Genomic DNA, 72,089 nt, shown 5'->3' on the forward strand with positions numbered 1-72,089 from the left:
ATAGCCTCTGTTGTTTGTAATACTTATAAATAATTTGGAGGAAAATGTTGGTAGCCTGATTCGTAAATATGCAGATGAAACAAAAGTTGGGGGAGTAGCAGATAGTGAGGAGGATTGTCAGAGGATACAGCAGCATATAAATCAGCTAGAGATCTGGGCCAAAAGATGACAGATGGAATTAACCCGGACAAATGTGAGGTGATGCAGTTCGGAAAGTCTACCTCAGAAAGAAAGTATACAGTAAATAGTAGAACCCTGAGAAAAATTAGCATACAGAGGGATCTAGGTGTGCAGATCCACAGTTTCCTGAAGGTGACAACTCAATTGGACAAGGTGGGCAAGAAGGCATATGGCATGCTGGCCTTCATTGGTCGTGGTGTTGAGTATAGGAATTGAAAAATCATATTGCAGTTGTATAAGAGTTTGGTTAGGCCGCATTTGGAATTTTGTGTACAGTTCTGGTCACCACACTACCGGAAGGACATTGATGCATTGGAAAGGGCATAGAAGACATTTACCAGGATGTTGCCTGGTTTTAAGGTTATGGACTATGAAGAAAGTTTGAATAAACTTGGATTATTTTCATTGAAGCGCTGGAGGATGAGAGACGTGGGGGACCTGAGAGAGGTTTACAAGATTATGACAGGCTTGGATAGAGTGGAAAGTCAGAGTCTTTTTCCCAGGGTTGAAGGGTCAATTACTCAGGAGCATAGGTTGAAAGTGAGGGGGGGAAAGTTTTTCACACAGAGTGGTGAATGTCTGGAACACGCTGCTGGAGGAGGTGTTGAAAGCAGATTCTATAACATATGTTCAAGAGGCATCTGGATAGGTACATGAAGAGGCAGAGAATAGAGGGATATGGATTATGTAGTGGCAAGAAAATATTAGATTAGAGAGGTATCTGTGTCAGCACAGACTTGGTGGGCTGAAGGGCCTGTTCCTATGCTGTACGTCCTTTGTTCTTTGTTCCTTTCTTAAATAAGGGAACAACATTGGCTATTCTCCAGTCCTCTGGAACCTCACCTGTGTTCAAAGAAGTTGTGAAAATATCTGTTAAGGCACCAGCTACTTCTCTCCTTGCCGCCTGCAGTAACCTGGAATAGATCCTATCCGGCCCTGGGAACTTGTCCACCTTAATGCAATTTAGGATCGTCAACACTTCCTCCTTCAATATATTAACATTCTCGGGGCTGGGATGGTTGGCAATTGGAGATCAAGTGATGAAATCACCAGGAATGCATCAAACCGGAGTTAACAACACTGACCGTTGGACATTCTTAGCATCAAGAATGTACAGGCCCAGCCCAGAAATGATTGCTGGCGATTGCTGTGACGTTTACACTTGCATGTGACATTTCTCTGAACATTGACTCAATGGAAGCATTAAGCCATTCAAAATAAACTGGAGTCCAAACCTGTTCAGCGTCTGTTACCGATAAGCACAGGGATAATTTCTAGCTCTGTACCCTTAGTGTATCCGAAGAAGGGTCAGAGTGTGGCGACTAGGGGGTTTTCACAGAAACTTCATTGCAGTGTTAATGTAAGCCTAGTTGTGACAACAATAAATAAACTTTAAACTGAATGAGTAGAGGTATAATGGGACTGAGATTGGATCAGTTTAGACTGGAAGATCACTTAGAGCTATGATGTGATAATGCTGATAAATATACAGATTTTGCTGTGCCATTATATTTTGTATAGGTTCTGCAGCTGATATATGTAAAATGGCAATGATTAAGATTTTCACACGTCTTGCCTCATCCTCCTCTCTTACAGCCAGGTAGGGACCCGGCATTATATTCTCCAATTATAATATCAATTTTACTTTTGCTATTGTATTGATCAAAGTTCTGCAATCCTGCCACATCCTGTTATGTTGGCCAGGTCAACACTTTTTTCTGCCCATCCTAATTGCCCTTGAGAAGGTGGTGCCTTCTTGTACCACTGCAAGTCCATGTGATGTAAATACACCTACAGTGCTGATAGGGAGAGAGTGCTGAGATTTTGACCCATTGAAGGAATGGCAATATGTTTCCAAATCAGTGGTGACATTTACCCTATAGCTATGCTGCTGGGTGCTTTTCAAACATTTCGTTCATGGGATATGGGCATTGCTGGCTGGACCAACATTGGTTGCCCATCCTTAAATGCTCCTTAATTTTGGAGTCAACCTATAAGCAGCAGATTTCCTCCCCTGGCAGACGTTAGCAAACAAGGTGGGTTTTTACAATAATTGACAATGAACTTTTATACCAGATTTTTGAAAATTTCACCATCTGCCATGGTGGGATTCACTCAGGTTCCCAGAGCATTGGCCTGGGTCCCTGGATTACTAGTCCAGTGGCAATACCACTACACCATTTTTCTCCCCTCTAAGTGATAGAGGCCATGGATTGGGTGCTGATGGAGCCTTGGTGAGTTGTTGCAGTGTGCCCTGTAGATGACACCCAGATACCAAGGTGGAGGGGGAAGTGTATTTCAGATGTTGGATGGAGTGACAAATTATCCTAGCAATCTACTACAATATTCTTTGATAGTTAGCTTATCATGTACACTTAACTATATGTAAAACGTGTACAGAGGACTGGATGCTAACATTTCCTGAAATTGTCTTGTTATTTCACTAAACAAACTACAGAAATAAGCTCACATTTGCACCTGGCCAGAAAGAAGCAGAATCAGAGAAGCATTTTATCTTGCCTACAGAAAAGCTGAGACCACACTATACTCCCTGGGGAACATCACTTGTCGCATCATGCCATTCAGAGTACAATTCCTTTATCCCTACTCACTGTCTCCTATCTCCCAACCAATTATCGCTCCATGCTATGAGGTTATCTCCAATTCAGTGTGGAATTTTTGCTAATATTGTCACGTGCTTAACCTTATTTTATGCCTCCTTTAATGTTACCCTTGATAGTGACGCTCAAATTCCATGAAGAATATAAAAGAAAGTACAGGCACAAGACAGCAGCAGTCATCACACCCCTAGGTACAAGAAAGGAATATATTCCTCAAAGTTGTAACACACTTCCCTGATGTCCATAGGAATACACACTTAAAGAACTCTTATCAGGTGTGACAAGGAGAATAACAGAATAACATAAATAACCAAGTTCTGCCTAAAGTTGGATTGGAGCCAACGAACCTTGGGGAGGAACAGAGGGAAGAATGCAGTGAAATTTAAGTAGAGAGAGAGTCCCACAGTCCTGGTTTTTTTTTACTAATTTTCTTTCATTTAGGGATGGCCCATGGTTAGTGTCCCAGCCTCACAGTGCCAGGGACCTGGATTCCATTCTGGTCTCGGGTCACTGTTTGTGAGAAGTTTGCACATTCTCCCTTGTATGTGTGGGCTTCCTCCAGGTGTTCTGGTTCCCTCCCACATTCCAAAGGTGTGCAGATTAGATTGATTGGCCATGTTAGATTGCTGTTAGTGTCTGGGGATTAGCAGGATAAATACATGGGGATAACAGAGATACAGCCTTACGGGATTGCTGTCAGTGCAGATTCGATGGGCCAAATGGACTCCTGCACTATGGGGATTCTAGAAAAGATTTGCACATTTTCCATTTAATCAACAGCAACATCACATTGTTATCAAATTGAAGAACATTTGAACTTGCAAACCTGAACTGACACAGTTCACACTTAAAACTGGTAAAGTCACACTTTGAGAAACACTGCTTTTATCTCTTAACATATTCATTTATTGCCAGTTTTTAGTCATTTTGATCAAGATTGCTCTGATGGTATGGTGACTCTTCCACCATTTAATTAAATATATGAATGGTGCTCTTGCGTTTTAGACAAGGTCGCTGACGCTGGGGACAGGAGTACTTTTCTCTTTATGCACCGACTGAATTAGTGAATTAGAACCTCACCTCTGAACTAGAAAGTCTTGGGTTTAAGTCCCACATCAGGCATGTGATGCAGAGTCTCAGTACTGAGGGAATGCTGCAGTGTCAGTAGTGCCATCCTTTGGATCAAACGATAACTGTAAAGGGTTTTAAGGAGCTTGCTACCACCTTCTGAAGGGCAATTAGCAACGGACAACAACTGCTGATCTTGCCAATGATGTTTACATCCTGTGAGAGAATGAAACAAAAATCCTGAGGTAATGAAAGTCACTATAAAAGTGCAAGTTCTTTCTATCTTTCTTCTTTTCCCTGACAACTTGAATGCAGCAGAACCAGCTAAACAATCTGCTGTAACATTCAGCTGAGAAAGGACCTTTTACCCAGACCAATATTCACTCTGTATTGAGCTACATCATTGCTGGGCCTAATGTAACTTTTCTCTTTATGGGATGCCTTAATGGGATGCAAACATCTTTGGCAAGGCCAGCATTTCTTGTCTATCCCTGGTTGGCCTTGAATGGAGTGGCTTGCTCGGTCATTTCAGAGGACAGTTTAATAGTCAACCACAAAACTATGGATCTGGAGTCACATATAGGCCAGACCAGGTAAGGGGGGCAGATAATCATGGAGCCCTGCTCCAATTCTGTAGCCATCAGGTAATTAAATGTCTGGCGTTAGGCCTCCCATCCCTTTAAAGGTGATGATCTCACCATTTAGAGGGCTGGTGGCTCTTCAGTCCCAGTAGTGCCACCAGGAGCCGTGGTGAATGCGCCCATCCAACAACAGCATCATGGACACCACTATGAAATCAAGATGAATGGGATTGGAGTTGTTGAAACCAGTCAGGCAGATCTGGCAGGCATGGGGGAGCTATGAGGGCATTTGCGTAGGGGCAGCCCTTACCATTGGTGGGAGTGAATGCCCTCTGTGAGCCACAGCTTGTCCAATCAGGAGGACCCTCACCTTGCTCCCCTACCCTGAGTCCACAAAGGGGCATGTTATGATACAGGTGATGAGAAGTGGCAGGCTATCCAAATCCCAAAGGGAAACCTAAACAATCTACCATAATGACATAATGATGTGCAACTTGTATGTTATGAGGAGTTATTTGAAGCCAGGAGAAGTGAATTTCAGACAACTTGTGAAGATTTTAAATATTAAATTTGAACATTCATGAAAGTAAAAGAAAAGAAAATTATACTGTAAAACACAACACTTCACACAGTTAACAGAACTTCTATGACATTTCCTAAATGATTTTGGCTTAGGTAAAGATTTCCAATAACATTACACAAAAGTGCATTGGGGGATTTTACACAAGCTTTCCTTCTTTTTGCATTCAATACTGGGAAGCTATAGCTTCGCTGAAAAGCCTGGCAAATGAAAACACATTTCCCTGAGGGTAGCGGCAGCTGGTTTTCACAAGTCTGTTTCATGGCCACATGCAACAGTATGCAATTCTTTATCTATGTCTTCTCTTTGATCCCCTGCCAGTGCCCACTTGGCACCCTGGCACTGTCCACCAGGCCCTCTGGGCCTGAGGTGGGTGGGGCCAGAGGTGGCAGGGCCTGAGGGGCAAGATCCTTAGGGGGCAGGGCTATGACAGGAAGGCGGGGGAAGCTGTGGGGATGGTTGATTGGCTGGGGTGGCAGTCAGGTGGGTGGGGGCTTGATCACCCAGGGTGACAATTGAGCAGATTGATTGGCCAGGGTGGCAATCAGAGAAGTGGGCTGGCAATGGGCAGGGTGATAATTGGGGCAGTGATCGGCATCGGGGGGGAGGGGGGTCGATGTCTGGGAAGTAGAGCCCAGCACATGGAATACAGGTGGTGAGTCCAGATGTCCGTTGGGGGAGGTTGGAGAGAATACACTGTGTATACTGTATCATGGCACTCCTCAAGCTCAGTATCCAGCTTCACCGACAAGGTTAGGCTCCACCCCACCCCCTACTGCAAGAATCACATCCTGACATTTTTTTTGACTAAGTGCCAGAAGATTGCTTTTTTCAACTTGCTGAAAAAATGAGTCCGAAACTCTCCCATTTTCTCACTTGTTCAACATTTAGAATTGGTAAGCTTGCCCCCTAAGAGTGCAACAAAGTCTTTTCCATAGGGCTGCGCTGCTCCTTATGCAGTGTTCAGCACTGTGTCAGGATGGCCCATGACGAGTTGGTCTATAGCACCATGCCCTCCTATGTCACCAAGTCTGCTCAGTAAAGCTGTTGGGGCATACAGGGGTCTCCCCCCAGTGCCACACACCAGGATAGTATTGTGCTGCACACAGCCCCACAACAAAGGTCCAAAGCTCGAGCGGGTGGTGGAGTGTGAGGCGAGATGGAGGGCGGAGGTGGCCTATCAAGAGGAAGCAGGGGTGTAGTCTTGAAGGAGGGCTGTGCAAGGTGGGATGGAGAAGGACAGAGGCTCACGATGGTAGGCAGTGGGGCAGAGGGGTGGATAAAGAAGAGAAACAATGGAAAACAGAGGGAAGCTGGACCCTGACAAGGCTGCAAGAAAAGCTTGTTTACTGGAAGGGGATACACAAAGGCTCCAGGTGCAGTGGGTAGGGGTGCAAGTGGGGCAGTGATACCTCACAGGTGATTGTCTGGGGGGAGGTGGCTGAGTCTTGAGACTGCTAGCCTTTTCCCTCTGGGTTTATTGACATCTTGCACAGCCTGGGCTGGAGAGATGATAGTGGATTGGTGTTTGATATGGTGCCTGGACCTTCAAACCTGCCAGCTGAAGGACTGGGGACAAATCAGCTACTAGCCCGCCAGGAGAGTCAGAGGGGAGCTAGCTTGTGAATAATTCAGGAGGCTCTAAGCGCACAATCTGGTGCAGTATCCTGCCATTCTGGTCAGCTGCTGGAGACACTGCCACCGCACTTACTCTCAAAGGCAGAGAATTCCTCTCTGTGTGTTTAGATGTAGAAACTATGCAAAAACTTTCGATTTAAACTCCATTCATCCCTGGCCCTCAGTGTGAGGTTTGTGAGTTTAATTTGTGCCAAAGAGCAGACATATGTTCTTTCCAGGTGAGAAAAAGATGAATACCTAAGCCATGTCTAAACTTAGCATTGAGCTGTGTGGGTGTATGTTCTATAAAGGGAGGGTTTGAATGAAATCCATAGAATCCCCACAGTGCAGAAGGAGGCCATTTGGCCCATTGCATCTGTACTGACTCTCCGAAAGAGGATCATACCCAGGCCCAACTCCTGCCCTATCCCCATAACCCCACACATTTACCTTAGCTAATCCACTTAACCCACACATCTTTGGCCACCTTTCAAACACCTTCTCCAGCTGTGGCAACAGTGCAGGCAGGAGGTGTAAGGTGACAAGGTGGGGTGAAGTGTTGGGGTTGGAGGAGTAAAAGATACATACCCACTAAACCAACCCCATACATGTACCCAATATTGTCAGAAAAAGCTGGAAAAACTCGGCAGGTCTGGCAGCGTCTGTGGAGCGAGGAACAGAGAAAACGGTTCATGCCCAATATGACTTTTCTTCAGAGCTTCTGCAATATGTGAGTTGTTATGGAGGGAGTGTCTGGTGGTGCAATTAACCTGGACCTGAATAACATGACCTGTCAACTTTAGTGTATGTGTGTCCCTGTTCAATTAAAACTGATTTTATTTTCAGAAAGTTCAAAATGAGCCCCAGTGATGATGCCCTCAGTCAAAATTTTTCTTCCTTCATCCCAATGTGCTCTGCACTCCATGTTCCATGAGTGTGGAACTTGGCTATCATGTCACATGTGCGGACGGCCTCAGCTGGGATCTTGGGTTCATGTCACACTATCTGTAACCCCCACGACTTGCCTGGGCTTGTAAAATCTCACTAACTGTCCTGGCTGGAGAGAATACACATCTGTTTAACCTGTGCTTCACCCTCTCTCCACTCACATTGTCTGTACCTTTAAGACTTGATTACCTGTAAAGACTCGTATTCCAATCATTATTTTGTAAATTGTGTTTGTGTCTTTATATGCCATCTTTGTGAACAGAATTCCCACTACCTGATGAAGGAGCAGTGCTTCAAAAGCTAGTGGCTTTTGTTACCAAATAAACCTGTTGGACTTTAACTTGGTGTTGTGAGACTTCTTGGTCATAGAAGGCAGAAAGTAGCAGTGGAAGGGTGTTTTTCAGAATGGAGATCTGTAGCTAGTGATTTTCTGCAGGGATCAGTGCTGAGATCTCTATTGTTAGTAGTATATATAAATGACCTGAGGAAAATGTAGGGGGGTCTGATTAGTAAGTTTGTGGACGACACAAAGATTGGCTTATAGTGCCAGGGATTGTCAGAGGATGCAACATGATAGTACAATAAGTTGCAATGAGAAAAGAAGAACCTTATAAATGGATATAGACAGGTTAGGAGAGTGGGCCAAAATGTGGCAGTTAGAGTTTAAAGCCGATAAGTGTGAGGTCATGCATTTTGGTTTGAAAAATGGGAAGGTGACTTATTATCTAAATGGGGAAGAGACTTGGGAGTGCTTCTTGCAGAGGGATCTGTGTGTCTTGTTCATGAGTCACAGAAAACTAGCACGCAGGTACAGCAGATAATGAAGAAAGCGAATGGAATGTTGGCATTTATAGCTAAAGGAATGGAATATGAAGATAAGGAAATACTGTTGCAAATATACAAGGCATTGGTGAGGCCGCACCTCGAGTATTGTGCACAGTTTTGGTCCCTGTATTTGAGGAAAGATGTAGTGGCATTGGAGGCAGTTGAGAGGAGGTTCACTAGGTTGATTTCAGAGATGAAGGGTTTGTCATATGAAGAGAGAAGGTATAGATAAAGTAGATGTGGAGCGGATGTTTCCGCTGATGGGGCATTTTGGGACAAGAGGTCATAGTCTTAGGATAAGGGATAAGAAGTGAGGAGAAACTACTTCTCCCAAAGAGTTATGAATCTGTGGAATTCACTGCCCCTCAGTGTGGTAGATGCTGGAACAGTGAGTAAATTTAAGGAGGAGTTAGACAGATTTTTAATTAGTAGTGGGTTGAAGGCTTATGGGGAAAAGGCAGGAACATGGGAATGAGGAGCACATCAGCCATGATCGAATGGCAGAGCAGACTCGATGGGCCAAATGGCTGACTTCTGCTCCTATATCTTATGAACTTGTGATATAGATAGATTGAAGTCTTGGGCACAAATATGGCAGATGGCGTTTAATCTGGATAAATGTGAGGTGATGCATTTTGGAGGATCAAATTTATGTATGAATTACACTATAAATGGCAGAACCTTTCAAAACATTAACATACAGAGGGATCTGAGTATGCAGTTTCACAGTTCCTTAAAGTGGCATCACGTTTGGCCAAAGTGATTAAGAAGGAATATGGCATGCTTGTCATCATTGGTGGGGGATTGAGTACAAGAGGTGGGAAATCATGTTGCAGCTATATAAAACCTTGGTTCAGCTGCACTTGGAGTATTGAGTGCAGTTCTGGTCACCACACAACCAGAAGGACATGGAAGCTTTGGAGAGAATGCAAAGAAGGTTTGTCAAGAGATCTCCTGGTCTTGAGGGTGTTGACTATGAGGAGAGGTTGAATAAACTAGGATTGTTTTCATTGGGAAGATGGAGGCTGAGGTGTACAAATTATGAGAGGCACAGACAGGGTGAATAGTCAGAGGCTTTTTCCCAAGATGGAAGTTTCAATTACAAGGGGACACAGGTTGAAGGGAGATGTGTGGGGAAAGTTTTTCATGCAGAGAGAGGTGCATGCCAGGAACGCACTGCAGGAGGAGGTGATGGAAGCAGGCACATTAGCAACATTTAAGAGGCATCTGGTCTGTACTTGAGTAGGGAGGGAATAGAGGGACATGGACCGCGTAAGGGTGGGTTTTTTCGTACTGTCATTGGGGCATCATGATCGGCATAGTCTTGAAGGGCTGAAGGGCCTGTTCCTGTGCTGAAATGTTCTTTGTTCTATATCAGTGCTCGAGTCCCAGCCAATCAATCATATATCAATGATTTGAACCAAAAGTAATATTTCCAAGTTTGCTGAGAATGCAACATTTGAAGGGAATATGAGTTGTGAGAAGGATGTTAGGAAGCTTCAGGGTTTGGACAAATTAAGTAAATTTGAGGCAAATACTTGGTAGATGCTGCATAATGTGGATAAATGTGAAATTATCCACTTTGGATGGTGAAACAGGATGGCAGGATTTAAATGGTCATAGATTAGGAAATGTTGCTGTGCAAAAGGACCTGGGTGACCTAGTACACCAGTCTTGGTAATGTCATGAGATGGATAGAAAGCTGGTTAGCATATAGGAAGTAAAGAGATGGCATAAATGGGTCTTTTTCTGATTGGCAGTCAGTGACTAGTGGGGTGCCGCAGAGATCTGTGCTAGAATCCCAACTATTCACATTATGTATTAATGAATTAGAAAAGGGAATTAAATGTATTATCTCCAAATTTACAATGATACAAAGTTTGGTCGGAGGGTGAGCTGTGAGGAGGATGCAAAGATGCTTCAGCGTGATTTTGATAGGATGTGTGTGTGGGCATATGCATGGCAGATGTAGTATAATGTGGATAAATGCAAGGTTATTCACCTTGGGAGCAATTTAAAGTTTATTTATTAGTGTCACATTAACACTGGCTTACATTAACACTGCAATGAAGTTACTGTGAAAATCCCTTAGTCGCCATACTCTGGCATCTGGGTAAACTGAGGAAGAATTTAGCATGACCAATACACCTAACCTGCACATCTTTCGGACTATGGAAGGAAACTGGAGCACCCGGAGGAAGCCCACGCAGACATGGCAAGAATGTACAGACTCCACACAGGCAATGATCCAAACCTGGAATTGAACCGGCATCTTTGGCATTGAGGCAGCAGTGCTAACCACTGTGGCACTGTACTCCAATAATAAGCTTGTGGCTTGCGCTATCAAATAAACCTATTGGACTTCAACCTGATGTTGTCAAAATTCCGACTCCACGTTCCAGCCAGCCGATATTGAGTTCCACACACTGCTCCACATCACAACTGGTTACATTTCACTCACAACAGAAATACACCAACATATTGAACACAGCATAACAGGAATTCACAAAACAGCAAAATGTCCTCCATCTTCATTGAAGTCATTGAAGTGGATTGTAAATAGCTGATCCCCAGCAATAGTTACAGCTTTCCTGTCTCCATCCACATTGAATCTGCCTGATTCCATTATGATTATCTGACTGTCCTGCTATAACCTCCTTAATAATATATTCTAGTAATTGCTGCCTTACAGATGTTAGGCTAACAGCCCTAGTTTCCCACTTTTTCTCTCTTTGAATAGAGAAGTTACATTAATTTTCTTCAATCTGATGGACCTTTCCAGAATCTACAGAATTTTGGACAACTACAACCAATATATCTATTATCTCAGCAGCCACTTCCTTTTATTTAGCATATGCAGTATTCACTAAACAATAGAAACTAGGAGCAGGAATAGGCCATTGGCCCTTCGAGCCTGCTCCGCCATTCATCTTGATCATGAAACATATAAGATGATTAGAGGTTTAGATAGGGTGGATAGTGATAGCCTTTTTCCTCGGATGGAGAAAGCTAGCACGAGGGGGCATGGCTTTAAATTAAGGGGGGGTAGTTATAGGATGGATGTCAGGGGTAGGTTCTTTACCCAGAGGGTGGTGAGGGATTGGAATGCCCTGCCTGCTGCAGTTGTAAATGCGCCTAGTTTGGGGGCGTTTAAGAGATCCGTGGATAGGTTTATGGACGAAAAGGGATTGGTTTAGGTTAGTGGGTCATTGTTTTTTAACTGGTCGGCGCAACATCGTGGGCCGAAGGGCCTGTTCTGCACTGTAATGTTCTATGTTCTATGTTCTATGTTCTATGGCTAATCATCAGATTAATATCCTGACTCCCCCTTCCTCCCATATCTCTTGATCCCTTTAGCCCCAAGAGCTATATCTAATTTCTTCTTGAAATCATACAATGATTTGCTGCCAATTACATTCTGTGGTAGTGAATTCCACACATTCACCACCCTCTGGAAGAAATTTCTCCTCACCTCAGTTCTAAAAGATTTACCCTTATCCTCAAACTATGACCCCCTAGTTCTGGACTCCCCCACCATCGGGAACATTTTTTCTGAATCTATCCAGTCACCCTGAGATGAAGAAGGCATTCAGCATGCTAGGTTTCATTGGTCAGAACATTGAATACAAGAGTTGGCACATCTTGTTGAAGTTGTACAAGACAACTTCATAAGGTCACACTTGGAATACAGATAAGGCCACGCATGGAATACTGTGTGCAATTTTGGTCACCCAAAATTAAACTAGAAAGACTGCAGAAAAGATTTACTAGGATGCTACCAGGACTTGACGGATTGAGTTAAAAGGACAGGCTGGATAGACTGGGACTTTTTTCTCTGGAGCGTAGAAGGCTTAGGAGTAGTCTTATAGAGGTCTATAAAATAATGAGGGGCATACATTAGCTAGATAGTCAATATCTTTTCCCAAAGGTAGGGGAGTCTAAAACTTGAGGGCATAGGTTTAAGGTGAGAGGGAGACATACAGAAGTGTTCAGAGGGGCAATTTTTTCACACAAAGGGTGGTGAGTGTCTGGAACAAGCTGCCAAAGGAAGTAGTAGAGGAGGGTATAATTGTCTTTTAAAAAGCGTTTAGACAGTTACATGAGTAAGATGGCTATCAAGGGATATGGGCCAAGCGGGGGCAATTGTGATTAGCTTAGTTGTTTAAAAAAGGGCGACATGGACAAGTTGGGCCAAAGGGCCTGTTTCAATGCTGTAAACCTCTACGACTCTCTGACCTCTAACCCTCTTAGGATTTTATAAGTTTCTATGAGATCTCCTCTCACTCTTCTAAACTCCAGTGAAAATAAGAACATAAGAACATAAGAAATAGGAGCAGGAGTAGGCCATCTAGCCCTTCGAGCCTGCCCTGCCATTCAATAAGATCATGGCTGATCTGTCGTGGCTCAGTTCCACTTTCCCGCCCTCTCCCCATAACCCTTAATCCCCTCTCTTATCAAAAACCCATCAACCCGCATCTTAAAAATATTTAGCGAGGCAGCCTCCACCACTTCAACGGGCAGAGAATTCCAGAGATTCACCACCCTTTGAGTGAAGAAGTTCCTCCTCAACTCCGTTCTAAACCGCACCCCCTTTATCTTGAGGCTGTGCCCCCTAGTCCTACTGTCTTTTTTGAGCGGGAAGAGTCTCTCCACCTCTATCCTATCCATCCCATTCATCATCTTATACATCTCAATGAGATCTCCCCTCATTCTTCTAAACTCTAACGAGTGCAAGCCTAGTTTATTCAACCTCTCCTCATAGCTCAACCCCCTCAACTCCGGTATCAGCCTAGTAAACCTCCTCTGCACTCCCTCCAAGGCCAAAATATCTTTGCGCAGGTGCGGCGCCCAAAACTGCACACAGTACTCCAGCTGCGGCCTCACCAATGCCCTACACAGCTGCAGCAAGACCTCCCTACTTTTATATTCAATCCCCCTTGCTATGAAGGCCAGCATCCCATTCACCTTCCTGACCACATGCTGCACCTGCAAGCTGGGTTTTTGCGACTCATGCACAAGGACCCCGAGGTCCCTCTGCACCGTCGCCTGCTGCAGTTTTTCGCCACGTAAGTAATAGTCCTTCCTACCATTATTCCTACCAAAGTGGACCACCTAATCCTAACTGATTTAGTCTCTCCTCATATGACAGACTTGCCACCCCAGGAATCAGCCTGATAAACTTTCACCGCACTCCCTCCATAGTAAGGACATCCTTCCTCAGATAAGGGCACCAAAACTGCACACAATACTCCAGGAATGGCCTCACCAATGCCCTATACATTTGCAGGAAAACACTGCTATCCCTATGTCAAATCCTCTTGCTATTAAGGCCAACATATCATTTGCCTTCTTTACTGCCTGCAGTACCTGCACACTTACTTTCAGCGACTGATGCACGAGAACTCCAAGATCTCGTTGAGTATCCATCTCTCTCAATTTACACCCATTCAAGTAATAATCTGTCTTCCTATTATTGCTACCAAAGCAGATGACCTCACACTTATCCACATTATACTGCATCTACCATGCAGATGCCCACGCCTTCTTAGTTTCTGCACTGGCTCTGTGAGATCTCTGTCAGACTTTTGTCAATGATGTGAATCATTGTTTGAGGTGCCCTAATCTAGGTTCCCTGAAAGGCCCCACTTGTGCCAACAAACACCTTGGCTAGTGCAGAACCTGTTGAGGAATGCCCAAAGTTGGCATGGCAAGTTGGAGCTAGATCGCCGGGCTGTGGGATCTGTGATGAGGAAGTGACATTTAATGATGGCATGTTGGTTCCATTCCTGCTGCTCCAGAGCTGCTGCGATTATTCCCTGGACCATTTCTTTCAAGATTCAAGGTCCTAAAGACTTGTCAGTCTTTAGGTTTTATTTCATTTGTTCATGTGGTGTGGGCGCTACTGGCTAGGCCAGCATTTATTACCCGTTACTAATATCCCTTGTTTAGAGAGCATTTAAGAGTCATAAGAACATAAGAAATAGAAGCAGGAGTAGGCCATCTAGCCCTTCAAGCCTGCCCCGCCATTCAATAAGATCATGGCTGATCTGAAGTGGATCAGTTCCACTTTCCCGCTTTCTCCTTAATTCCCTTGTCTGTCAAAAACCTATCTACCCATGACTTAAATATATTTAGTGAGGTAGCCTCCACCACTTCAACGGGCAGAGAATTCCAGAGATTCACCATCCTTTGAGTGAAGAAGTTCCTCCTCAACTCCGATCTAAACTGGCCACCCCCCCCTTATCTTGAGGCTGTGCCCTCTAGTCCTGCTATCCTTTCTAAGTGGGAAGAATCTCTCTACCTCTACCTAGCCATCCCCTTCATTATCTTATACGTCTCTATCAGATCCCCCCTCATCCTTCTAAACTCCAACGAGTACAGACCCAGTCTATTCAGCCTCTCTTCATAGTCCAACCCCCTCATCTCCGGTATCAGCCTAGTGAACCTCCTCTGCACTCCCTCCAAGGCCAAGATATCCTTCCGCAAGTGCGGCGACCAAAACGGCACATAGTACTCCAGCTGCAGCCTCACCAGTGCCCTGTAGAGTTGCAGCAAGACCTCCCTACTTTTATATTCTATCCCCCTCGTTATAACGGCCAGCATCCCATTCGCCTTCTTGATCACCTGCTGCACCTGCAGACTGGGTTTTTGCGACTCATGAACAAGGACCCCCAGGTCCCTCTGCACCGTAGCATGCTGCAGCTTTTCGCCCTTTAAATAGTAATCCCTCCCACTATTATTTCTGCCAAAGTGGATAACCTCACACTTGCTAACATTATACTCTATCTGCCAGGTCCTCGCCCACTCGCTCAGCCTATCCAGATCCCTCTGCAGACTTTCCACACCCTCCATGCAATTTGCTTTACCACTCATCTTCGTGTCATCAGCAAATTTCGTCACCCTACACTCAGCCCCCTCCTCCAGATCATCTATATAAATGGTAAATAGCTGAGGCCCTAGCACCGATCCCTACGGCACTCCACTAGTCACCAACTGCCAATCAGAATAGCACCCATTGATACTAACTCTCTGCTTCCTATTAGACAACCAATCCTCTATCCACGCTAACACCTTACCCCCAACTCCGTGCACCCTAACCTTCTGTAGCAACCTTTCATGGGGCACCTTATCAAACGCCTTTTGAAAATCTAGAAACACCACATCCACCAGTTCTCCTCTGTCTACCGCACTAGTCACATCCTCACAGAAATCCAATAAATTTGTCAAACACAACTTCCCCTTAATGAATCCGTGCTGCGTCTGCTCTATCAAACCATTCTTTTCTAGGTGCGTCGCTATTTCTTCTTTGATGACGGATTCAAGCATTTTTCCAACTACAGACGTTAAACTAACCTGCCTATAATTCCCTGCCTTTTGTCTGCTACCTTTTTTCAACAGTGGCGTAACATTAGCCGTTTTCCAATCTTCCAGCACTTCCCCGGAATCCAGTGAATTTTGGTAAATAATCACTAAGGCATCTACTATCACCTCTGCCATTTCCTTCAGAACCCTGGGATGCATTCCATCCGGTCCTGGGGACTTGTCCAGCTTCAGTCCCGTTAGTCTATCAAGCACTACCTCTCTAGTGACAGTAATTGCATTCAGGCCCTCAACTCCTGCCATCCTTCTATCTTTAATACCCAGCAAACTATTCGTGCCCTCCTCTGTGAAGATCGAGGCAAAAAACATATTTAAGGCCTCAGCCATTTCCTCATCTCCTACCATTAAATCCCCCCTCTCATCCTCTAAGGGTCCAACATTCACTCTAGCCAGCCTCCTCTTCTCTCTATATTTGTAAAAACTCTTACTGTCCTTTTTTATATTTAGTGCTAGGTTAGCTTCATAGTCTATCCTTCCTTTCTTTATCAACTTCTTAGTCATTCTTTGTTGATTTTTAAACCTTTCCCAATCTTCTAATCGCCCACTACTTTTAGCCACTCTGAACGCATCAGCTTTTAATTTAATACTCTCCTTTATTTCCTTCGATAACCATGGCTGGTTATCCCTTCTCCTACATTCCTTCTTTACCATCGGATTACTGCTGAGTACCGAAAAAGATCTCCTTAAAAATCTCCACTGTTCCTCAGTCGTCCTACCAACCAATCTGCGAGTCAACCACAATGTCATCAAGTCTGCATCAATTCACCAACAGAGCATCTTACCCAGGCCCTATCCCCATGTATTTACCCTGCTAGTTCTCCTAACCTGCACATCTAGCAACATTAAGGGGGGATTTAGCATGGCCAACCCACCTAACCTACACACCTTTGGACTTTGGAAGGAAACCGGAGCAACAGGAGGGAACCTATGCAGACACAGGGAGAACGTGCAAACACTGCACAGTCACTCAAGGCTGGAATTGAACCTGGCACTGTGAGGCAGCAGTGTTATCCACTATGCCATCTAACAAGCCCCTTAGTTCAAGGGCAATTAAGTCCAGCCAGCAACACTCATACCATGAATGAATTTTTTAAAATGGGTTTTGATCCATGGGGAAAGTGGGAGTTGTACCCCTGGGATGTGCTTCACCTGAACAGTGCTTGGACCAGTATGTTGTATATCTAGTGCTGTATCAAGGGCTTTAAACTAAGTCATGGGGGGAATGGATCATGCGAGGGAAAGTGTGGTAAATTAAAGGGAAACAATGAGGTTATAGAGATTTAGTTTATGATTAACATAGGAAGGGACAGAGAGTACAAACTTAATAGCGTGCCAGCAGATAGGCCAGTGATTACAGAAATGGGAGAAAAACAGTCTTAAAAACTCTGTACATGCAATATTCAGAACAAAATGAATGAATTGTTTGCATAAATAGAAATAAAGATGTAGGAGCTGATAGCCATTACAGAGATATGGTTGCATGGTGACCAAGACTGGGACCTGAATTCTAAAGCATGTTTGACATTTCAAACTGACAAGAAGCTGGAGAAAGGTGATGGGGTATCTCGGATAATTAGTCCAGTAGTGAGAGATGAGTTTAGCTCAAAAGAGTAAGTGTATAATCAGTTTGTTTAGAGATAAGAAATGGGAAAGGTCACTGTGGGAGTAGTTTATAGACTCTCTAACAGTAGTTACACTGTAGGACAGAGTACACAGGAATAAATAAATGGAGCACAAAGGAAAGATACGATGATAATCATGGTGACTTCGTTATAATTCAAGTCAGAAACTCCTAAGTGTCTCATGAAGTCAGCCTAGACTATAAGTTTTGTCATTTAAATTTAGCATGGGTAAGCATGAGATCTTTCACTTCAGGTCTGATTCAAATTTCCCACTAGGGAGCCTTTATCAAACAAAGTTTGCTTAAGAATACAGTTAATATATAGCAACAACTTTTACCAATTACAAACAAGAAAATAAAGAATCATGATATCGTATAACTCTTAACAACGATGTTCCAACCAAATAAACCTTCTTAAAACATACCCTTGCTACAAGCTTAAAACAGAAAATAAGAGTGTCACAAGATGCTAGAACTTAGCCCTTTGGTTGGAGAGTTGAAACTCTGACTTCCTAGCCTTTTAATTTCCAGCATACCTCAGGGTAGATATAATGCTACTGCGGGCCTCTAGCTTTTAGCCAATGAACAACCTCAAGAGACGGAATTCTCACTCCAGGAAGGCAAGAAGACCTGTTTCCAGCTATCCAGCAGAATTTGCAATACCAGGGAGAGAGAGAGAGAAAACTTGCCTGCAACTTGAAAACCAGGACAGCTTCTGACTCTGAGCCAAAACTGAAAGTAAATCCTTGGATTCTTCTGTGGAGGAACCATCTGACTTTGACTTGTCAATCCCTCTTCCCTCTAAGAGTTCAAAAGGTTGTAAAATCCCAGACAACTGCATGAAGCCCAGAATAAAAATAAACAAAACCCCATTTAAACCATTGAAGCAGCAATAAAAGGACTGTGAAGCAGACAGCTGGTACCACAATGAAACACCCTGCTTACAACCTGCAGAGAACATAATTTAAAAATAAACTTTCTTAAAGACACATTAGCGTCACAACTATAATCTAATATAAATTGGGCAAATCAGATTGGCAAAGATTGCTTGGATTATAAATTTATAGAGTATATTTTAGAAATTCCTTGAAGCATGTACATTCTAGATTTGATAATGTGAAATGAGACAGGATTAATCAATAATCTTACAGTCAAGGAGCCTCGAGGAGACAATAATCTCACAGTCAAGGAGCCTCTAGCTCAAAATATAAAAAATGATAGTAAAAGTTTTTACAAATATATAAAAAGGAAGGGAGTGGCTAGAGTGAATGTTGGACCCTTGGAGGACAACAGGGGGATTTAATAGTGGGAAACGAGGAAATGGCTGAGATTTTAAATAAGTTTTTTGTGTTGGTCTTCACAGTGGAGGACACAAATAGCTTACCAGATATTAACAATCGAGGGTTGGTAGGAGGTAAGGTCCTTAATACAATTACTGTTACTAAAGAGGTAGTGAACATAGAACATAGAACACTACAGCACAAACAGGCCCTTCGGCCCACAAGTTGCGCCGATCACATCATCACCCACCAACCTACAGACCTATCTATAACCCTCAATCTCATTAAACCCCATATACTCATCCAGAAGTCTTTTAAAAGACCCCAGCGAGTTCGCCTCCACCACCACTGACGGCAGCCGATTCCATTCACTAGTGCTTGGTAGACTAATGGGACTGAAGGTAGACAAGACCCCGGGCCCGGCTGGAATGCATCCCAGGGTACTGAAGGGAATGGCAGAAGTAATAGCAGATGCGGTAGTAGTTATTTACAAAATTTGCTGGACTCTGGGGAAGTGCCAGCTGATTGGAAAACAGCTACTATTACGCCGCTGTTTAAAAAAGGTAGACAAAAGGCGGGCAACTACAGGCCGGTTAGCTTAACGTCCATAGTTGGGAAAATGTTGGAATCTATCATCAAAGATGAAAAAGCAGGACACCTGGAAAGGAATGGTTCAATCAAGCAGACGCAGCATGGATTCATGAAGGGGAAGTCGTGTTTGACGAATTTACTGGATTTTTATGAAGGTGTGACTAATGCGGTTGACAGAGGGGAACTGGTGGATGTGGTGTTTTTAGATTTCCAGAAGGCATTCGATAAGGTGCCTCACAAGAGGCTGCTGCAGAAGATTAGGGTACACGGAGTTGGGGGTAACGTGTTAGCGTGGATTGAGAATTGGCTATCTAACAGGAAGCAGAGAGTTGGAATAAATGGGTGCTTTTCCGGTTGGCAGTTGGTGACTACTGGCATGCCGCAGGGATCGGTGCTGGGGCCTCAACTGTTTACCATATATATAGACGATCTGGAGGAGGGGACTGAGTGTGGGGTAACAAAGTTTGCTGATGACATGAAAATGAGTGGGAAAGCGAATTGCTTGGAGGACGCGGAAAGTCTGCAGAGGGATTTGGATAGGCTGAGTGAGTGGGCAAGGACCTGGCAGATGGAGTATAACGTTGGCAAATGTGAGGTTATCCACTTTGGAAGAAATAATAGTAAAATGGAATATTATTTAAATGGTGAAAAATTACAACATGCTACGGTGCAGAGGGACCTGGGGGTCTTTCTGCATGAATCGCAAAAACTTAGTCTGCAGGTGCAGCAAGTGATCAAGAAGGCAAATGGAATGTTGGCCTTTATCTCGAGGGGGGTAGAATATAAAAGCAGGGGGGTCTTACTGCAACTGTCCAAGGCACTGGTGAGGCCGCAACTGGAGTACTGTGTGCAATTTTGGCCCCTTACTTGCGAAAGGATATATTGGCCTTGGAGGGAGTACAGAGAAGGTTCACCAGGTTGATACCGGAGATGAGGGGGTTAGCTTATGAGAAGTGGTTGAGTAGATTGGGCCTGTACTCATTGGAGTTTAGAAGGCTGAGGGTGACCTTATAGAGACATATAAGATAATGAATGGGCTAGATAGGATAGAACATAAGAACATAAGAACATAAGAAATAGGAGCAGGAGTAGGCCATCTGGCCCTTCGAGCCTGCCCCGCCATTCAATAAGATCATGGCTGATCTGTCGTGGCTCAGTTCCACTTTCCCGCCCTCTCCCCATAACCCTTAATCCCCTCTCTTATCAAAAACCCATCAACCCGCTTCTTAAAAATATTTAGCGAGGCAGCCTCCACCACTTCAACGGGCAGAGAATTCCAGAGATTCACCACCCTTTGAGTGAAGAAGTTCCTCCTCAACTCCGTTCTGAACCGCCCCCCCTTTATCTTGAGGCTGTGCCCCCTAGTCCTACTGTCTTTTTTGAGCGGGAAGAGTCTTTCCACCTCTATCCTATCCATCCCATTCATCATCTTATACGTCTCAATGAGATCTCCCCTCATTCTTCTAAACTCTAACGAGTACAAGCCTAGTTTATTCAGCCTCTCCTCATAGCTCAACCCCCTCAACTCCGGTATCAGCCTAGTAAACCTCCTCTGCACTCCCTCCAAGGCCAAAATATCCTTGCGCAGGTGCGGCGCCCAAAACTGCACACAGTACTCCAGCTGCGGCCTCACCAATGCCCTATACAGCTGCAGCAAGACCTCCCTACTTTTATATTCAATCCCCCTCGCTATGAAGGCCAGCATCCCATTCGCCTTCCTGACCACCTGCTGCACCTGCAGGCTGGGTTTTTGCGACTCATGCACAAGGACCCCGAGGTCCCTCTGCACCGTCGCCTGCTGCAGTTTTTCGCCCCGTAAGTAATAGTCCTTCCTACCATTCTTCCTACCAAAGTGGACCACCTCACACTTGCCAACATTAAATTCCATTTGCCATTTCCTGGCCCATTCGCCCAGCCTATCTAGATCCTTCTGCAGACTCTCCACACCCTCCGCACAATTTGCCTTTCCCCCAATCTTGGTGTCATCAGCAAATTTCGACACCCTACACTCGGTTCCCTCCTCCAGATCATCTATATAAATGGTAAATAGCTGAGGCCCCAGCACCGACCCCTGGGGCACCCCACTAGTCACCAACCGCCAATCCGAATAGCACCCATTGACCCCCACTCTCTGCCTCCTATTTGACAACCAATCCTCTATCCACGCTAACACCCTACCCCCAACTCCATGTCCTCTGACCTTCTGCAGTAACCTCTTGTGAGGTACCTTATCAAACGCCTTCTGAAAATCCAGAAAGACCACATCCACCGGCTCTCCTCTATCCACCGCCCTAGACACATCCTCATAGAACTCCAGTAAATTTGTCAGACACGACTTCCCTTTAATGAAACCGTGTTGCGTCTGCCCTATCAAGCAATTCCCTTCAAGATGCCTCGCAATTTCCTCCTTAATGACGGATTCTAACATTTTACCTACCACAGACGTTAAACTAACCGGCCTGTAATTCCCCGCCTTTTGCCTGGCACCCTTCTTAAACAACGGCGTAACATTAGCCGTTTTCCAATCCTCCGGCACTTCCCCGGAATCCAGCGACGTCTGGAAAATAACCACCAAGGCATCCACTATCACCTCCGCCATTTCTTTCAGAACCCTCGGATGCATTCCATCCGGTCCTGGGGACTTGTCCACAATCAGCCCCTCCAGTCTGTCGCGCACCACCTCTCTAGTAACAGTAATGTCATTAAGACCCTCCAGTCCTACCACCTTTCCATCGCTAACACCCGGCAAATTATTCACGTCCTCCTCCGTGAAGACAGAAACAAAAAAGTTATTCAAGACCTTAGCCATATCCCCATCCCCTACCACTAGGTCCCCTTTCTCATCCGCTAAGGGACCAACGTTCACCCTAGCCAGCCTCTTCCTTTTTATATATTTATAAAAACTCTTGCTATCCTTTTTTATATTAAGCGCTAGCCCAGCTTCATAGCTTCTTCTACCCTCCTTTATCAACTTTTTTGTCAATCTTTGTTGACATTTAAACCTTTCCCAATCCTCTTCTCGCCCACTGCTCTTAGCTACTCTAAATTCCTCCGCTTTTAATTTAACACTTTCCTTCACCTCCTTCGTTATCCACGGCTTATTACCTCTCTTCCTACTGTCCTTTTTAACCATCGGAATAAATTTCTGCTGAGCACCAAGAAAGATCTCCTTAAAGATCCTCCACTGCTCCTCAGCAGACCTACCTTCCAACGCGCTCCCCCAGTCCACATTCGCCAATTCTTCTCTCATCCTACCATACTCCCCTCTATTCAAACAAAGGACACGTGTCCGGGAACCCACTTTCTCCTCCTCCATCTGCAACAGAAACTCCACCATACAATGATCACTCTCTCCAAGAGGATCCTTCACCTCAAGGTCCCTAATTCTACCCGCCTCATTACATAGCACCAGATCCAAGATAGCTCGCTCCCTCGTCGGCTCCAACACACACTGTTCCAGGAAACTATCCCGGCAGCATTCCAAGAACTCCTCCTCGAGCCCACCTCGTCCAACATGGGTCGACCAATCAATATGCAGATTGAAATCCCCCATAACTACTGCCGTCCCATTCCTGCACGCCGCACTTATTTGCGCGTTAACAGCCTGCCCCACCTCCAGATCATTATTCGGGGGCCTATAGACGACACCCACCAGCGTCTTCCTCCCTTTGCTGTTCCTAATCTCCACCCACAACGATTCCACTTTCTGCTCTTTAGCTCCGATATCATCCCTTGCTACCACCTTGATGCTGGTAGAGAGATTCTTAGAAAGGAAACCAGAACTAGAGGGCACAGCCTCAAAATAAGCGGGGGGGGATCAGTTTAGAACAGAGTTGAGGAGGAACTTTTTCTCTCAGATAGTAGTGAATCTCTGGAATTCTCTGCCCATTGAAGTGGTGGAGGTGACCTCGTTGAATATGTTTAAGTCAAGGCAGATAGATTTCTGATTGATAAGGGAATTAAGAGTTATGGGGAGCAAGCGGGTAAGTGGAATTGCCATGCATCAGCCATGATCTTATTGAATGGCAGGGCAGGCTCGAGGAGCTAGATGGCCTACTCCTGCTCCTATTTCTTATGTTCTTATGTTTTTATGAGACAGCGATCATAACATGATGGAATTTCACATTCAGTTTAAGAAGACTCAAGATAGTATCAAATTGAAAGAAACGCAGTACAACTCTTAAATTCGTTGCAGATCACAAGATTGGACAGGTTTTAAGAAACAGCAAAGGATAACTAAGAAGTGGGAGAAATTAGAGTAGAAAGGAAAATTAGCTCAAAATAAAAGAAGCTGATAGCAAGAGTCTCAAGAGTAAAGTAAAATTTATTTATTAGTCACAAGTAAGGCTTACATTAACTCTGCAATGCAGTTACTGTGAAATTCCCCTACTCGCCACACACTGGCACCTGTTCAGGTCAAAGCACCTAACCAGCACATCTTTCAGACTGTGGGAGGAAACCAGAGGAAACCCTCACAGACACAGGGAGAACGTGCAGACTCCACACAGACAGTGACCCAAGCTGGGAATTGAACCCGGATCGCTGGCACTGTGAGGTAGCAGTGCTAACCACTGTGCCATCGTGCTGCCTGCAAGTACTCTCTACAAGTATTTAAAAAGGGAAAAAAAAGAAACTGCAGAAAGCATGGAGCCTCCAGAGAGCAAGTCTGGAGAATTAATAATGGAAAGCAAAGAAAAGGGGGAAGTGGTGAATAGGTATTCTGGCTGAAATTTTCCGGACCCTCCCACTGGCAGGATCTCTCAGTCCCACAGTGGTCATCAGACATTTCAATGGCTTGCCGCATCTACTGCAGAGGAAGGTACCACAACGGGGCCAGAAAATCCCGACCCATTTGTCTGATTTTTAGAAGAATTAGAAAACTTCCCAATGCTTTTTGAAAATGAAGAGGTAAAAGGGAATTAGGAACTTTAGACAATTACCATCAGCATGAAAATGATACTGGGAAAATTATTAGACCTAATGTCCCAGGACCTAACGGTTTGTCTTTTGGCAGCTCTTCTCATGCTCTTTTACCCTGCGTCTCCGCCGCTCTCACTTTCTTTTATCCTGTGTCTCTGCGCTCTCATTTTTTTTGACCCTGTCTCTCCGCTCTCATGTTGTTTTCTACATAAAAGAGAAACAAATAAAAAACTATGTTGCATGAGATGGAGTGGGATGAGAGAAGGCTTGTGTGGAGCATAAACACCATGATACACCTGTTTGGCCGAATGGCCTGTTTTGTTGCTGTAAATTCTATTGCAGAGTTTTCCTAAGATGAAGAGAGAGGAGGGTGCTGATGGTGTCAGGGGAGCATGTGTCTTTCTACAGTTTGTTTGGACTGAGCTCATGAGCCTGAATCTGCTCAAAGTAGCACTACCAGGCATTGTACAAGGTTATTTATGGAATTTAGTCTATCCGTGTTGGATGCATCATTAACACTCTTCCATTCGCTAGTGATATTGATCTTAAAGTTGTGGATGCCCAAAATTAAGAGAGTCAAAGCAGCTCATCGAACCTGCATAATGACCCTCTGGTGCTTTACTCAGAGCGGCTGAAGATAGCAAAGAGAATTGATGTACATTCTACTTGGAAAGCAAACAATAGCACAATGTGACAGAATTCAATTACTTGGGCAGTGCTTTCAATCAAACTAACAACTGCTCAAGGCAGATAAAGAGTAGAGTAAACTGGTACAGAACGATGGCTGTTTTTGCTGTATGTTCAAAAGACAGCGGCCACACACAGTAACCCAGACGAGAGCAGTGCAGATCTGCATCTTTCTAGGCTTCATCTATTAAGGCTGGCAGCTGGCATTTGAAGAGCATTTCAAACTAACTTGTTATGTCAGATGCTACAAGTGAGCTGGCAAGGTCATATTGTTCAAAGCACCTTAAGGTCATCAGTACAAAAATAGGGCGTACATTTCTCTGGAACCCACTCTATAGACCCCTGTTCAGTCAGCTGTGACTCAGTGGTACCTCTCCCTTCTCAAACATGCTGCATATTCATGGCCCAACAGTGTTTCTCATTCCTAAAGGTTATTCTTGTTGCACACAGGTGGGCTAAGAGGCACTTGCAAATCTTGCTATTTGGAAAAAATAAGTCATTTATGACCTCCTGGTGCTATCAGCTTCTCTAAGGGAATGCTGCTGACAGAGAGGCAGTAGTTAGTTGAGATGTGTACAGGCATCTGTCAGATACCAGTCTTATCCCCTTGTCCAACCTCCCCCAAGCACAAGATTGAATCTTTGTGGTGTACTGACCTTAACAAATACAGATTGAACAAGGATTCCAGCAGTTTTAGACTTAAGGTTTGCCTGGAGTTTATTGCAGTGTTTCTCTGCTTATTGGACCCAGACCTCTTGACCTTAATGTCATCTGAAACCAACATGACTGAAATAGCTCTGTCTGTCCTTTAAAGAGTCATAGAATCACAAATTGGTTATAGAACAGAAAGAGGCCATTTAACCCATCATGTCCATGCTAGCTTTCTGCAAGTGCAACTTGACTAGTCTCACTTGTCTGCCTTTTTCCTGTAATGTCACAATTTCTTTCTTCTTCACATAATATCTAATTGCCTTTTGGAAGCCACAATTTAACCTGCCTCCACCGCCTTCTTTCTCACACTTCTGTCAGAGAGCCAGTACAGACTAAGGAACCCAACAGTAGAGAAGGAGGCTATTTGGCCCATCAAGTCTGTGCAAACAACAGTCCCACCCAGGCCCTATATCCAAAACCCCATATATTTACCCAGCTATCCTTCTAACATACACATCCCGGGACACTAAGGGGCAATTTAGCATGGCCAATCAACCTAACCCGCACATCTTTGGACTGTGAGAGGAAACCAGAGCATCAAGAGGAAACCTACGCAGACACGGGGAGAAAATGCAAACTCCACATAGACAGTGACCCAGGCTGGGAATCGAAACCAGGTCCCTGAAGCTGTGACACAGCAGTGCTAACCACTGTGCCACTATGCTACCCACAACTCGATGGGCCGAATGGCCTCCTTCTGCACTGTAGAGATTCAATGACTCTCAGGCTGTGTATTCCAGTTCCTAACCGCTTGCAGCATACAAAAACATTTTTCTCATGTTGCTATTGCTTCTTTTTTCAATCACATTGAATTGGTGTTGTCTGATTCTGGATCCTTCTATCCCTTCTGCTCTGTGTGAAACAGTACCCATTATCCCACATCAGTGACCTCGTTGTGGGATTGACTAGAGGCCAGCATTTTAGCAACATTGACCTGAAGCTGGATTACTTACAGAGGAATGTTGTCAACAGGTCACAGGAACTTCTGACAATCATGACACATAAAGGCTCGTTTTGGCACCAAAGATTGTCATTTGGTATCATATCGTCTCCTGCATTGTTTCAAAGAACAATTAGATCCTGAGTGGACTGAGCAGAGTCCAGTGTTACCTGGTGACATCCTAGTCACTGGAAGAGACAAAGAGGAACACCTTTGAAATTTGGCTGCCACTCACCAGAGATTGGATGGCTTTGGTTTGAGAGTCAGGACAAGTGTGAGTTTTTCCAGTCTTCTGTTGAGTATTTGGGATATCTGATAGGTGCTATGGGCCTTCACAGATCTCTTCAGGGTCAAACCTATCACAGAGGCTCCTACACCTCAGAATATTAACCGGTTGCGATCCTTCTTAGGATTGTTCAAGTAATATGGAAGGTTTGTTCTGAACTTGGCAACCGTTCACTAGAGAGGTAGTGCTTGATCGACTAGCGGGACTGATGATGGACAAGTCCCCAGGACCGGATGGAATGCATCCTAGGGTTCTGAAGGAAATGGCAGAGGTGATAGTAGATGCCTTAGTGATTATTTACCAAACTTCGCTGGATTCCGAGGAAGTGCCGGAAGATTGGAAAACAGCTAATGTTACGCCGCTGTTTAAAAAAGGTAGCAGGCAAAAGGCAGGGAATTATAGGCCGGTTAGTTTAACGTCTGTTGTGGGAAAAATGCTGGAATCCATCATCAAAGAAGAAATTGCAAGGCACCTAGAGAAGAATCGTTTGATAGAGCAGATGCAGCATGGATTCGTTAAGGGGAAGTCGTGTTTGACAAATTTATTGGAATTCTATGAGGATGTGACTAGTGTGGTAGACAGAGGGGAACCGGTGGATGTGGTGTTTTTCGATTTTCAGAAGACGTTTGATAAGGTGCTGCACAAAAGGTTGCTTCAGAAGGTTAGGGGGCATGGAGTTGGGGGTAAGGTGTTAGCGTGGAGTTGGGGGTGAGGTGTTGGCTGTCTAATAGGAGGCAGAGAGTTGGTATCAATGGGTGCTATTCTGATTGGCAGTTGGTGACTAGTGGAGTGCCGCAGGGATCGGTGCTGGGGCCTCAGCTATTTACCATTTATATAGATGATCTGGAGGAGGGGGCTGAGTGTAGGGGTGTCGAAATTTGCTGATGACACAAAGATGAGTGGAAAAGCAAATTGTGCGGAGGGTGTGGAAAGTCTGCAGAAGGATCTAGATAGGCTGAGTGAGTGGGCGAGGACCTGGCAGATGGAGTATAATGTTAGCAAGTGTGAGGTTATCTACTTTGGCAGGAATAATAGTAGGGGGGATTACTATTTAAAGGGCAAAAAGCTGCAGCATGCTACGGTGCAGAGGGACCTGGGGGTCCTTGTGCATGAGTCGCAAAAACCCAATCTGCAGGTGCAGCAGCTGATCAAGAAGGCGAATGGGATGCTGGCCTTTATAGCGATGGGGATAGAATATAAAAGCAGGGAGGTCTTGCTGCAACTGTACAGGGCACTGGTGAGGCCGCAGCTGGAGTACTGTGTGCAGTTATGGTCGCCGCACTTGCGCAAGGATATTTTGGCCTTGGAAGAAGTGCAGAGGAGGTTCACTAGGCTGATACCGGAGATGAGGGGGTTGGACTATGAAGAGAGGCTGAATAGACTGGGTCTGTACTCGTTGGAGTTTTGAAGGATGAGGGGGGATCTGATAGAGATGTATAAGATAATGAAGGGGATGGATAGGGTAGAGGTAGATAGATTCTTCCCACTCAGAAAGAACAGCAGGACTAGAGGGCACAGCCTCAAGATAAGGGGGGGGGGCGGGGTAGGGGGGGGCGCAGTTTAGAACAGAGTTGAGGAGGAACTTCTTCACTCAAAGGGTGGTGAATCTCTGGAATTCTCTGCCTGTTGAAGTGGTGGAGGCTACCTTGCTAAATATATTTAAGTCACGGGTAGATAGGTTTTTGGTAGGCAAGGGAATTAAGGGTTATGGGGAGAAAGCAGGAAAGTGGAACTGAGCCACTTCAGATCAGCCATGATCTTATTGAATAGCGGGGCAGGTTCGAAGGACTAGATGGCCTACTCCTGCTCCTACTTCTTATGTTCTTATTACGTCCTTATGTTCTTATTCTGCAACCATTGTATAACCTCGAGTACCAAACAAGAAATGAAAGTGGTTGGATCAATACAGTAATGTTTTCATGCAAGCCAAAAAATGTTGCTCAAATCTGAAGCTGTCAGGCATTTTGATCCTACTCTACCTTTACATCCCCTTATGATGTAAGCAGTGGTGGGCTCCTACATCATGCCTTCGGGTGAAGAAAGACTCATTGCTTTTGTGTCTCGAACATTGAACAAGGCTGAAAGTAACTGCACAAATTGAAAGGGAAGCATTAGAGATTATCTGCAGAGTAAAGAAACTCCAACAATTCCTGTATGGAAGAAAATTTACACTGTTGACTGACCATCATCCATTACCTATCATCTTTGGACCACACACAGGAATCCCATCACCGGCAGCAAGTGGAATGCAGAGATGGGCATTGCTATTGCCTTCACGTACTTACATCATCAACTACTGACAATCAAGTTTCCATTATAATATGGATAGACTGTCAAGATTACTACTACCAGATAGTTCATCAAACTATTCAAGCGGAAATATCTTCTTTTTTGAACAATTAGACAATATACCAGTTGCTTCTAGACAAGTGAAGAAGTATACTTGGAGCAATCACACACTCTCAGAAGTGATGGACATGATATTACGATGGAAGTGCACAGAGCCATAGAACCATAGGATCCCTGCAGTGCAGAAGGAGGCTATTCAACCCATCGAGTCTGCACTGACCACAATCCCACCCAGCCCCTATACCCATAGCTCCACCTGATTTGAAACCATATTCCTCCAAGAGTTTGGAGTTCTGAGTACAGTCAGGATGTCTTCCTCTGGGGACTCAGAGTGATCATTCCACTAACATTGAGAAGATGACTGTTAGACAAGTTACACAAGGGTCATTGTGGAATGGTACACTATGAAGGAAATAATAGGAGTTATTTCTGGTGGCCTGGATTGGACACAGAAATTGAAGAGACAGCTGGAATGTGTTGTTCACGTATGAAGGTAAGAAACTACCACCCTTAGCACTGCTCTATCCATAGGAAAGGCCTGAAGATGCTTGGCAATGACTGCATGGAGAATTTGCAGTACCATTTGAAGCTCTTAGTAATGGGTAAGTATGTAAGTAGTTTTGTGCACTCACACAAAGTGGCCAGAAGTTGCTATAAGGAAAAAATTATTGAGAGGCTAGGCAAAGCCTTTAGTAGGTTTGGATTCCCTAGACTATTGATAAGTGACTATGGACCCCAGTTTGTCTCCCAGTAATTTAAAAGTTTCTTCATCCAGAATATTATTCAACGTATTAGGTTTGCACCATTCTGCTATGATCAGACTAGGAGAAGACTTTTTTCAAACTATGAAACATACATTGAGAGCAACCAGGATAGCAGTTCTCACCAATTTCTACTAATGTATAGGAATACTGCTTATTCTACAAACAAGAACTCTCCTGCATTATTAATGATGAAGAGAAGACTACATTCAGCATTCATAAGAACATAAGAACATAAGAAATAGGAGCAGGAGTAGGCCATCTGGTCCTTCGAGCCTGCCCCGCCATTCAATAAGATCATGGCTGATCTGTCGTGGCTCAGTTCCACTTTCCGGCCCTCTCCCCATAACCCTTAATCTCCTCTCTTATCAAAAACCCATCAACCCGCTTCTTGAAAATATTTAGCGAGGCAGCCTCCACCACTTCAACGGGTAGAGAATTCCAGAGATTCACCACCCTTTGAGTGAAGAAGTTCCTCCTCAACTCTGTTCTAAAACGCCCCCCCTTTATCTTGAGGCTGTGCCCCCTAGTCCTACTGTCCTTTCTGAGCGGGAAGAGTCTCTCCACCTCTATCCTATCCATCCCATTCATCATCTTATACGTCTCAATGAGATCTCCCCTCATTCTTCTAAACTCTAACGAGTACAAGCCTAGTTTATTCAGCTTCTCCTCATAGCTCAACCCCCTCAACTCCGGTATCAGCCTAGTAAACCTCCTCTGCACTCCCTCCAAGGCCAAAATATCTTTGCGCAGGTGCGGCGCCCAAAACTGCACACAGTACTCCAGCTGCGGCCTCACCAATGCCCTATACAGCTGCAGTAAGACCTCCCTACTTTTATATTCAATCCCCTTCGCTATGAAGGCCAGCATCCCATTTGCCTTCCTGACCACAAACCTCCCTAAACAAAATAAATTGTACAAAAACAACAAGGACAGATGCAATGGTAGGGAACATGTGATGAAAAGTGACCACAATTCCATAAGTTTTCGGATACTCATAGAAAAGGTCAAGTGTTGTCCTAAGGTTAGGGTGCTAAACTGGGGAAAGGCTAATTATAACCGGATTAAGCAGGATTTGAAGACTGTTGTTTGGGAGAGGCTGTTTGAGGGTAAAGCCGCATCTGGCATTGGGATGTCTTTTAAGGAGCAGTTGATTGGAGTGCAGGAGAGGCATGTGCCTGTGAAAAGGAAGGACAGAAAAGGCAGGATTTGGGAACCTTGGATAACTAGGAAATTGCGAGTCTAGTCAAAAAGAAAAAGAATGCATATAGAAGGTCTAGGCGACTAAAAACATATGTGACACTTGAAGAATACAGAGAAAATAGAAAAGAACTCAAACAGGGAGATAGGAGGGCAAAAAGGGTCATGAAATGTCCTTGGCAGGCAGGATTAAGGAGATTTCCAAGGCATTTTATATATATATTAGGAACAAGAGAGTAGCTAGAAAGAGTTGGTCCACTAAGGACAAAGAAGGGAAATTATGTGTAGAACCAGAGAAAGTGGGTGAGATCCTTAATGAGTACTTTGCATCAGTATTCACAAAGAAGAGGAACTCATTGATTGATGGTTTATTGGAGAGGGATATATACCCTCTAGGGCAAGTCATCATTAGTGTTAAAAAGCATTAAGGTTGACAAATCCCCAGGGCCAGATGGTATCTATCCCAGATTACTGAAAGAGATAAGAGAGGAAATTGTTGGGCCACTAGCAGAAATCTGTGTTTCCTCGTTGGCCATAGGTGATGTCCCAGAAGATAGCCAAAATGATGTCCTGTTAGTTAAGAAGGGTAGCAAGGATAACCCGAGTAATTATAGGCCAATAAACTTGACGTCAGTGTTAGTGAAACTGTTGGAGAAGATTCTTAGGGATAGGATTTATACATATTTGGAACTGAATGGTCTTATTAGCGAAAGACAGCATGGCTTTCTTTGAGGTAGGTCATGTCTCATCAATTTAATTGAGTTTTTTGAGGAGGTGACAAAATTGATTGACAAGGGAAGGGACGTGAATGTTGTCTGCATGGACTTTAGTAAAGTATTTGACAAAGTCCCTCTTTGCAGGCTGGTGTAAAAGTTAAATCACAAGGGATCAAGGTGAACTAGCTAGATGGATTCAGAATTGGCTTGGCCATAGAAGACAGAAGGTAGCGGTGGAAGAGTGTTTTTCTGAATGGAGGTCTGTAACTAATGGAGTTCTGCAGGGATCAGTGTTGGGACCTCTGTAATGTATATCAATGACTTGAAAGAAAACATAGCTGGCCTGATTAGCAACTTGCTGATGAAACTAAGATTGCTCGCGTTACGGATAGTGATGAAGATTGTCAGAGAATACAGCAGGATATATGTAGACTGGAAAATTGGACAGAGAAATGGCAGATGGAATTTAATGTGGACAAATGCGAGGTGATACATTTTGGTAGATCCAATCCAGGTGGGAGCTATTAAATAAATGACATAACCATCAGCGGCATATACACACAAAGAGACATGAGCGTGCAAGTCCACAGATCCTTAACAGCCCACGGCCTAATTGCAGCCCCCACAGCAATTCATGGTCCAGCCCTGACCCCCCCCCCGCCCCCCAACCTCCCCCCTCCCCCCCCCCCCCAACCCCTGTCCCAGAGCGTCCTGATGTCCAGCTCATCCCCCCTCAGTAATGATCCCCCCCTTTGCCTGGCAGACAGCACCCCCAGCTGACCACACCCCCCACCCCCGGGAGGCAGACACCCCTCCGCATGAGCACCCCTCCGCCTGCCTTGATCACTGGCCTCTCTCCAGCCCAGACCGATCGCCATGCAGTGTGGCAGTGGGATTCCCCCACCCTCACCAATCGCCCCTAGGCCCTGCCCATAATATGCTTTGCTCCCTTCACACTGCTTGATGCCCAGTGGGCAGTGCCAAGGTGCCCCGGGCATGGGCACTTTGTGCCCTGGGCAGTGCCAGGAGGCACAGGCTGGCACTGCCAGGGTACCCATGCTCAGGGGGCACTACCCCCTCACTGCCTGACCTCCTGGTGGGTCCTGATTGTCCTTCATTCACTCCAGTGGGTCTCCCACTAGTTCCCCGAACATGGAGAGTACTTTAGACCCCGCCAGAATGAAGTACTCCTGGCAGGGTGGGAGAAGCTTTCAAGTCCAGCAAGTTCATGCCATGCCGAATAATCACATGCAAAATAGATTTGAAATACATTTAAAAAAATTTAAATCACTTACCTTTTTTCCCATCAATTTCCAGCGTGGTCCCGACTGTGTCTGTTCTCCGGCTCTAAGTATGCGACACGCATACGTCGCGCGAATCCTGCAAAATGGCTGACACACAATTCACCCAACTGGACCCGCGAGAAAATTTGTGGGTGGCAATGGGAGAATTGCCCCACTGTGTCCAATTCTGGTAGCCATACTACTGGAAGGATGTGGAAGTTTTGTAGGGGACACGGAAAAGGTTTACCAGGATGTTGCCTGGTATTAGCTATGAGGAAAGATTGAATAAAATGAGATTGTTCTCCCTGGGAAGATCCACCCTGAGGGGCAACCTGATAGAAGTTTATAAAATTATGAGGGGTACAGAGAAGGTGAACAGTTGGATGTTTCCCAGGGCAGAAATGACAATTACAAGGGGGCACAAGTTTTGTTGTTATTCCCACCAAAATGGATGACCTCACATTTACCAACAGTGTACTCCATCTGCCAGACCCTCGCCCACTCTCTTAGACTGTCTATATCCCTTTGCAGACTTTCAGCACACACAGCACACTTTGCTCTGCCACTCATCTTAATGTCATCTGTGAACTTTGACACAATATACTTTGATTTGATTTGATTTATTATTGTCACATGTGTTAACATACAGTGAAAAGTATTTTTTCTTATGCGCTATACAAACAAAGCATACCGTCCATAGAGAAGGAAAGGAGAGAGTGTGGAATGCAATGTTACAATCAGAGCTAGGTTGTAGAAAAAGATCAGCTTAATGCAAGGTAATTCCATTCAAGTCTGACAGCAGCAGGGAAGAAGCTGTTCTTGAGTCAGTTTATACGTGACCTTAGACTTTTGTACTTTTTTCCCGAAGGAAGAAGGTGGAAGAGAGAATGCCTGGTGTGTGTGGGGTCCTTAGTTATGCTGGCTGCTTTGCTGAGGCAGCGGGAAGTGTAGACAGAGTGAATGGATGGCACGATCTTCACATCCGCATGGGGTAAACTGCCATCAGGATAACGGAGGTGAACTCCTGTGGAAGGTAGTGGGGTGGCATTTTAGCTTTAGGTGTTCTAGGTCTGGGGAGCAGCAAGTTATGATGCGAATAAACCTGTTGGACTTTAGCCTGGTGTTGTGAGACTTCTTACGGAGCAGCAAGTTTCCAGTGTTGCTACGTCTAGGCATCATGAGATGTTAATTAGGAAGCAGACCTTACCTCGCCTGACCTTGCCTGAGGCTGCTGTATGGTCCATGCGATGGATTGAGAAGACCTTTGTCTGTAGAGCACTGTCCGGTGAAGCAGGGTGAGCCGTGTCTCCGTGAAACAGAGTACACAGTAGTCCCTCAGTTCACTTTCGAAAGTGAGTCTGGTTCTAAATTCATCTAGCTTGTTTTCCAGAGATTGGACATTTGCAAGCAGTAAGTTGGGGAGGGGGGCCTTGGGACCGCGTTGTTTCACTCTCACCTGCAGGCCTACATGTTTTCCACACTTCCTGGAGTGTCTGCTTCTTTTCGAGCCTGGGAAATGGTGAGAGCGGCTTGTGGTGTTAAGGTTATGGTTGTGTCCAATGGGATCCTTCGCTCTGGTCGGTGTGCAGATGGAGGACTTGTTGCCTTGCTAGCAGTTCCTGCGTCAGTAGATGGGTCTGCGCGCGGTCAGGTGTTCCGGGTCGCTGTCAGGCTGCATTTTAGTTGGGGAACATCCAGGCCATGCTCCGCAATGGATAGGTTGAAGGCCAGTAAGTGGCTGATGTCCCGGGGGTCGCTGTTGCAGATGAGTCCGTGTATCGGGCTCCACTGGCTCACTGCCGGATCGGGCTCTTCCTTCAGAGGTCAGATGATCTTTAGACCCGCAATTGAATTTAAAAGAGCAGTGTTAATGATTATTAGTCTGAGAGAGTTTATTTTCAGGAGTGTAAGGCGACTGCAGAAGGGGGGAGAGGATGGAATACTTGGAGCCTGCAAGCCCCAACTCCAAATCATTTGTGTAATTCATAGACAATTGCGATCCCAACACTGAGGCACACCGCTAGTCACTGATTGCCAACCAGAAAAACACCTATTTACCCCCACTCTTTAGAACATAGAACATAGAACAGTCCAGCACAGTACAGGCCCTTCGGCCCTCAATGTTGTGCCTATCTATGTCCGAACCCAAGATCAAGCTATCCCACTCCCTATAATTCTGGTGTGCTGCATGTGCCTAACCAATAACTGCTTGAAAGTTCCTAAAGTGTTCGACTCCACTATCACAGTAGGCAGTGCACTCCACACCTCAACCACTCTCTGAGTAAAGAACCTACCTCGGATATCCCTCCTATATCTCCCACCATGAACCTTATAGTTAAGCCCCCTAGTAACAGCTACATCCACCTGAGGAAATAGTCTCTGCACGTCCACTCTATCTATCCCCTTCATCATCTTATAAACCTCTATTGAGTTGCCTCTCATCTTCCTCCGCTCTAAAGAGAAAAGTCCCAGCTCCCTCAACCTTTCCTCATAAGACTTGCCCTCTAAAGGCAGCATCCTGGTAACTGGCCTTCAGTCTGAAAATCTTCCCTCCACCACCACCCTCTGTCTTCTATGAGACAACCAGTTACTTATCCAATTGGCCAAATTTCCTTCTATCCCACAGCTCTTTACTTTCTTCATGAGCCTACCATAGGGAACCTTATCAAATGCCTTACTAAAACCCATGTATATGACATCAGCTGCTCTACCTTTGTCTACACACTTAGTTACCTCCTCAAAGAATTCAATCAAATTTGCGAGGCAGGACTTACCCCTCACGAAACCATGCTGACTATCCCAGATTAAACTGCATCTTTCCAAATGGTCATACTCTTTGCTTTCTGTTAGTTAACCAATCCTCTATCCATGCTAATACATTACCAGTAATACCGTGCATCTTTATCTTATGTAGCAGTCTTTGGTGCGGCACCTTGTCAAATGCCTTGGAAATCCAGATACACCACATCCACTGGTTCCCCCTTGTCCACCGCGCTTGTAATATTCTCAAAGAATTCCTGTAAATTAGTTAAACATGACCTTCCCTTCATGAACCCATGCTGTGTCTTCCTAATGGGGCAATTTCTAAGTAGATGTCTCGCTATTTCTTTCTTGATGATAGATTCAAGCATTTTCCCTACGACAGAAGTTAAGCTAACCTGCCTATACTTACCCACTTTTGTCTACCTCCTTTTTTAAACAGTGGCATAACATTTGCTGTTTTCCAATCTGCGGGAACCATCCCAGAGTCCAGCAAATTTTGGTAAATTATCATGGATGAATTTGCTATTTCCCCTGCCATCTCTTTTATACCCTGAGATGCTTTCCAACAGGGCCAAGAGACTTGTCTACCTTTAACCTCATTAACTTGCCCTACACTACCTCTTTTGTGATAATGATTGTTTCTAGGTCCTCACCTGCCATAGCCTCTTCATCAACTTTTGGCATGTTATTTGTGTCTTCCATCATGAAGACTGACCCAGAATACCTGTTCAATGCCTTGACCATTTCCTCATTCCTCATTATTAAATCCCCCTTCTCATCCTCTAAAGGACCAGTGTTTAGAACATAGAACATTACACCGCAGTACAGGCCCTTCGGCCCTCGATGTTGCACCGACAAGTGGAACCACCTTATCCACTCTTCTTCGTTTTATATACTTGTAGAAACTTTTGATTTGTTTTTAGTATCCTGAGCTAGTTTAGGCTAATGACTGATTTTAGCTTGGGATGTGTTGGTTTTAATCTGAGTTAATGCATTTTTGTTTCACCACCCTCTGAGTGAAGAGGTCCTAAATAGCCTACTCCATATCCTGAAATAGTGATGCCTTGTTCTTGGCCTGCATCCAGTCTGTCCAATTCTGTCAGAATTTTGTACGCTTCAATAAGATCCCTACTCATTCTTCTAAATTCCGGTGAATAAGGCCCATTTGACCCAATCTCTCCTCATACGACAATCCTGCCGTCCCAGGAATCAATCTAGTGAATCTTTGCTGCACTCCCTGTATGGCAAGTATTTCTTTTCTTAGCTGAGGAGATCAAAATGACACACAGTACTAGAGGTGTGGTTTTACCAAAGCCCTGCAGTAAGACATCCTTGTTCCTGTACTCAAACCCTGTTGCAATGAAGGCTAACATACTATTTGCCTTCCTAACTGCTTGCTATACCTGCATGCTTGCTGTCAGTGACTGGTTGATATCCTATTGACAATGCTCATAGAGTCCTAGTGTTATTTATAATTATCCATGCCGTCCAGTTCTTACCATTAAGCTAGACTCAATTGCCCGCGTTTGGTCCATATCCCCCTATGCCCATATTACCAATGTAACTGTCTAAACACTTCTTAAAAGACAAAATTGTACCCGCCTCTATTACTACCTCTGGCAGCTTGTTCCAGACACTCATCACCGTCTGAGTGAAAACATTGCTCCTCTGGATGCCTCTGTATCTCTCCCCTCTCACCTTACACCTGTGCCCTCTAGTTTTAGATTCCCCTACCTTTGGGACCATTTGCTTTTGCATGCTGTGCAATTTCATGCTTCCTCTTTTGTTTCTTACTTCTCACCAAATAGATTCTTGACTCCTCTAGACATCCTCTCTCTCTCCAGTACTATAGCATTCTTAATTGGTACTGCAACCCCTTCTCATTTATTTCATTCCTTATCTTTCCTGAAGTACACTATCCAGGAATAGTCAGTACCCAGTCCGGTTCTTTGCTGAGCCACATATCTGTTATCACCATAACATCGTGTTTCACATGGGTACCTGTACTTGCAACTAACCAGCTTTATTTGCCACACTCTGCGCACTGACATACCTGCACAGTGAATGTAATTTAAATATTAGTACATTCCCTCTTACTCTGACCCCTCCTAACCAGTTTTATCAGTGCTTTGGTAGGCATTGAATAAACAGAGTTCAGATTGTCATAACTGGAATGTTCAGGGCTTTCGAGGTTCTGCTCTGAGAACTGTAATACAAATGTACAGATGAGGAGTAGGAGTAGGCTACTTGGCCCCTTGGGCTAATCTGATTGTAACCTCAACCCCACATTCTACATGCCCCCAATAACCTTTCACACCCTTGTTAATCAAGAATCTATCGAGCTTTGCCTTGAAATTATTCAAAGATTCTGCTTCCACTTTTGAGGAAGAAAGTTCCAGAGACTCTGAGAGAAAAAATTCTCATCTCAATCTTAAATAAGGGATCCCTTATTTTTATGCAGGGATCCCTGGTTCTAATTTTGTCGGACTTTCTGATACAAAATTGCAAATATTCTGATTTATTTTGTCCTTTAGCTATTTAAGCCTTTAGGCATGATAAAAGGATTAGTGCCGTGGCACAATGGTTAGCACTGCTGCCTCAGAATGCCAGGACCCTGGGTTCAATTCCTGGCATGGGTCACCGCCTGTGTGGAGTCTGTACGTTCTCCCCATGTCTCCGTGGTTACTCTGGGCGCTCCAGTTTCCTCCCACAGTCCAAAGATGTACAGATCAGGTGGATTAGCCATGGTAAATGGGGTTACAGAGATGGGGCAGGAGGGTTGGGCCTGAGTAAGATACTTTCAGAGAGTCAGTGCAGATCAATGGGTTGAATGGCCTCCTTCTAGGGATTCTATCATTCTAAGGATCTAAAGTGACTTGTTGTCCCCACATCAGTGCTGAAAAAGGGGGATGCCAATCTTGCCGGATTGAATATGGGTTCAGATTCAGCCAAGCTGGATGAGATGGTGCAACAACAGTAATGTCACTAAACTAGTAATCCAGACGCCTGCCATACGCCAGGCCTGCCTTCTTAGCCTTGCCCCTCACATGAAGTGTGGTGACCTTCAGGTTAAATCACCATCAGTCAGCTCTCCCACTCAAAGAGGAGAGCAGCCTATGGTCATCTGGGACAATGGTGACTTGACCTACCCTTACCTTACCAGATGCCTAGATTAATGCTCTGGCAACATGGGTTCAATTCCTATCACAGAGGCTTGTGGAGTTTGAATTCAGTTGATAAATACTTGACTTATGAAACTACTCTCAGTAATGGCGAGCATCATCAATGGTTGTAAAAATACATCTTGTTCACGAATGTCCTTTAGGGAAGGAAATCTGCTGTCCTTACCTGGTTTGACCTACATGTAACTTCAACCCGAAGAAATGTGGTTGACTCTTTAATGCCCGAGCAGTGCACTCAGTTCAAAGGCAAATAGGGACAAGAACAAATGCTGCTCTTGCATCTCATGAAAGAATGAAAAAACACTTAGAAAACTTTCTGTGTCTAAAGATGAACAAGGCAGACAAAGTGCATGGTTATATTTGTTCTTGGGAACAGGTTGCTGTACTGAAGCCAGAGGCCTTGGCTCTCTAACATCTCCAACTAGGAGACTCTTCCATTCTTACTGCCTAACACAGGTATGTTGGAAGGATTTATAGGTTGATGACACTCTGTTTTTGGCCATCAAATGGGACTCAAAACTGGAGCTTCTGGCTCAGAGGCAGGAACTCTAACCCCTGCAACACAAGACCTCATCTAATTCAGCCAAAGGACCACATAATGAGGAAAATGAAGCCTTGGAAGGAGGTGCATGAGCAGGCCGCTTATAGGAACATAGAAAGAGGAATAAGTCATCCAGCCCCTCAAGTCTGCCCTACCATTTACTTAACCCTCGATACTAGGCTTAACAAGAAACAACAATCTTAGTTTTGAAATTTTCCATTAAATTTCAGCTCCCATAGCTTTAGATTTCCACCATCCTGTGCTTCCTGTCACCACCCTGAATGGTCTATCTTAAATAAAATGGCCTCTGTTCAGACTCTTCCCACAAGAAGAAATAATTCCTCACTGTCTGCCTTATCAAATCTTTCAGCCATCTTAAATATTTCTTTATATCACCTCTTAATCTTCTCTACATGAGGGAACACAAGCCTCGTATATACAAACTGTCCTCATAGTTTAACCCTTTTAGTACCAGGGAGCATTCTGGTGAATCTATGCTGCAGCCCATCCAAGGTCAATATCTACAACATAAAGGAATACAGACACCATGTGGAATAGGAATTAAAACTGAGCATCATTTTCATGTTGAGTAAACACAACAGAATGTATAGATCCTGAGTGCAAATTGTCTAAAAGGGTAAGTTGAGGACTGATATTAGAAAGTACTTCTTCATGCATTGGCAACAGCTGGAATACTCTCCGACAATCTTCCCTCAAGCACATACGCGGCCACTCACTGAATGAGCAACAGGCTGCTTGCAACTCTGTCAGCTTGTTGACAGATATTTCTAGCATGATGTAAAAGACAGAGAGCTGCTCGTCCCCAACCAACTCCTATTGGCCAAACTCAGAACATAGGGCAGGATTTTCCAGCCTTGCTCACCCCAAAACTGGAAAGTCTTGCCCGATGTCAGCGGATCTTTGCACGGTCATCGCCACCCTCCCCCTCTCCCCCCGCCCACTACAATTTCTTTGGCAGGTGGGACAAGAAAATTCCCTTTATAATACATTAGATGTCTTTCTGCAGTTGGACAGGACTTGCTGGACAATGCAGAGTATGCTAAAAATCAGTTTAATGTTGTCAGTTGGGCTTGCAATGTGGCTCATGTCTGCTTGCTAGAAGCCACATGTATTATTAATTTTATATATATTATACATATAGTGTATTAGCAAGGATCTGTCTTTTGCATTCAAAAGGAAATTTGACATTCTTGTGTCTGTCCTGATGAGTGCAAGATGAAAAATTTTGACAGCATGTCTCCTTTTTTCACCTATACCCTAGTTAAATCATAATTTTTACAAAATGTAAGCTATCTACATAGGCAAAGAAAGCAGCACTAAGAGGGTTTTATAGCCAGCCTAGTAGAAAGAAAATTCTGAATGTAAGTTGGGATCCAGGTAGAACGGTAGGGGCAAAAATGCTGGAGTCTGTCAAGGGGTACATGATTCCTTAATGTGGTAATTCTAGGTTTTTACAGACTGCTTCTACTGCTCTTTAGGGTAGCACATTCCAGATTGTAATAACTCATGGTGTAAAATCATTTCTCCTCAGGAGGTGATGGCCTAGTGTTATTATTGCTAGATTATTAATCCAGAAATTCAGCTAATGTTATGGGGACCCAGGTTCGAATCCCACCACAGCAAATGGTGGAAATTGAACTCAATTAAATAAAATCTGGAATTAAGAATTTACTGATGACCATGAAACCATTGTCGATTGTTGGAAAAATCCATCTGGCTCACTAATGTCATTTAGGGAAGGAAATCTACTGTCCTTACCTGGTCTGACCTACATGTGACTCCGGAGAAATGGCAATGTGGTTGACTCTTAACTGCCCTCTGAACTAGGGTAATTAGGAATGGGCAATAAATGCTGGCCAGCCAGTGATGCCCATGTCCCATGAAAGAATTTTTTAAAAATCTAATCTCGGGCTATTTAGCCAATTTTTTAATAACCTATGTCCTCTGATTACTGAAAACCATTTCTCCTTATTCACTTGATTGTAATTCAACAAAATTTGAAGCTCTCTATTAAATCTCTCCTTATCGTTTGCTCTAAGGAGAAAAATCCCAGCTTCTCCAGTCTCTCCACATAACAGAGTTTAGCTGATCAGCATTAGTCTACACCAAGAAATTAAGTATCTTCCTGAATGATCTATTGAATCGACTACTGGGCTTGCAGGGAATGTCTTCCCATCACCCATAAAAATTACCATCTAACCACGGCACTTGCAGAATTACAACTCAGCAATTGCCCTGGAAAGCTAACACTGTGAGCAGCACTTGTTCAGGATATGTTTCAAACATTCCTCGCAGCTGAGTTTTTTCCGCGAGGAAGTAGGCGAACTGGGCAATAAGGTGTGGGATATGTCAATTAAATGCATGAAACATCAATGGTATAACAGTGTTCACAGTGAATGCTAAACAGACATGTACATCTGTATAGAACCTGTGATATATCCATGTTGATAAAACCTGGCAGTAACTGTGACAATCGAGTTTCACCTCAACTTTCTGTTCTAGGTTAGTAGCTCAGATTCATGATGAGCTACTGTTTGAGGTTGAAGATTCCCAGATTCAGGAACTAGCAGGTCAGTTTTTCCTCAAATCCTAGATACCATTCACGTTTGTGAGTTGAACTGTAAGCACCCTTCTACTGACTGGCACTTGTAATTGCTATAGCGCCACTGCTATCAGAACAAGAGGAGTTGGTCCTTGTGCTAGAATAAAATACTGAGTGAGTGAGAGTTAGATCAAAAGAGAAAAGGATGAGAAAATGTCATAACTTTTCTGTCACCAGTACCACATGCTCTGTATCTGCAAATGATGTGTATTATTCATTGGTGTCAGAGTTTGCAATATAATGCAACTCCTCTTCTCCTGCCGGCTGTGGCTCTGCGTACAATGCTCTTGCCTTTTGAGTGAGAAGGTTGTGGGTTCAAGTCCCACTCCAGAGATTTGAGCACTAAATCTGGATTGACAATCCAGTGTAGTACTCAGGGAATTTGTTCTTTCGTTCTGTGCCGGACTCTGTTCAAGGCGTGTAGGCTAGTGCGTGCACTGTGGAAGAGGGTTGAAGATGTCTGAGGCAAGTTAGTGTGTGCATCAAGAAGGAAGACAATGCAGCACACCCACCGAGGGCGTGGACCTGATTACCATCAATTTAAATAAATTATAATATGCATAAACAGCATAATACTGCACCTTCCAGGAACACCAGATGCTCAATCCCACCGACATGACTTTGCATTAGTGGGAATGGTTACTGCTCTACAGAGTGCAGAGGCCAGTGTAGTCCCTGGGCACTGCCCCCTTGACACCCTGGCAGTACCATGTCAGCACAGTGCCAGGTTGGCACTGCCGGGGGTGATCAGGGAGCGCAGCAATGATTGAGGATGGTAGATTGCCGGTGACAGTGAGTGGATGGTGGGTTGGAGGGTGGATGATTGCAGATGGCAATGAGGATGGGGTCCTGATGTCCTTTTGGGGAGTGAGGGGAGGCTTGTCTCTTAATGTTAAGATCATGGCACCCTTTAAAGATGGTTTCTGATCTCTGTGGCACCAGTTTTGCCATCACCTTTAGGCCTCAACCCTCAAGAATGACAGCGCAAATCACATCCCCCTGCTTTTTTTTAACAAAGTGTCAGAAGATCTGGAGTGAATGTTGGCTCCATTCTGTCTCCACAAATGCTGTCAGACCTGGTGAGTTTCTCCAGCATTTTCTGTTTTTGTTTCAGATTCCAGCATCCAAACTATTTTGCCTTCATCTGGAGTGAAAATTCCAGAATACGCTGGTTTTCAGTCAGGACCAGACACCTTGCCATTTTTAAAATATTCTGCCCATTATCTGTTCCTATGGAATTATCATGAACTGAAATCTGACTCTCCCCATTTTTATTAGCAGGATATAATTGACTCATTGTTTAATTAGAACCATTGTTTAGCCAGCCTTTGCCACTCATGATTCTTCTTCAATTGTAGGACTTGTTAAAAGCACCATGGAATCCTTGCAGTCTGTGGAGGCTCTCAGAGTACAGCTGAAGGTACAATCCACCCCTGCAATGCACCAGGACTGAAAAGATTTCAGCCCAATTTAGTTACAATTTCTCATGAATTTGAAAGAAATCCATGACACTAATTATTCATTTGGTAACAGGTAATTTGTTATCTTCTCCACAGGTCCCTTTAAAAGTCTATCTCTCCTTTGGGAAGTCTTGGGGTTCAATGGAGGAGTTGCAACTTGTAGAGACACCCAGTCACTAACTACATCAATACTTGGTTCAGGGTATTTGCCAGTGTTTTAACAAGTACAATTATTTTTGTGTTTTCATTGCTCCTAAAGGCATTATAACTTTCACTTTCTTTCTACAGCTTGGGGTGAAAGTAGGAACACTGAACAGTTTTTTTTTACCAGATTTTATGGATTCTGTTAATCAGCAGAAATGTTTCTAATATTCAGTTGATAGCACTGTGAGTTGAAGCAGATTGTTTCCTCATAGTATGTTTAGAAACACTGAGGTTGATGGCTTTTGCTGGGTAATAATTAATATCTCCGCGCCTGTGCTTGCCCCTGACATGTTGCAGTAATTGTGTTTGTGTTTGAAAGGACTGCTGTTGATGACTCAAGCTGAATGTACCATAATGCAGCAAAAACAAAAAACACTGGAAAATCTCACCAAGTCTGACAGCATCTGTGGAGAAAACAGAGTTAGCATTTTGAATCTGGATGTCCCTTCTTCAGAGCTGTTGGCCGGAATTTTACCGCCTCACCTGTCCTGGAATTGGGATGGGCAAGGGTCACAGAACAGGATTCTCCATTGGCCTCAGGCAGGATTTTACGAGCTTTACCCGAGCAAGGTTGTAACATCCTGCCTGATCTCTCTGTTCTTTCTCCACAGGTGCTGTGAGATCTGCTTAGATTTTCCAGCAATTTCTGTTTTGGTTTCAGATTCCAGCATCCGCAATATTGCTTTTATGTGCCATAATGCAGCCAGTCACCTAAAACCACCTCACCAACTTGGGGCTCCAGGGAAGAGTTTTTAATTGAAATACAAAACCAAAGGAAATGTAAAAGTTTGCAAAATTGACCATTTTTGTTGCAACCTTGAGACCAGCAAGGGAATTGGTGTTTATAATTCATCGATAATGTCTTATTGTCTTTTCCGTGCTCCTCCAACTCCTGTTTAAATTTTCACCTATATAGTGATATTTCATTTAAAAATAAAAATAGTCTTACCCGGTCAGTGGTGTGGTTATCTTGGTCAAACTAGGCTCTGCTGGTCTGCTGTCTGATGAGAATTTGGACCAGTGAGAAAGAATCCACGTGAACTCTCCAAGGCTACTCACTGGGTATGATATTCAACATTGTGGGGAAGAACCTGACAGTCTTCCCATCTCACACCAATTCACATTGATTCAGCATGTGTAATATTGGTGTCAGAGTGAGGCATAAATATGCAGTGAATGGTACAGGGATGTTCCAGCATTGTCCAGACAGCCCTCCCAGACAGTGCAAAATTCTGTCTCAGGATTCAGAAGCCATAATGGGGCAGGAAAGTTTGAGAAAAAAGAGAGGGGAATTTCTGTCATGTTTCAAAAAGCAAGGATGTATGAACGCAGGGTGCAGCGTTGATGATCCGAGGTAGCATCTCATTACGTGACGCAGCCCTTAAACAGAAAGCTTTCCAAGAAAACTTAGTGTAGAAGTCCAGCCCTCAATATTTGAGTTGATTAGAAATGTTCTCAAATTGCTTGACAACTCCTGCTTGTGTGTTTAGCGATTTGTTCATGGTGTATGTATTTCAGACAGTTCCCTTCATTAAATCTGCTGAGTCAGTTCATTTGTATTCTGGTTGTGTTTTGTCCAGTTCCCGCTGTTCGAGTCTGCCCTCCTTGGAGTTCAGACAAAGTAGAGTAATAAGCAGTACATTCACAGGCATGTAAGGCACATGGAAACATCCTCAATATATAAGCTGCACAAATTCCAAACACTCTGAAGCTTTTACCAACTTAAGCCCCTTGAGGATAAAATAGCAAACAATTAATTAAATACAGTACACAGTATCTACAGCACAAGAAAGGTCATTTGTTCCAGCAGTTTCAAACTGGTGTTTATGCTCAGCACAAGTCTCTTTCCATCTCAGTTCATCTAACTCCATCACTATATCCTTCTCGCTCATATACTCATCTAAACAAAATACTTCAATAGATGAATACTGTAAAACTATTTCTGCAGAAATATTTTTGCATGTATAAGGAATGAATATTCAGTAATAATGACAGTTTTTGTGCATCCAGTCATACCATAGGTCATGAGAAACTTCACCCAATATCTCTCTGAAATAGAATTGACAATTATACTTTACAGATAATCAGCACTGTCTCTTTTTATTACCGGTATCGCGACCACAGCAGGTGTTTCTTGATTTTCAGAAGGCGTTTGACAAGGTGCCTCACAAGAGGTTATTGCAGAAGGTCAGGGGGCATGGAGTTGGGGGTATGGTGTTAGCGTGGATAGAGGATTGGCTGTCAAATAGGAGGCAGAGAGTGGGGGTCAATGGGTGCTATTCGGATTGGCGGTTGGTGACTAGTGGAGTGCCCCAGGGGTTGGTGCTGGGGCCTCAGCTATTTACCATTTATATAGATGATCTGGAGGACGGAACCAGTGTATGGTGTTGAAATTTGCTGATGACACCAAGATTGGTGGAACGGCAAATTGTGCGGAGGGTGTGGAGAGTCTGCAGAAGGATCTAGATAGGCTGGGCGAATGGGCCCAAAACTGGCAAATGGAATTTAATGTTGGCAAGTGTGAGGTTGTGCACTTTGGTAGGAATAATGGTAGGAAGGACTATTACTTACATGGCGAAAAACTGCAGCAGGCGACGGTGCAGAGGGACCTCGGGGTCCTTGTGCATGAGTCGCAAAAACCCAGGCTACAGGTGCAGCAGGTGGTCAGGAAGGCAAATGGGATGCTGGCCTTCATAGCGAGGGGATTGAATATAAAAGTAGGGAGGTCTTGCTGCAGCTGTATAGGGCACTGGTGAGGCCGCAGCTGGAGTACTGTGTGCAGTTTTGGTCGCCGCACTTACGCAAGGATATTTTGGCCTTGGAGGGAGTGCAGAGGAGGTTTACTAGGCTGATACCGGAGTTGAGGGGGTTGAACTATGAGGAGAGGCTGAATAAACTAGGCTTGTACTCGTTAGAGTTTAGAAGAATGAGGGGAGATCTCATTGAGACGTATAAGATGATGAATGGGATGGATAGGATAGAGGTGGAGAGGCTCTTCCCGCTCAGAAAGGACAGTAGGACTAGGGGGCACAGCCTCAAGATAAAGGGGGGGGCGGTTTAGAACGGAGTTGAGGAGGAACTTCTTCACTCAAAGGGTGGTGAATCTCTGGAATTCCTGCCCGTTGAAGTGGTGGAGGCTGCCTCGCTAAATACTTTGAAGATGCAGGTTGATAGGTTTTTGATAGGCAAGGGGATTAAGGGTTATGGGGAGAGGGCGGGAATGTGGAACTGAGCCACGACACATCAGCCATGATCTTACTGAATGGCGGGGCAGGCTCGAGGGGCTAGATGGCCTACTCCTCCTTCTATTTCTTATGTTCTTATGTTACTTGCTGAGCAAGTCAGATCCCAGATGGAAACCCATCTTCCTGATAGATCATAACTCTTTGCTTTTGAAAACAAGGGGACAGAGCTACTGACCCCAAAAGCCAAGGATTCCAGAACCACCTTTAGGATTTTTAAAATATTAAGATATATTAACAAGAAAAAGAATCTTGAACACAGAAGATTAAAGTTACACTGTTAAAACAGTCTTATAGAACAACTCCCAAAAAAACACACTTGGCCAAAAACACAAATGAACAACTTGGCAACAAGTCCCTTAACGACCTGTAACTTTAAAAATCCAGTAAAATTACCCAAAGCAAAGAATTGTTGTCATGCTAATAAAAGTAGATCACTTGACTCCTCAAAAACTTTCACTCAGATGTGGAAATCCATAAAGATGTTTCAGAAAACCTTTCTGACTTAAAACTGGGTGACTATTTCAAATTCTAATCTTTCACATTTCCTCAGCATACAGATCTGGTCTCCAGGATACCTTTCCCACACAACCATACAACTCAGTTAATTATCCTGCCTTAAACGTCTTTTTCCCTTCATCTCAAATTCCATCATCCTTAACCACCTCCTTGAACTCAGCTTTTCCAAATATAAAGTCTTTCACATTTTCATATTTTGTCTCCACTTTTTGTCAATAACATTTAACATACCTTCCCGAGTTTATCTATAAAACCTGTTAAGTTATAAAGGTTCCTTGTCACTTCTAACTCCCCTTTGAAACTCACCAGCTGAAAAGCCACGTTCCGACTTACCGTAAGCAAATTTTAGATCCAACCTCACTAAAACCTCTCATTACAAAAGCATGAACCTAACATCTTTAATCTTTTATCTGTCAGTTCTTACAAACAAGCTGTCTCTATTAACCTTCCCTCCAGTTTAATTAATCATTGACATATACATGTACGTACACAGCCTTTTTTACAGAATACCACCATAATCCAAATATATAAAAAAAACACACAGCATCACACCAGCGTTAGCATTTGATTATTGTCCAAAGTTGATAAGCTCCAATGACGATACATTAAGAATGTTCAAGCAATTCCTAACTCTCAAGCTTTTGTGTGAAATTCCCTGATGAGTATGTGGTATCCACTAATGCATTGCATGAACCCTTTCATCCTCCAATATGTTGCTAAGCATCACAGTTTCACAGCACCACTGTTGCATCAGTTCTGGCTTACTTGTAGGATTCATTGCTTTGAATCTAGAAGGTCAGCAATTTCAGTCCTCCTTGTGTATTTGTGCCCATACTCGAGTGTAGTGGAGTCTGCCAACTGAAAGACACTTCCCCATAATTATTATGAGAAATTTTCCTCCATTCTGACCCTTGATACATTCAACAAGATAGAGGGAAGGAAACACCAAATACCAAGGAGGGAGAAGGGAAAATGGATGCCTTTGGGCCAATTGTCATCTAGTTTGGGGGCCACTGCTGTTTGTCATTTTTATAAATGACCTAGATGAGAGTGTAGAAAGATGGGTTAGTAAATTTGTGGATGATACTAAAGTCGGAGGAGTTGTAGACAGTGCGGCTGGATGTTACAGTTTGCAGAGGGACATAGATAAGCTGCAGAGCTGGGCTGAGAGGTGGCAAATGGAGTTTAATGTGGAAAAGTGTGAGGCGATTCACTTTGGAAGGAGTAACAGGATTACAGAGTACCGGGCTAATGGAAAGACTCTTGGTAGTGTTGACGAGCAGAGAGATCTCGGTGTACATGTGAATAAATCTCTGAAAGTTGGCACCCAGGTTGATAGGGTCGTTAAGGAGGCGTACGGTGTGTTAGCTTTTAGTGGTAGAGGGATTGAGTTTCGGAGCCGTGAGATCGTGTTGCAGCTGTACAAAACTCTAGTGCGGCTGCATTTGGAGTATTGCGTACAGTTCTGGTCGCCGTATTATAAGAAAGATGTGGAAGCATTGGAAAGGGTGCAGAGGAGATTTACCAGAATGTTGCCTGGTATGGTGGGAAGATCTTATGAGGAAAGGCTGAGGGACTTGAGGTTGTTTTCGTTAGAGAGAAGAAGGTTAAGAGGTGACTTAATAGACATACAAGATGATCAGAGGATTAGATAGGGTGGACAGTGAGAGCCTTTTTCCTCTCAGTAACACGAGGGGACATAGCTTTAAATTGAGGGGTGATAAATATGAGACGGATGTCAGAGGTAAGTTCTTTACTCAGAGGGTAGTAAGGAGGCGGAATGCCCTGCCTGCAGCAGTAGTGGACTCGCCAACTTTAAGTGCATTCAAATGGTCAGTGGATAGGCAAAAGGATAATATTGGAATAGTTCAGGTTGGAGGGTCATTAGATTGGTTCCACTGGTTGGCGCAACATTGAGGGCCAAAGGCCCTGTACTGCGCTGTAATGTTCTATGTTCTATGTTCTAGGTCTCCATTACAGGGCAGATACTATGAGGCAGAATCCTCTCTCCCGTTTCCCATTACTTGTTTCTTCATTTCTCTATCTCCTTGTCCTTCTAGCAGGACTAGCAGGATAGCAGGACTAGAGGACACAGCCTCAAGATAAGTTGGGGGGGGGGGCAGTTTAGATCAGAGTTGAGGAGGAACTTCTTCACTCAAAGGGTGGTGAATCTCTGGAATTCTCTGCTCATTGAAGTGGTGGAGGCTACCTCACTAAATATATTTAAGTCATGGGTAGATAGGTTTTTGATAGGCAGGGGAATTAAGGGTATGGGGAGAAAGTGGGAAAGTGGAACTTCAGATCCGCCATGAACTTATTGAATGGCGGGGCAGGCTCGAAGGGCTAGATGGCCTACTCCTGCTCCTATTTCTTATGTTCTTATGTTCTTATGTTCTATTTGTGAACATTTTGTTATCTGGACCACCAGCAAGATGAGAAACTTCAGTGATGTAGATAGATTGGAGAAGTTAGAGCTGTTTCTGTAGTGAAGAGAAAATTGAGTGGAGATTTGATAGTGGTGTTCAAAATCATGAGGAGTCTGGATACAGTAGAGAGAAATCCTTTCCACTCGTAAAAGGACAGAGCTGAGGTGCAGATTTAAGACAATTGACAAAAGAAGCTTTATCATGCAGCAAGTAGTTAAGGTGTGGAATGCTCTGCCAGACAGTGTGGTGGAAGCAGATTCAATCCAGGTGATCAAGGGGGAATTAGATAGTAATCTGAAAAGGAAGAAGGTGCAAGGGAATGACACTAGGTGAATCACTAATTCGGAGAATCAGAGCAAACATGATACTCTGTAACAATTCTGTAATTCAACTTTTCATGCCATATTTCTAATATTGTTAGCATTCTCCAATTATTAGCAACCACACTTTATGTGATTTTCTCACCAAAGTGATTACATGGCCGTACATGATTGATTGGAGGAGGCAGTTGGCTCTTTCCATTAGCACCAGACTCATTTCTATTGCTTTTGTTTGCTGCTATTATATTCAGACTGGATTGGCTGGTTAACTTGGACTTCTGTTTGTTAGCCAAGTTGCCTGGTGATGAACAGTCCGTTGGCTCTCGGCTCATTAAAGTGCAATCAATTATTCTGTTCCTGTCCTCAATCGATGCAGCTGTTCAGAAGATGGTTTGCAAATCCAAGTTTTCACTCCCCCGGTTATGACCACAGATCTGTCTGATGTTATGCTCACCCTACAGTGATGAAGAAAGCTGAGTATGTAACATTAGGGTAGAGTTGCTAACCCATGAGGATTGGATTAATCTCCAAGATGCTGGTGCAGGCAAACCCAGGGAGGAACGGCATAGGGACTCTAAAACAAAATGTGTTCTTTTTAATTTTCTGGGAACATTTTAATTTGCCTGTTAGAATAATATTGAAGTTTTCCTCTATTCTGGCTCTTGATGTGTTTACCAAGAGAGGGAAGAGGAGTCTCTCAAACACCAGGGATAGGAGAAGTGATATTCCTTGGGCCTTTTGTTGTCCATGACTCCATTACAGGGAAGCTATGAGGAGGCGGAATCTGGTCACCTCTAATTCTCATCAGTTCCTTCCTCCAATTTTCTGTCTCCTTGTCTTTCCTTTCCATTTTGGGGAAAGAGGCTGTTTGACAGTTAAGAATGATTCAAGCAAGTATCAACAAGTCACTTTCCAATTAATCAAGAAAAGGGCCATGATGTGGAGATGCTGGCGTTGGACTTGGGTGGGCATAGTAGGAAGTCTCATAACACCAGGTTAAAGTCCATGGGGTTTATTTGGTAGCACGAGCTTTCCCTTCATCAGGTGAAAAGCGTGGGAGATGGGGGCACTGCTAAGATTGACAAGCTGGCTGGCACAAACATAGAGTGGGGGGGGGCAGTTGGAGGTGGAAGGTCATGTGGTGACATCTTTGATTTGCATGTATTAACATACAGTGAAAAGTATTGTTTCTTGCATGCTATACACACAAAGCACACCGTTCATAGAGAAGGAAATGAGAGAGTGCAGAATGTAGTGTTACAGTCAGAGCTAGGGTGTAGAGAAAGATCAACTTAATGTGAGGTAGATTCATTCAAAAGTCTGATGGTAGCAGGGAAGAAACTGTTCTTGAGTCAGTTGAGAAACAGGGACCTGATGGAGGACACAGCTCTCTGCTATCTGACTAGTGACCTATCACCAGAAGCTGATTTTTCAGGGGCTTTTCCTGAATGCTTGTGGAACTGGCTTCCAGAGGGACACAGACATTTATTTGATGATCCTCCCTCCCATTGAATCTGGGGGATGTGGTGGACACATTGCTGATGAAATCTCACGAGTGTGTCACTGATACACAGTCCAAGTCTCACTCGTATAGAGACACATGGTGATAATAAATGATCTGTACACTCGGATGCTTTTAACTTGCAGGGATCCAGTGTTGGATCTCCTTGTTAACGGTGGCCTTTTGAACAAGGTAACTGCCAAGATATGAAAAATAAGCCACAAATTCCAGAATCTCTCCTTTAACAGATATTGGAGGTACAATATTTGGCTGACCAGGCCTGGATTGATTTTTGAGTTTTGTTTTGGCAACATTCAAGAACAGACTGAGTTTCTTTTCTGCAAAATTGAAGAGTTTGATAGTGGCTTGCAAATCTGGTGCAGAGTGGGGAATGGCACTGCAGTCATCTCCCACCGGAACCATCCTCCCACCCAAACCACTCTCCCACCAGAACCAACCATCTCCCAACAGAACTATTCTTACATCGGAACCATTCTCCCTCCGGAACCATTCTTCTACCAGAACCATTCTCCCACCAGGACCATTCTCCAACTGAGACCATTCTCCCTTCAGAACCATTCTCCCACTGGGACCATTCTCTAACTGAGACCATTCTCCCTTCAGAACCATTCTCCCACCGGAACCATTCTCCCATTGGGACCATTCTTCCACCGAAACCATTCTCCCATTGGGACCATTCTCCAACTGGGACCATTCTCCCTTCAGAACCATTCTCCCTTTGGAACCATTCTCCCACCGGAACTATTCTCCCACTGGGACCATTCTTGCACCGAAACCATTCTCCCATTGGGACCATTCTCCCTTCGGAACCATTCTTCCTCCAGAACCATTCTCCCTCCAGAACCATTCTCCCACTGGGACCATTCTCACTCTGGAACCATTTTCTTGATGGGCCAGAGTCTCTTCTACACTGTATGATTTTGTAGTTCTATGATTCAATGAATCATTCTCCCACCTGAACCATTTAAATGTATGCATGCGGGAATCATGTCAGCCAGCACAGCTTTACAGAGATTGGGGCATCCTTTTCAAGGACAGATAGGCCCCTCCTCAATGGACCTGGTGATCCCCACTGACAAGGTGAGTACCCCCTCCCCACCACCTCCCTCCTGTCACATCATGCAAGCATGAGGATGGTCTGAACTCCCCCTCTCCAGCCAGAGGCCTCAACCTACTTCCATAAGAGGGACCACAGATGGGGTCCCTTTAGGACCCTCCTCAGGATCCCCATCAGGTGCCTCTCAGGACCCTCCCTCAGCTCGTCCCCTCAGGATGCCCCTCAGACCCCCCCACCCCTCAGAATACCCCTCAGGCCACTCCCTCCTTCAGGAACCCCTCAGCCCCCTCAACTCAGGATCCCCCTCAGGACCCCAGTGTCAACCTTGCATTTCCCCTGGCATTCTGGCAGTGACAGCTTTACCTGATAGGTCTTTTCTATAAGAACATTTTAAAGTGGGCTTTTAACATCTGGGTCAATCCCTACAGTGATTCTGAAGGTTTCCAGATGTCCATGTGACTTGGACACTTCAAAGGTTTCAGAGGACACAGATAATAGTGACTACCTTACCCCAGAATGGTGTCAGAGTTCATCATCCTGAAACTGAACAGCTGAGAGGGGTTATTTTCTGAGAAGAGGTTGGACAGGCTGGGCCATTGGAGTTTGGAAGTATATGAGGAGATCTTATTGAAACATAGGAGATTCGAGGTCCATTTGCTGCTAGCTTTTCCCAGCAAATTTGACAATGCGTGACTTACCCTGTCTGTGATTAAGTTCAAATTGGGGTCATGAAGGGATCATTGGACAGCAGCTTTGGAAATATTTATTCAATTGTTAGTAGTTCACATTCCTTATCAAACTTAAGTTAAATTGGTGACAGATGAGATTGTGTCTTGAACAGGGAGTTAAGTACTTTGTCCCTATTTTAACCTGTTAACTGGAGTCACACCAGGTCTGAGTATTTGTGCTGTTTGATGGTATTACTGATGGGTCTCCATAAGTTTGTTGATGAATGGAAGAAACCATAGAAACCATAGAAAATTACAGCTCAGAGAAAGGTCTTTTGGCCCTTTTTGTCTGTGCCGAACCATTTTTTGCCTAGGCTGATAAGGCCGGGGTTACTTTGCTCATGGATAGAACATACCTGAACAATCATCCAGAGGTTTAGCCAAGTTCATAGTGTTCTCAACCCTTGAGTCAAAAGATTGTGATTTCAAGTCCCCTTTCAGAGGCTTGAGCAGATAATCTAGGCTGAGGGAGTGCTGCACTGATGGAGATGCTGTCTTTCAGGTGAGACATTAAACCAAGTCTGAGTCTGCACTCAGGTGGGGGTAAATGATCCAACAGCACTGTTCAACAACGAGTGGGGGAGCTCACACAGTGTCCTGGTAAATATTCATTCTTCAACCAACACCGCTAAAACAAAAATATCTGTTTAGCTTTTTTGTCATCTATCTTGTTGTGCACAGATTGCCTCCTCTACAGAACAATAGTGACTTCAGACATGCTTAATTGTCTGTGAAACATTTGGAGATGTTTTGAAAATATGGTAGTGCGATATCAAGGCAAGGTTTATTATTAAGCTGATCTAACTTATTTGAGGCATTGGAACAGTTTGACTAAGGGAATGAATAGGCCTTAGGGTCATTACAGCATGGAGATTGATTGGCCCATTGGCTCCATATGCCAACCCTCCGGGGCTCTGGAGAGAATATCGTCAGGACCAATGATGGCCGAATATTGCAGAAATTTCCGGTAAGATTCTTGATTTTAATTTGCGCTTGCAGAGTATTTTTCTCTGAGTGTTCACACTTACTGCAATAAACACCCTGATTGTCACAAAATGTCTCATTCTCCAAATAACTGTGAGCAATTTTACAAGAAATCTGCTGGTAATTAATTAAAAATGGACTGTCGAGTATCGAGTTGTCACATTTCAGGAGTCACGTTTCATTACAGTTATGGAAAGCTATCTAATAGCTGGGTGCCTCGACCTGATTTCTATCCATCTGCTTAACATTGACAGGCACATTCCAATCTGCAAAAATGCCTCGATCAAGCAACAATTGAACTCCAAATGACCGGAACCTCAGTTTACTTAACAACAAATTTGAATTTGAGTTTAGTAGAAATATTTCTCTCATTGAATGATGTTGTGCAAATCTCTCTTGTTTTATTAAATGGCATGCAATTCAGCTTACAGCACACAATGCCATGGGAAATCTGCAAGTATGCTAAATAATTAATTCTGCTACCTTGCAGTATCATTAAAATCAAAATGAATTAAAGAATAGATTTGAAATTATTAGTAAGGCATTGTGGATTAAAGGTTAGAAATTGAGCCATTGAAAGCCACTTGGGAGCCTATTAGTAGGTGCTAGTTTTTCTCAAGATATCATTCTTGCGTCCGCTCATTAAGCTGAATAGTGATAATTAGGGAGCTGGGGTGGGCGGAGAGGTGGAGGGTTGGACGACTGAAAATTGGCCTGCTGATTCAGCTCAGCTTGCAATGAATTCTGTTCCACACTTCTCATCTCACACAATATTTAGCTTTCACATCCCTGCCTCGCCCCAGTCTTATTCTTGTCAAGAATGAATGTGCAGGGCAGTGAAGCAACATGTTCGAGTGCCTGCCTCCCAACCAGCTGGCTGTGTGTTCAACTTGCCAAGGCTGCCCGTTACTCGACTCCATCTGTCATTATTGGCTTTGTAACACTCTCCATCTATGATTCCTTTACACATCTTTGACTATCCTGACCTTGGACTGAAAATTGAAAAGTCTGTGTAGTACTGAATGAAGCTTTATTTATAATAGTAGCGAAAATTGCATAAGTTAAAATTATAGATTACAGTATCAGTAAAATGTTTTTCAAAGAAGTGCCGCCATAATGGAATGTTTGCCAGTGTATTTTTAAAATCCTTTTGTACGACGTGAGCATTGCTGGCTTGGCCAGTATTTGTTACCGATCCCTAATTGCCCTTGAGAAGGTGGTGGTGAGCTGCCTTCTTGAACCTGCTGCAGTTCCTGTGGTGCAGGTACACTCACTGTGTTGTTCGGGATATATTTCTAAGTCAGGATGGCGTGTGGCTTGGGGGGGAGTTTGTAAGTTGTAGTGTTCCCATGTAGCTGCTCTCTTTGTCCTTCTAGATGGTAGATGTTGTGGTTTTAAAGGAGCTTTGGTGAGTTTGTGCAGTGCATTTTATATAAAATACATAGTGCTGCTACTTTTCATCATTGGTGGAGGAAGTGAATGTTTAAGTTGGTGGGTTAGGTGCTGATTAAGTGGGCTAGTTTATTCTAGATGACATTGAACCTCTTAAGTGTTGGAGCTGCAGGCAAGTGGAGGATATTCCATCACACTCCTGACTTGTTTACTTTCTGGCTTGAGGTGTGGCTAGTTCTGGAGAACAGGTCTTCAGTACTACTGCTGGGATGTTACAATAGTCTGCTTTAACTATTGCAGTATCCAGTGCTTTCAGCCATTTCTTGACAACACATGGAGTGAACCAAATTGACTGAAGACTGACATCTGTGATGCTGGGGACCAGTATCCAGCTGAAAATGGTTGCAAATGCTTCAGCCTTATTTCTTTCACAGAGGAATGGGAATTTGTGGAACATCCCCCTCCTGTTAATTGTCCACTTCATTCATTTAACTGTATAGATCTAAAACAATCGTCATGTTATCAGAAAATAGTAGTACTAACACTTATTCAAAGTGCTTTCATTATATGCCCATCTTATTCTTGCCATGCTGCAGACATACAACAATACAGCAAGAGAAAGGTGCACTGTGTATAAGAAATTATTTCATTGAAATAGAACTAATTTTCCAGGAACTGGGAGTCATAGTAGACTAATACTAATTTAACATTGGGGCATGGTCTTAAATCCAGCCTGAGACAGATGGTGTGATAGTTCCTCCTCCATCTCTCTGCTGGCTATAATAATTCTACATGAAATGAGATTGGGGATCTCAGCACAGTTCCTTAATGGATCCATAGCACAGAGTTTCAGTAGCTATTGAATTAACAGTGATTGATGCTACATTGACAAAGTCTCATCCAGAGGACCCTTATGGAAAGAAGTGTAAGAAATGGTACTGACTGTAAACCTTATTTAGGATATTATAATTGATTGGCATAATGCATTCTATGATTGTGTCACAGGCATTGAGGTTGGAGTATGGAGGAAGACAGTTTAATGAAAACAGTAAAGCGATTTTAATGGGGAACTTAAATCAACCAGTATCAGTTGGGAATTTGTGTGGTTCAGACTCCAGTCAATCACTGTTATGCATGACCGCTTTTTGACCTAGTGCATCAAGGAAGCACCAGAGGCGAAGCACATCTTGACTTAGTAATAACAAATGACCCAAATAAAATAAAGGAATTGGAGGTCACAGCTGTTTAAAGGAGTTACAACCACAAAATATTCAATTCAATGTGATCTGAGATTCTTGAGCACATTCTGATTCTGCTATACTGATTGGCGGTTGGTGACTAGTGGAGTGCCCCAGGGATCGGTGCTGGGGCCTCAACTATTTACCATTTATATAGATGATCTGGAGGAGGGGGCTGAGTGTAGGGTGTCGAAATTTGCTGATGACACGAAGATAAGTGGAAAAGCAATTTGTGCGGAGGGTGTGGAAAGTCTGCAGAGGGATCTAGATAGGCTGAGCGAGTGGGTGAGGACCTGGCAGATGGAGTACAATGTTAGCATGGGTGAGGTTATCCACTTTGGCAGGAATAATAGTAGGAGGGATTACTATTTAAAGGGCAAAAAGCTGCAGCATGCTACGATGCAGAGGGACCTGGGGGTCCTTGTGCATGAGTCACAAAAACCCAGTCTGCAGGTGCAGCAGGTGATCAAGAAGGCGAATGGGATGCTGGCCTTTATAGCGAGGGGGATAGAATATAAAAGCAGGGAGGTCTTGCTGCAACTGTACAAGGCACTGGTGAGGCCGCAGCTGAAGTACTATGTGCAGTTTTGGTCGCCGCACTTGTGCAAGGATATTTTGGCCTTGGAGGGAGTGCAGAGGAGGTTCACTAGGCTGATACCAGAGATGAGGGGATTGGACTATGAAGAGAGGCTGAATAGACTGGGTTTGTACTTGTTGGAGTTTAGAAGGATGAGGGGGGATCTTATAGAGACGCATAAGATAATGAAGGGGATGGATAGGGTAGAGGCAGAGAGATTCTTCCCGCTCAGAAAGGACAGCAGGACTAGAGGGCACAGTCTCAAGATAAGGGGGGGAGAGCAGTTTAGAACGGAGTTGAGGAGGAACTTCTTCACTCAAAGGGTGGTGAATCTCTGGAATTGAAGTGGTGGAGGCTACCTCGCTAAATATATTTAAGTCACGGGTAGATAGGTTTTTGGTAGGCAAGGGAATTAAGGGTTATGGGGAGAAAGCGGGAAAGTGGAACTGAGCCACTTCAGATCAGCCATGATCTTATTGAATGGCGGGGCAGGCTCGAAGGGCTAGATGGCCTACTCCTGCTCCTATTTCTTATGTTCTTATGTTATGTTCACATGATACAATTTTAAAAGGGTTAAACCCACAAAGATGTTGGACGAGATGAAGCAATTTAATGAGCTATGGGGGCTATTCGACAACACTAGAGGACATCTTGAACTCCTTTAAAGGCATAATGCTGAGTGACTAAATACATACCTCAAAAGTAAAAATATTGCATGCTTGCATCTTGACACAGTGCATCAAGGAAGCATATGGATGTATGAATTAGTAGCAGGAGTAGGCCACTCAGCTTCTCGAACCTGCTGCGCCATTCAGTAAGATAATGGCTGATTTGATTGTAACTTCAACTCCACATTTCTGCCTACTCATGATAACCTACCGTCCCCTTGTTGATCAAGAATCAATCTTTCTGTGCCTTAAAAATATTCAAAGACTCTGCTTCTGCTGCCTTTTGAAGGACAGTTCCAGAGACTCGTGACCCTCTGACAGTAAAATAATCTCCCCATCTCTGTCTTAAACGGAAGCAATGAGAGTCAATGCATAGCTTGACTTGGCAATGATGTTACTTAGATAAATTAAAGCAATCAGAATAGGAACTCTTTTGGAAAGTAGGGACTATTACATATTATGTTCAGTGTGACCTGGAACATGTAAGTGCTCAACAGTAGGAGAAGTGATTATTATATATTTTAACAGCTTAAGCAAATTAAACAAAATGGGGAGTTGTTCACCAACTAATACCTCAACACAGGAAAAATGGTACATATTTAATGGGATAGGGTAGGAATTTCTCCTGGGCTTCTCCTGATTCTCCATTGTTTTCACTTTTCATGATTCTTCCACTGAAGTAATGGCAAATATTCAGGAGAGTGGGATAAATACACATCTGAGTTGGCACTCATGGGATTAACAGATGGATTAACAAATTGATCTGAAGTGAAATACGAAGGAAAAATGACATCTGTGAACCTGTAGGGGGGCATGCTGGGATGAACGGAGAAACATGTTAAATTTGTGATTGAGGGACAAAGGGTAACCTAAAAATAGCAGATACAACGCGCACCAGTAAGACATTCTATCAGTAACTAACAGTAAGCACTAAGGTGAGAATCTTTAAAACCTACCAACTGGGCTGAAAGCAAAGAAGAACACTGGATAGTTAATTAACTAAAAGATTATTTCCCTAGGGACGGCATTAGTAGAATCCCCTCCCTAAAAAGTGATAATGCAAGCAGAATAAATCACTGATTTAACGGACTCAGTGGTTCTGGATAAGCAAAAGGGATTTGAAACAATCATGTTCCCAGGGAAGGGCAGCGTTTATTTTCAGAATGCTTTGAGAGACAAAGGATGAGATTTGTGAGGAATCAACTGGGTGTTGATAAACACTGAAGACAGGCTAACATGATATCGGTCTTTCAAAAGGGTGGTCAATCCGACCTATGAATCTTACTGAAGTGCTTTGAGAGCGAATATAAATTTGTTGTGTGTCAGTTGTGGTGAGGTTATCTCGGAATTGTAAGGTTTAGGGCTCAAATTCCTCTCCAGGCTCGTAAATCAAATCCCTCCATGGCCTCATCCCTCCCTATCTTCCGTAGTCACCACCAGCCCGTGACCCTCCAAGATAATTTTCATTCTTCTCATTCTGGCTTCTGGACCATCTTTGATTGTTATTGCTCCAATATCGACAGCTATGCCTTTAGCAGCCTGGGCCTGAGCTGCCTAAACCTTTCCATCTCCATCCTTTCTTTCTGTCTTTAAGATGTTCTCTAAACCTGACCTCATTGATTCAGCTTTTAGTCATTTGCCCTAATATCACCTCATGCTATTGACCGTCAATTTTGTTTTATTCTGTCTGTTCGACATGCGATAAGAATAACTACATTGCTGGTTTGTTTTATGACCAATGATAGTTTCATGGTCATCATTACTGAGACTATTTTTATATTCCAGATTTTATTGATTGAATTTAAATTCCACCAACCACTGTGGTGGGATTTGAACACATGACCCCTGAACATTAGCCTGGCTTCTGGATTACTAGTCCAGAGTCATTACCACCAGACCACCATCTCTCCAACAATACGTCCTCTTCTGTCTGGCATTCTCTGGGTTTTAGGGAGAGTCTTAAACAGGGAGAGAGCGTGACCTACTAATGGTGTTGTCAGCTGATGAGTGCTGAATTCAGTGGACGCAGTTAATGTGAATACTTGGGTTTATTTCTAATCAGCAACATGACCTTGTTCTTCACCACAGTGACTCAGAATGCTAAATCAGTGGCCAGAGCTGTAAGTGTATTGGACACAGGTCAACTGCACCTGGCATACAAAACAGAGACGGGTTTTTAAATTAGCTTATGAGTTTTGAGTGATTGACCTAAGCAGCTCATTCTACCCAGGAGACCTCAATTAGGTCATCTTTCAGGCTGCCCTTTTCCAGAGAAAAGTGCTCCACCCTATTCTGGAATGACCCACTCCACTGTCTCTACATCTTTCTTATAGTATGGAGGCTAGAACTAATGTTCCCACTCAGCCATGTGGCTGTGCAGCAGTCCAAAAGTCTTTTGCAGGCTGCACACGTCTGCCCCTGTAAGGTGCAGAAAATGTAAAGATGCCACACACTTAAACAACTCGCTTGCCCACTCCAAAAAACACAAGAGAGGAAGTTGACCAGAACTGTGCACAGTATTCCAAGTGTTGCCTAAACCAAGGGTTCTCAGTTGGCGATCTGAGGACCCCAGGGGTCTGTGCAAGTTTTCAAAGGGACTGCTGAGAATAACCTTGGAATTTATTCCTGTGCCTGGAATCTGTGATCTAGCTCCAATCTAATCTGAACAGTGATACACAGAAATACAAAGAGCAAAAGACAGGGGAAAAAAAGCGCATTAAAGTAAAAAGAAAAAAGCTTTGCACCAACTGTCAGTGGGCAGTGGTGACATGAGCTGCCAGGTATTCCAGGCTCCCTGTTCCTGTCTTGTAAATATGGAAAATTGGCTTGTTACTGCAATCACAGAGAGTCATAGAATCATACAGTGCAAAAAAGGCCCTTCGGTCCATCGATCCTGCACCTACAATAAGTTGCACTAATATGGACAGCATGGTGGCACAGTGGTTAGCATTGCTACCTCACAGTGCCAGGGACCTGGATTTGATTCCCGGCGTGGGTCACTCTTTGTGCGGAGTCTGCATGTTCTCCCCATGTCTGTGTGGGTTTCTTTCAGGTGCTCTGGTTTCCTCCCACTGTCCGAAAGATCTGCTGGTTAGGTACTTTTACGATACTAAATTCTCCCTCAGTGTACCTGAACAGGCACTGGAGTGTGGCGACTAGGGGATTTTCACAGCAATTTTATTGCAGAGTTAATGTAAGACTACTTGTGACACGAATAAATAAATGAATATCTTCTTGTAGCCTACAATCTTCTTCACTATTAATCACTCTACCAATCTTGGTGTCATCTGCAAATTTACTTATCACTCCCCCCATGTTCTCATTTGTATTATTTATGTATATAACAAATAATAAGGGACCCAGCACTGAAACTTATGGTACGCCACTGAACACTGGCCTCCAGTCACTCAGATAGAACATAGAACATTACAGCGCAGAACAGGCCCTTCGGCCCACGATGTTGCGCCGACCAGTTAAAAAACAATGACCCTCTAACCTAAACCAATCCCTTTTCATCCATAAACCTATCCACGGATCTCTTAAACGCCCCCAAACTAGGCGCATTTACAACTGCAGCAGGCAGGGCATTCCAATCCCTCATCATCCTCTGGGTAAAGAACCTACCTCTGACATCCGTTCTATAACTACCCTCCCTTAATTTAAAGCCATGCCCCCTCGTGCTAGCTTTCTCCATCCGAGGAAAAAGGCTATCACTGTCCACCCTATCTAAACCTCTAATCATCTTATATGTTTCAATAAGATCCCCTCTTAGCCGCCTTCTTTCTAGCGAAAACAACCCCAAATCCCTCAGTCTCTCCTCATAGGACCTCCCCTCCATACCAGGCAACATCCTGGTAAACCTCCTCTGCACCCTCTCCAATGTCTCCACATCCTTCCTATAATGTGGGGACCAGAACTGCACACAATACTCCAAGTGCGGCCACACCAGAGTTGTGTACAGTTGCAACATGACGCTGCGACTCCTAAATTCAATCCCCCTACCAATAAACGCCAAGACACCGTATGCCTTCTTAACAACCTTATCTACTTGATTCCCTACTTTCAGGGATCTATGTACACATACACCTAGATCCCTCTGTTCATCCACACTATTCAGAGTCCTCCCGTTAGCCCTATACTCGACACATCTGTTATTCCTACCAACGTGAATTACCTCACACTTCTCCGCATTAAACTCCATCTGCCACCTCTCGGCCCAGCTCTGCAACCTGTCTAAGTCACCCTGCAAACTATGACACCCTTCCTCACAATCTACCACACCTCCGACTTTGGTGTCATCAGCAAATTTACTAATCCACCCAACTATACCCTCATCCAGATCATTAATAAAAATTACAAACAGCAGTGGCCCCAAAACAGATCCCTGAGGCACACCACTCGTAACCGAACTCCATGACGAATATTTACCATCAACCACCACCCTCTGTCTCCTATCTGCTAGCCAATTCCTGATCCAATTTCCTAGATTACCCTCAATCCCATACATCTGCATTTTCTGCAGAAGCCTACCATGGTGAACCTTATCAAACGCCTTACTAGAATCCATATATACCACAATAGCACCCTTTGTGTCCTATTACTAAGACAATTTTGGATCTATCTTCCCAAGTTTCCCTGAATTCCATGCGCTTCAGCCTTCTCAATCAATCTCCCATGTGGGACCTTATTGAAACCTATATATACTACATCGACTGCACTTCCCACATCCACACACTCGATCACGTTTTTGAAAAAAGTCTATCAAATCTGTGAGACATGACCTCCATCTGACAAACCCATGCCTTTCCAAATGGATATTAAGGGAACCATTTTCCCAATGCTGAATGAACGTGAAAACAGGAGACTTTCAGATTGTTTTTTTGGCGAGAGAAGGATTCAAAATGAAGCAAAATGTGATTCTTGCTAGTAGGGAAGTGGAAAGAGTCTATTCACATTGGGAAGCCGGCTGCTGATTGTTAGAGGAGGCAATTGTGCATGCAGCGTGATCTCCCACTGCACTATATACAAGAGTATTTTATGCATTGGAAGACTGTCACTCCCCGAGACATCACCTTCTGCACTTCTCCCAATCGCACCCCAAATTGCAGCCCCCCCAATCACCACCCCAATTTCTGTCCACCCCAATCGTGCCTCCCCTAATCACAGCTCCCTATTTGCCACCCCCCCTCCCCCCCTGGGCAATCGCTAGTCTGGCGAATCCTGATTGCAATGTGTGCAACCCCCACCCACTGCCTCCCCTTCCCTTTAAGCCCTATTCTACTGCCTTAGGCCCCACCACTTGGCATTGCCCAATGGATACTGCCAGTGTGCCAAGGGACCTGGTGGGCAGTGCCACAGTGCTAGGCAGAACCTCCTTTGACCTCACAGGGGGGCCTCAATGGCCTCCGTCCCACTCACAAGACCATCACAACAGGTCCCCGTTGATGGGGACCATACATGATCTTCACAGAGCGAACCTTCGCCAGTGAGGCTGCAGAGGCAAGTGAGCCTGGATGATAGTGCCCTGGGCTCACATGTAACATTTAAATCTGTATCTAAATATATTCAAATATTGAAATCAGCCTCATGCCCTTTTCAGGCGCGAGGCTGATCTCGTCAGATATCTGGTGCCGGTAACCAATTTCTCAGCTCTCTCGTAATCTTGCTGGGTCAACCCGCTCATCGGCCAGTGGGTCAAAGTGGTAAAATCGCAGCCCCAGTGTTTGTTTCATCCCTAGCGGTTATGTAGTCACATTGTTTTGCAAAAACTATTAATAACACCAGTCTAATAGTAATTAATCTTTGGGGATTAATGATATGTGAAGTGTTAGAATCACAGATTTACAGATTGGCAGTGACTTTAGCCTTCGACAGAAGCAGGAGCCAGGTGAAATGCTCCAGCTTTACTTCCTTTATTACCTTAGAATGATACAGCACAGGAGACCATTCGGCCCCTCTTGCTTGCTGAAAAACCTATCCAATTAGTCTCACCCCTCAGGCCTTTCTCAACAACGCAGCAAATGTTTTACTTCAAGTATTTATCCAGTTCTCTTTTCAAAGTTCCTATTGATTCTACCTTTCCAGGCAGTTCATTCCCGATCACAAGTGGCCAGTGTGAAAAACCTTCTGCTTTCAGATTTGCCGTCTTGGACTTTCAATTCTCCCTTCATCTGTCAGGGGAAGGTCTTCACAGATTAGAAATAAACACCACATTTTATAACTTGATAAAGCCTCTTGTCTGAAATTAAAAACAGCAAATGATGAAGGAGTGAGCAGCAGGACAGTCAGCCTCAGAAAGAGAAGAGCCTGTTCGTATTTTGAGTGGGATCTTTCTTTACAGTATCTGCCATTATGTTGCCCATTGTAGGTAAATCTGAAGTATTGATCGATGGACCAGTGAATATAATACATTCATACAATAAAGCAGAGATTTCTGTCTCGAAATATAATAGTGCTGGTAATATCATAATGAACAAGTGAATGTAATATTACAATGAACCAAGAATTGCAATATTTAAAAAATATAATAATGATTGTAACGTCACAGTGAATCAGATTATAATGTTACAATAAACCAGAGCCATTACAATGAACCAAAAATCCCTCCAACACTGACGTACACTGGCAACTGTGTGTACCATCTACAAGATGCATTGAAGGAACTCACCAAGGTTCCTAATGCAGCATCTTCCAAACCCACAACCATTACCTTTTGGGGCAGCCGGGCGGCACTGTCTAGCATTGCTGCCTCACATTGCCAGGGACCTGGGTTCAATTTTGGCCTCAGGTCACTGTCTGTGTAAAGTCTGCATGTTCTCCCCATGTCTGTGTGGGTTTCCTCTGGGTGCTCTCGTTTCCTCTCACATTCCAAAGAGGTGCGGGTTAGGTTGATTGGCTATGCTAAATTGACCCTAGTGTCAGAGGATTAGCAGAGTAAATGAGGGTTACAGGAATAGGCCTGGGTGGGTTTGTAATCGGTGCAGACTCGATGGGTCAAATGGCCTTCTTCTGCACTGTAGGGATTCTATGATCTATAAGAACAAAAGCAGCAGATACTTGGGAACGCCACTACCTGCAGGTTTCCCTCCAACTCACTCACCATCCTGACTTGGAAGTACATTGCTGTTCTTTCACTGTCACTGGGTCAAATGCCTGGAACTCCTTCCCTAACAGTACTGTTGGTATACCTAACCACAGGGGCTAACATGGTTCAAGAAGACAGCTCACCATCACCTTTTCAAGAGCAATTAGGGATGGACCATAAGTGCTGGCCAATTTCATAAACTAATTTTTAAAAATGTAAATGGTGCTTGTAATGTCACAATAAACTAGTGATTATAATATCCTAATAAACCAATGATTGTAATATTATAATAACCCAGAAATAATATTAAAATATTACAATGATTGTAATATCATAGTGAATCAGATTATATTACAATTAGCCAGAGACTGTAATATCACAAAGAACCACAGTGTGGTTCCGGAAGATGTTGGTTCAATCCTTAGAGAGTGCTTTGCATTGTTTTTCAAATGGAACAAGACATTCGGGTGGAGGTCTGTGAAATGTTGGAGTAAATTAACATAGAGAAAGGAGATACCAGCTGTTTTAGCAGCCTTAAAGGTGGATAAATCCGCAGGCTTGGATAAGATGTATCCCAAGATATCCCTGATATCTCCTCCCCCTTGAGGGAGGCAAGGGAAGAGATATCAGAGGCACAGGCAGTAATTTTCAGATTCTCTCTGACCACTGCTAAGGTGCCAGAACACTGGCTGACTGCTGACATTGTCCCACCATTAAAAAAGGGAGGTAGAGTTAGATCAGGAAATCAGAGATCAGTCAGTCTAACCTCAGTGGTGGGGAAGTTACTGGACAGAATTCTGACGGTCAGAACGTGTCTGCACTTGGATAGACAGATTGATCAGGTTAAAAGCAAATTACTGCAGAAGCAGGAATCTGAAACAAACACAGAAAATGCTGGAAAATCTCAGCAGGTCTGACAGCATCTGTGGAGAGAGAAAAGTGCCAATATCGAATCTGGATGATCCTTTGTAAGATTGATCAGGGATGGTCAGCAAGGATTTGTTAAGGGGAGGTTGTGTTTGACAAATTTAATTGAATTTTTTGAGGAGGCAACCAGGAGTATTGATGAGGGTAATGCATTTGATGTGGTCGATATAGACGTTAGCAAGACTTCTGATAAGGGCCCTCATGTCATACTAATCAAGAAAGTAAGGGCCCATGGGACCTAAGGCAATGTGGTACATTGGATCCATGATTTGCTGACAGGCAGGAAGCAGAGGGTGATGGTAGAGGGATGTTTCTGTGACTGGAAGTCTGTTTCCAGTGGGGTTCCAGAGAGTTTAATGCTGGGGCCCTTGCTATTTATGGTGTATATTAATGATTTGGACTTAAATGTAGGGGTTATGAGCAAGAAGTTTACAGAAAATTGGATAGTGGTAAATAGTGAGGAGGATAGCAGTAAATGGCAGGACTGTTCAGATGGACAGAATAGTGGCAAATGGAACTCAATCTGGGAAAGTGTGAGGGGAATGCACTTGGGGAGGGCTAACAAGGTAAAGGATGACATTATGAATGGTAGAACCTGGAAAGTACTGAAGATCAAAGGGATAGTGGAGTACATACCCACAGATCGCTGAAGGTGGCCAGGCAGGTAGATAAGTTGGTTAAGAAGGCCTATAGGTTGCTTGCCCTTATAAGCCAAGGCATAGAGTTCTCCTTGGATGAGAGGGGACCTGACAGAGGTCTACAAAATTATGATTCATAGAAAATATACAGGGTAAATATGTGGGGTTACGGGATTAGGGCCTAGGTTGTTGGAGCAGACTTGATGGGCCAAATGGCCTCCTTCTGCACAGTAGGGTTTCTATGATTCATAGAAATCATATTTACCCTGTATATCCCACTAACCTATGCATCCCCTGATTCTAAGGGGCAATTCAGCATAGCCAATGCACCTAACCTGCACATTTTTGGACTGTGGGAGGAAACTAGAACACCCAGAGGAAACCTATGCAGACATGGAGAAAACATGCAAACTCCACACAGTCAGTCACTCAAGCTGAGAATTGAACCCGGATTCCTGGAATTGTGAGGCAGCTGTGCTAACCACTGTACCACCCCTAAATGATTGGTTTACCTCAGGTGGCTGGACAGCTTGTTTGAGATGCAGAGTGACTCCAACAATGTGGGTTCGATTCCCGTCCTGGTTGAGGTTATTCATAAAGGCCCCGCCTTGCCCCTTGCCTGAGGTGTGGTGATCCTCAGGTTAAATCACTATCACTACCAGACATTTACAGCACAGAAGGAGGCCATCGTATCAACATTGGTTACCTAAATGATTGGTTTACCTCAGGTGGCTGGACAGCTTGTTTGAGATGCAGAGTGACTCCAACAATGTGGGTTTGATTCCCGTCCTGGTTGAGGTTATTCATAAAGGCCCCGCCTTGCCCCTTTGCTAACCAATGTTGATACGATGGCCTCCTTCTGTGCTGTAAATGTCTACGAATCAGACTGTAATATTACATGCCAAAACATTGAATGTATCCAAGAGGCAGCGGGATATAGCACTTGGGGCGAATGGGATCAAAGGTTAAGGGGAAAAGCAGGATTAGGCTATTGAGTTGGATGATCAGCCATGATCGTAATGAATGGCGGAGCAAGCTCAAAAGGCCAAATGGCCTCCTCCTGCTCCTATCTTCTATGTTTCTATAACAATATACCAGAGATTGTAATACCACAATGAACACATGGGGATAAAGTTCAATTTCTTGCTGAGTAAAGGTGCATTAATGACAATAATAATGGAAGAGTCAGGTGGACTATATAAGCAATAGTCTTTACAATATCTGGTTCTCTCTACATTACATTGAAACCTCTCAGTAGCACAATAGAAGATTCTCTTTTGGGAAAACGTTTACAATAGCAACTATTAGCCTGTCACCAGTGTGATATATGATATAAAATAACAACAGAAAATGCAGGAAACACTCAGCAGGTCCAGTGTCATCTGCAGAGAGAGAAACAGAGACCTGGATTTTCCAGCCTTTCCTTCTGTGGAAAAGAAAATCCCAGACTGAAGTCATGGATGTTTTGCTGATTTGTCAAATTTTCTGCCGCCCAATGCTTCCCGCCAATGCAGGAATGGAAGAGTTAACATTTCGGCTGTGTGTCCTTGCAACAGTTCAAATGTTAACCCTGGGCTGAATTTTCACTCGGACAATCAGAGGGTAATGCATCCCTTGCTGACTCTGACAGGCCTGTTGCAATTTCACACTCTAATGAACATTGAATAGCAGCAAGGAAGTCGCGCCTTGGACAGCTGACAACCAGATTTCCCGACATCCGCAGTATTTGTGCTGAGCTAATTTTCTTGAGCCGTTCCTCAAATTGTTTGGTCCTTTTGGAGAGCAGGTGATTACAGCTCCCAAAACATGAAATCATTTGCAGAACCTTTAATTTGCGTTTATTGATACAGTATTTACACAGCATTGCTTTCATAATACAAGCTATCATCTTTACAGCTTCCCTTATAAATATGCATCGAAAGAACCACGCAGTACAGCACGCATATGCGAGTACGACAGCGATCATCTTACAGTTACAGCGGCAACCTGCTGTCCAGTTAAAGTGCCTGCAAACCACCAGCCTCAGAACTACACATCCTGCACACCTATTAAACTTTCTTGCAACAGAATAGAAAACATTGAGTGTGCAAACACATGAATACCACACTGGTATAAGCAAAGGTAACGAGGCCAACTCTATTATACTCTCAGATCTTTCGCTTTTGGAAATCTTAACGTGAGACAGCAATGGGTTGTCCTGTAAATCCCTCCAATCCCAACCCCTCCCCGCCCTCCCCACATCACCCCAGTCCCCCATCCATCTCCCCCCACCCCCAAAAAATTGAGTCCTGCTCAACACGTCAGACAGTGGTTTCATTGGCAACGACTAAAAACATTACACTCATCCTGAAGAAGCTGGTTGCAATTAGAATTTCAATATGAAAGGACAATCAGTGACTCCCTTACTCTCGTCAAGGCCTAATATCATCATGTGTTCTTTTTCTATCACTGGTTATTTTTCACCTGCTCCTGATTGCAGGTTCCGGTCATTAACTGTGCACTGTTGGGTTTTAATCTGTGAAATGAATGATGCATCACCTCAAACAGTAGTTTGGGATCATCTAGGCAGCTCCAATTACAACACAAAGTCGTACAGCACTATGACACAGAGCTTCCTTTGAGACCCTGACAATGGACTCCTGTCTAGACTCTGACATTGGGTTCCTGTCTAGACTCTTGACACTGGGCTTCCGTCTAGGCCCTGACACTGGGTTTCTATCTAGACTCTGACATTGGGTTCCTGTCTAGACCCTGACACTGGGTTTCTCTCTAGACTGTGACATTGAGTTCCTGTGTAGACCCTGACACTGGGCTTCCTTTGAGACTCTGATACTGGGTTTCTGTCTAGGCTACACTGAGCTTATACCTAGACTCTGAACGTGAGCTTCTGTCTAGACTGTACACTAGGTTTCTGTCTAGACTACACTAGGCTTCAGTCTAAACTCTGATTCTGGGTTTCTGTCTAGACTCTGAGACAGGTCTTCCTTTGAGACTCTGTCGCTGGGCTTTAGTCTAGACTCTGATACTGAGCTTCTATCTAGACTCTGACACTGGGCTTCTGTCTAGACTTTACACTGGGCTTCTATCTAGATTCTACACTGGGCTTCTGCCTAGACTACACTGGGCTTCTGTCTAGAATATACTGGGCTTCTGTCCAGACTTTACACTGGGCTTCTGTCTAGACTACATTGGGCTTCTGTCTTGACTCTGACACTGGGCTTCAGTCTACTCTAGACCATGGCACTAAGGATGAGGATGGCATAATAGTGAGTCTTGTATGGTAGCTGCGTTTCTTGCATCTTTAACAGATTAGAATAGGTGATACATATATTCCACTGATTCTCAACATGTACACTGAATACTCTTGTACACAGCATTACCTTGCAGTTACAGACTTTAAACAGTTACAACTGACCAGCAGCAGAAAAATAGCCTGTTGAATATCTGTCTTCTGGTAATGAAAGGAACTGGATACACATCTCATGCCTAAAAAAACCAGACACCTTCAATTTGTACAATTGTGCATTTTGATACATTCAGTAAAGAGACAGTATCCCAATGTGTTGGCATTAAATACTTGACTTCTAAACAATTAAAGATAGTGCTTTGTTTTAATATTTCTAATATATATACATATAAAAGCAGCCTAATCACATATTTCATTGCAGCTAATTTGCTGAGTTGATCCCCTTTACTAATCTGTCACCTCCAGCACCAGAGGGAGGGCTGCATGGTTGTCCTGGTGCCATCAATAGTTCCAAGCATCCGTTGATAGTGGGTATCAAACACAAAGGAGTGAGCTGAAATCCTGGCCCTTGGGTCCACAGGACGAAGAAGAGGAGTTGCTGGGGGATGCATCCAGCTCAGGGAGGGTGCAGAAATTCCAGTCGGACATAAACTCTACAACCAGAAAAGTTCATACCAAGTGTTTCACTGTCCACTGCACAGCAAAGGAGGTGGTAGTTATTCTATAACAAAGGTGGCAGCAATACCTCACCAAACAACTATCACATATCATGAACAGAAAGGGTTTAAACACCATTGTTTATCTATCACCATGCTGGGGGATGTCGGAAGGCTGAATGTTTCCCAGTGTCTTTATTGAGACTAACATCAACATATCGACATAAGCATTGGATCTTTGACCTTGGTTTTGCTGCCATACATTCCATTCCCTAATCAGTCAGCACTGGAGCAATGAGAAGCATATAGGCCTGACTGTACCACAGGCGTCATGTCTAAATGGCTGCAAGAGAATCTACTGATGGGCATTCTGCACCAGCAATAGGCAGCTCAAAGCTAAGACTGGAGGGCCTGACATTGGCTTCAGTTTAGCAATACAGATTGACATTTCAAATCACTGTGCACCAAACCAAGAAACAATCATTGCTATAACAGTAATAATGTTCTGACAGGAATAACATGTTAATCGTATCATGCACAAAAGTTCATACAGCCACGATCCAGTGTTTCTGCAGTGATAGTGAGATTAATAATAAGATCTGTTCCTCTCCATCTACGGCGTCCATTCTCACTGCTGAGAAATTTCCAAATTAAAAATGTACACTTTGACAACAGCAGTAGTTTGGTTATTGATCCGATATTTGTGTGAAACATTCTGAATTCTGTAAGAGCAAAAGTTGAAAGCAAGAGAAGATCCTTGCTTCCAAAATCTCCTTTTAGATTAAAAAATACCCAATTCAAAGTTGATTGCCTTTCACGTTTTAAAACGAATTAATACAGTTTGAATCTTCTTATTCTGGGTTACAAGCATCTTAAGCTTTTAATTGAACTTCTTTGCTCAAATAGTTTGAAACAAAACTGTAAACACGTTGGGATTATTTTCCTT

The sequence above is a fragment of the Carcharhinus amblyrhynchos genome, chromosome 5, assembly GCF_965287045.1.
Source record: "Carcharhinus amblyrhynchos chromosome 5, sCarAmb.v2.hapA, whole genome shotgun sequence".
NCBI classification, from domain to species: domain Eukaryota; kingdom Metazoa; phylum Chordata; class Chondrichthyes; order Carcharhiniformes; family Carcharhinidae; genus Carcharhinus; species Carcharhinus amblyrhynchos.